We start from the raw sequence: 70,990 nt of genomic DNA on the forward strand, positions 1-70,990 counted from the left end.
GAAATGGCATTAGAGAAATCTAGTGTAATCAAGTCCCCGTATCCATAGTCTCTGGTTCGTAGGAGTAAAGTAAAACTCCCGTTACTTTACTTGGATTTCTAATCGACCCACCAAAAAAAAGATTAGTAGCGGCTCCTAGATAAAATCTATCTGTATGTTAAAAATTTAAATTTAAGTCGCGAATTGGTATGCACTTGGGAGTGCCCAAGTTAAGTCTAGGCTTAATAATCCATTAGCCTAATTTTAGGTGGTTCACACCCGAAAAATTTAGGTCGCGACAATATATATATTTCCTTATACATTTAGACTTCTTGTATTATAAATAGGGTTGTAATTACATATTAAAAGATTAAGAAGCAATATATAATTTTCCTAAATCTCGATAGCTTTGTACTTTTCTGACAATGCACTCTGTAAAACCATTTGTAATTTTAAGAAAGAATATTAGCAAGGAAATGGGTACGCATAATCAAGGGAAAATCTTTTTTCATTTGGAAAGCGACGAATGATAAGCCTAAAAAACTTGCTAGTGAGACCAGACCTCATAAAATATGACGTTGATCGTTGCGAGTTATGATTTAAATCAAATTGTCGAAGCTAACCTCAGTCGATTGAGGGGTTGTTTGGCAACATGTCAAACAATACCAGATTCTGATTTTTTGTTCTTGGGAGTAGTTTTGAAACAGAATCGCGTTTGGTAAAATTTTTATTCCCGGGAACAGATTTGGAGTAAAATCAAGAATAAAAAAGAAGTTGATTCTTGTTCCGGGAACAAATTTGATAATCAAAACCAACTCCTATTATTTTTCCTTTTCGCCATCCCGCGATCTCCGTTGACCACCGTCCACCACCACCCGGCGTCGCCCGCCTTCCGGGCAAGCTCGTCGAAGGCTCGCCAAACCAAGATGAGGTCCGGCGAGCTCGCCGAAGGCAAGCCCAACCATCGGCGAGGCTAGGCAAGTCTCGCGACACCCAGCCCCGCCGATGGCCGTGCAGCCTCACCCAGCCCCTAGCGAGGCTCACCTAGCCACCGATGAGGCTCCCCCTCCGCCGGTGGCCAGTAGGCCTTGCCCAGCCTGGGCGAGGCCACCCGGCCACCAACGAGGCTCGGCGAGGCCGGGCAAGCCTCACCTGGGCCGGGCGGTGGCTCGACCAACAAGGGCCGGCCGCCAAGAGCGCGACGCTCCAATGAGGTCATCGGCCCTCATTTGGCCGGTCGCCGACCACAAGAAGAAGAAGGAGAAGAAGAAGAAGAAGAAGAATAGGAGGAAAAGGGAAAAAAAAAAAGTAAAAAAAAATTATTTAAAAATTAAAAGAAATTGATTTGGAATATAATCAATAAGATACGTATCAAACGCAATTCTATTCCAAAATCAGAAATTTTAGATAGTTACCAAACGGTTTAAAATGCTCATAATTTATTCTCGGGAATAGAATAAAAAAAATCATTTCTGATTAAAATCTGTTCTCGAAAACAGAATCGTTACCAAACGCGCCCTAAAAAACCAAGAAATTTCGATTTAGAAATTAGAGGTCGTCATTTCAAATCTCAGTAATTATATATGCAAATGGTTTTGAACTACAATCGTGAGTCAATCGAGACTCTGCTGTGAACACATCTCTCGATAATCTCGTTGCACCAAAAAAAAAAAGAACTGCATCAAAATTCTTGAGGAAAACCAGTGTGATTATGCCACGTGTCCCTCCTTATCTTTCTACTTTATTTTCTTTCACACCTTCTTTTATGTTGTTGACTTTTCATGTGGACCTTTCGGTAGATAGCTTCCCCGAATTTTATTTTTATTTTTTTGTGGCGAAGTTATTTATTGATGACGTGATTCCCGTTTACAGTACAGAGGAGGGTGCCCAGAAATAATTACATTGGACCATTTACAATTTACGGACGCAGGTCTTAACTTCGCGAAATCTGTAAGCATGCCTAACAAAAAGAAAAAGAAAAAGAAAACTGAAAAGCATGACAAAAGTCAATTCATGACGTCACCTGATAAAGAATGGACTAGGATTATCGGCACGAAATTGAATGAAAAACACTTTTTATGTTCGCTCCCAACTTATTGAAAAAAATTTAGATTTCAAAAACTCATGGAAAAATGCTAAATGACTTTTTCGTATTTTAATATTTACATATTTGAAGGGCTCGTTTGTATATGTCACTTGAACTTTTGAAAACTTATGAAAAAATATATATTACTCTTTATGTATAGACATTTATGTATTGTGAAAATTTTGGATGTCTCTGGATTAAGTAAGTTAAAATGCGCAAGTCACAATATGTTCATTAAGTAAAAGTTAAAATATAAAAACTTATCGATATATCCAATAGAATCGATGCAACAAGATAAAAAGGTATAAATAAACAAAAATAGTAAAAACAATTCAAATGAAATCTTTTGTTTTAAAAAAGTATCCTCGCCAAAAATCAAAAAGCAATCTCTTTCCAACTAGAACAAGCCGCTAACAAAGCATTCCCGCTTGCAATTTAGCAAAGCGACGGCAAGATAAAGGCACGTACTTCACATCAGAAGATCGTGGGCATGCCAGCAATCGATCTTCGCAATTCATCTAAGAAAAGCAGAAAAAACCACTAGGCCATGACAGACAGTTTTCTTTTTTGGGTCGAAGATAGCTAAATGCACTACCACACGACATTTTTAGAAGTATGAATTAATCTTTCTAGTGAACGACATAAATAATTCACTCTGACCAAAAAAAAAAAGACATAAATAATTCATGAACTTTGACTAAATGTTCAGTGTGATTCATGAATTTTTAATTTATTCAATGTTACCCATAAACTTTAACTTAATATACAATGTGGTCAATGAACTTTCAGTTTGTTCGACGTAGATGTAATCCTTAAAGTTGACAACATTAAATATTTTCATATGATTTGGGAACTAAGTTGAATAAGTTTAGAGATTAAATTGAATAAGTTTAGGGATCACACTAAATAAATTAAATTCATGAACCATGTTACTTATTGGATTTTGCAATATTCTCCGGATTCAGAGTTAATGAATCATGACGTCACGGCAGCTCCTTAGCACCGTGCGGGTGATCCAAGGTCGAATTAGTGTTAGAAAAAGAGTCAAAAGCCCAAAAAATGGTCAAATGACAAAGCGATGAGATTAGTCAAAAAAGCAACAACGTAAGCAATGATTTGCGGTAACTAAATCCATCCAATCTCACCTTTAATCATGTCAAAAAAGCCAAATTTAGCCTCGGCACGCCATCGATTTCGCCTAATTGTTTGGAGAATGTCTTCACACGATATAATCATGGCCAGAACCATAAAGGATGCTGCTTCCTTCTTGAATCCAATAATTAAAAAGCGGTCAAGTACTTTTAGTTTTCTTATAGCCGAAGAATCTCTTTAAGTATTAGTTTTACTTTCCACTTTTTCACTCCCCTTTTCGAATTTTACGGCTCGTGCATTTTTATCCTTCATTGATAAAAATTACACGAAGCTTTTCTAAATATATAACATGGATATAGAAAACATGTTTTTTTTTCCATATTAGCAGCTCTTATTAAACTTGTTCAGCTCAATAACCACAATGACAGACATTGGTGGAAAACAAATTTCTTACCCGTGAATAATTGGATAGATGACTTGTGATTTTGATAGGAGTTATCATTCTTGTTGAAAAGCATGCGTTACTCCAACGATGCACTCCATAAAAACCTTTCGTAATTTTGAAAGAATTTAAGCAAAGAAATTGGTACATATAAGGAATTGGCTATATACTTCTCAAGGGAAAATCTTTTTTCATTTGGAAAACGGCGCATGATAAGCCTAAAAATCTTAGTAGTGAGACATCATAAAATATGACATTAATGGTTATGAGTTATGATTTTACTCAAATTGCCAGAATTAACCTCAAGCCGATTGGAATATCAAAAATTTCAGCTTAGAAACTAAAGGCCATCCGCTCAAATCCCAATAATTATATGCAAACAGCTTTAAATTACAACCATCAGCTAATTGAGCCTATGCTCGACATACGTCTCTTGATTATCTCCTGGCCCCCCACAAAAAAAAAGCATCGAAATTCCCGAGGAAAACTAGTATGATTATGCCACGTGTCCGCCTCATCTTTCCACTTTATGTTCTTTCATCTTCATGCCCTATTTTTTGTTGTTGACTTTTCACGTGGACCTTTCGGTAAGCTTGCTTCCCACATTCTCCCTTGTGTGAACTTATTTCTCGATGGATGTGACTCCCGTTTACAGGAAAGAGAAAGGTGCCCAGAAATAATTACACTGGACCATTTACAATTTACTCGCGCAGGTCTTAACTTCGTGAATTCTATGACGTCACCTGATAAAGAATAGACTAAAATTATTGGGCACGAAATTGAATGAAAAACATTTTTTGTGTTACCTCCTAAATTATCGAAAAAATATTAGATTCCAAAATCTCGGGAAATGCTAAATGACTTTTTCGTATATTAAAATTTGTTTATTTTGATACCCGTTTGTTCAATGTTAAAAAAAAAAAGATATACCTATATATCGGATATCTCTCGATTTTTTTTTTTTTTGTCTGAGGATATCTCCCAATTAAATAAGTTAAAGTGCGCAAATGGCAACATTTTGATTAAGTAAAAGTTAAAAGGTAAAAGCTGATAGATATAACCAATAGAATCGATGCAACAAGACAAAAAGCTATTTAAAAAAAAAGGGGTAAAATCAGTTCAAGCGAGATTCGTTGTTTTAAAAGGAGTGTCCTCACCATAAAGTCAAAAAGCAATCTCTTTCGAACTCGAACAGCCGCTAACAGAGCATTCCCTCTAGCAATTTAGCAAATCGACGGCAAGATAAAGACACGTGCTTCGCATCTCAAGATCGCGTGCATGCCAGCAATCGACCTTTGTAATTCATCCAAGAAAAACAAAAAAGCACGGGGCCATGACAGACAGCTAAGTTTTTTCTTCTTCTTTTTATGTGGAAGACAGCTAAGTTGACTATATATGTTATTCAATGCCTACCGTTTTAGAAACAATTTTTTTTCTGTGATTTTTTTTTTTTTTTTTGGGGGCGGGGGCTGCAAATACCCTGAAAATCCAATCCCTAAATATCAAATATCACATTTTGTCATCACGACAATGTCACAAAATGCACTATCATACAACATTTTTAGAAGAATGAATTGATCTCTCTAGTGAATGATATAAATAGTTCATAAATTTTAACTCAATGTATAACGTGTGCTTCAACTTTTAATTTATTCAATATGATTTATGAATTTTTAACTTAATGTGTAATGTGGTTCATGAATATTCAATTTATTCAATGTGATTCATATGGTTCAATGATTAAGTTGAGCATGAATAAAAAATTCATAAGTCACATTGAAATTCAATATCACATTGCACATTGGTTTAAAATTCAAAGCCATATGTATATTGGTCTAAAATTCAGAGATCATATTAAATAAATTAAAAGTTTAAGGATCACGTTCGGGATGACATTGCTTATCAAATTAAAGTTTATGGAATATTTTTGTTACTTTTGATTTTTTTTTAATATTTTCAATGTATATCAACTTGGATTTTGCATTTTTTTATTATCTAAAGTTAATGAATAATGACGTCACCGCAGTCCCTTTTTGACTTTGTGGTAGCATGGGTGTTCTTGAGCACCGTGCGGATAATCCAAGATCGATTAAGTATTAAAAAAGAGTCAAAAGCCCAAAAAAGGGGTCGAATTAAAAAAGCGATGAGATTTTCCACCAAAAAAAATAAAAAAGCGATGAGATTAGTCAAAAAAGCAACAACACAAGGAATGATTTGTGGTAACTAAATCCATCCAATCCCGCCTTTAATCATGTCAAAAAAGCCAAATTTAGCTTCAGTACACCATCAATTTCGCCTCATTGTTTGGAGAATGTCTTCACACGATATAATCATGGCCAGAACTATCGAGGACGCTGCTTCATTCTCGACTCCAATAATTAAAAAGCGGTCAAGTACTTTGTAGTTTTCTTATAGCCGAAGGATCTCTTTAAGTATCAGTCTTCCTTTCCATTATTTTACTTTCCTTTTCAAATTTTACGGCTCATGCATTTGGGCCTTTGTTAATAAAAATTACACCAAACTTTTCGAAACATATAACACTGATATATAGAACGTGCATATGACTTCTTCTTCTTCTTTTTACATATTAACTATAAGGTCAATACATAACATTTCACTTATATCGAAAATAAAAATGACCATCCGCTTCCATCATTTATGTTTTTTAATTAACGTAGTTGAGAGAAATTGTGCATTAGTAAGATTTCGAAATGGATGAGGCACTTGAATATTGGGAATTTGAAAAAAAAAATCTATAATGAAATGTAATTGACATACACACACACACACACACACACACATACACCTGCAATTTTTTTTTAGGAAACAGGAAGATGATTGATTAGGTTAATATTGAATTGTATTTGTTAATGCCTTTTTAGCATTTGAAATCTCACTTTTATGCAATGGCTATTTTGGAGGATAATATATGAGGAAAGATAATAAGTAGTCCCCGAACTTTAGGTTAATGCGCAATTTGATCTATGAACACATGTAATATAATTCATGAACTTTTAATTTGTTCAATATGATCAGTGAACTTTTTTACCCTAAACTTTTGGTACATGTTAAATACAATTTCTCAATTATATGATAATGTTGAATGTACTCTCCAGTCTTGAATTAGTGGAAAGATTATATTGAATATTTTCATATAGTTAATGAAATATATTGGATATATACCAAAAATTTAACGACTATTTTGAACAAATTAAAAGTTTATAGATTACATTGCACGTAGGGTTAAAATTCAAGGCTATACCAAACATATTAAAAGTTTAGAAATCAAATTACATGGTGAGCCAAAGTTCAGAAACTGCTCGTGTCATCATCCTAATATATTATTGGCATTTTAAGATGTCTAGGGTTTTCTATAGTTTTAATTGTCGGATACTATCTTTTATTCAACGCAACCAATTGTACGAAAAGTCAACTCTAACATAAGAAACGTCGAGTTCGTTGGGGCGAAGGCTTACGTAATACCTGCCCATTTTGAAAATATTTGACACGTGGAACAAGTTGGTCCTTTACTCCTATATTCTTATAGACATGAAAATGATTACATTTTCTTTTGCAAATAAGTTGTACCATGGCAAAAAAAGAGAAATTCCTTTTAAGTTGATCCATAGTTTAAAAAGAATTTACGTAGTCAATGTTATATAAGTAAAATGCGACTTTTAAATTAGTTAAAATAATTCTATAACATATATCCATTCAAGTTTTAGTACAATTTTTTTTTTCCATGATATTAAGTAGATAAAAATTTGTAAAAACTTGCACAAAAATGGCCTTGGTACACAAGCTCCCAAACAGGAGACCCCATTTATTAGTGAGTTCGGTACAATTCAATAATTATACGAGATTGACGCTTTTATTTTCTAGTGAGTTCAAGCTACTCAAATATCTTCTCACGATGAATTTTAGCACATCGGTGTTTAGCTCAATAAACTCAAGAATCTACTCAAGTTTTTATTAGTTGTAATGATAGATACAAAAATTTACACTCAAGCTCAAGCCCGACTTCATTTATAAGTAGATCGGAGTTGAGTTGAGCCAATAAATGTCAAGTTATTACTCAAATCAAGCTCGGGCCGCAAATTTAATGCCTAATCCACCTCGTGTGGAATCTCAACAGCCATGTAAGTCAGTCGAGTCGAGCTTTATCTTGACATCGACAAGAGATGGAATATGATTTAGAGATCGAATCTTCGAAACAACAATTTGTACATAGTCGAAATTACTCCCCATTATTAAGCATACTATTAAGGAAAAAAACCATTAAAACCCAAAATTATGTTCAATGTAACATATTTATCATAAACTTTTTCTTATGATATCAAAAATCCAAACTTATACCTATATGGCATAATTATATTCTATCAAAAAAATTTCAATGCATCATCGAAAATCTACTTACGTGGACGTTAAAAAGCAAATGGTATTGACTGGAAACTCATGTGGCGTAAGTGAAATAAAAACGACGTTGTTCTAATTGAAAATTATAAGACGAAATCTCAATTGAGGATAAATGTATTAATGTTTAGTGTTAATATCTCACATTGGGTATACTTTTTATTTTTTATATAAAAATGTTAAATATAAATATATCATAATGGGTATATTTTGAGGTTTTTGGTAACTTTTTCTTTAGCTATCAAAACAAATATCATCATAAATTGTTAAATTTGTCTCTGGTAAACTGGGGCATAGAAATTGCACAGAGACAAAGCCAAACCAAGAAATTCAAAAACGGCAGGAGAGAGAGAGACTAAGAGAGAGAGAGAGAATCTGTTTCTCTCTCCTCCAATTTCAAAGGTGCAACCCCTCCCTGCCCAGCCCTCTCTGCAACAACCAGCTCATGCCTTCGGCCTTCCCCTATCACCATCATATAGACCCACCTTTCTCCCTCTCTCTCTCTCTCTCAGAGTCAAATTTGCATAGCAAGACAACGAAACGTCATCCCCCAAATCACCATCACTCCCCCACTTCACCCCGCTCCCGCCCCTGCTCCTCGTAAATCCCAGTCCCCGCTTCTTTTGTCTTCCTCGTCGTCCTCGTCGTCCTCGTCGCTGCCTTCCACGTCCACCGCAATCACCCTCGGACGGGTCGCCGTCGGATTCGTCGCATTCCCATCTTCACGGACGGCGACGCCTGCTGCGGGGTCGCCGCTTTGGGATTCGCGGTTTCCCCACTCTCTCTCTGTGTGAGTCCTCCCATGGCCCCGTCTCGCCGTTTTCACGCTCGGCTTTTTTTGCCTTGTCTCTTTGCGTTCGTCCTTGCCACTGTAATTTTCTGTTGCCGTGACAATTCGAATAAGGAAGAAAAAGGGTGGTGCCCGCGTCGTCTTCGATTTTTGCCTTTTCGGGTTTTCTTGTTTTTGGGCTTTTGAATTCGTTCCGGTCTGCTTTGCTTCGGGGGATCTGAGTTTTTCCGCTTTTCCTGACGGAATGTGCGTTTCGATCATGGGTTTAAGTTTTTTTTGCCTAGTTGCGAAAGGCGCTTTACAGCTGCTTGCTATTGCTTTTCGCGGTCGTTATGTTGAACTATACGCAAATGCGATGATGTGAATTGCATTTGGGCTGATTCTGGAGAAATTCTTGCTTACAATTTGCATTGTTGACAGTGTTCTGTCCCGCTTCCGCTGAAGGTTTCGACCATGATAGAAGAGCACTTGGAGAAGTGACGCTGTTCCCTCGTTTCCCCCCATCTCCTACCGTTTGAATTCGCGCTTGTTTTTTCTCCGAGGCGAAGTTATGTTGTGCGCTTGCTCCGGAGAGCAGTTCAAAATCGAGGATCCGCCCCAGTCACCGCAGTCCTTAGCCACGAGGGATTTCTCCGCAAGCGGTCTTTCGTCGAGGACTGGAGACTGGGAATCTAAATTCGAGGATACCCAAGTTGATGAAGTCGAATCTACTCTTAAAGAAGCTCTCTCCTTGAATTATGAGGTGAATTATTCGTAATTCTAGATCACTTTAACCCGATGACCGGTCGTGGGTACATTAATTTTGAATGATTGGATTGAATTTTCCTTCGTCTGTTTTGCTTCAGGAAGCGAGGGCTTTGTTGGGCAGACTAGAATTTCAAAGAGGAAATTATGATGCTGCCCTTCAGGTATTTCAGGGCATCGATATCAAAGTCTTAACCCCGCGGATGAAAAAGGCTATTACAGAGAGAACCCGCCAAAGAAAACCCCGTTCGAGAGGTGATAATGTTCCTGTAAATGTTTTGTCATTACATTCCGTGAGCCTGCTTCTCGAAGCAATCTTTCTCAAAGCTAGATCTCTGGAAGGACTTGGGTGTTATATAGGTACTGCATTTTCATTTTCCTTTCCTTTCTATGTTGTTACTGTATCTTCAAGTCTATTCAAGAAGCTGTATCTATTTCCAGCTCAGACTACAAAACTCTTGGATGCATTAAGCATTGATAGTCCTGGACCTTCTCAAACCTTTTATTTATTTATTTATTTATATTTTTTTTGGCATGATTAGGTAAGTTGTGCAGTTTAGTAATTCATATGATGTTTCATTAGACGTGATAGAGTTTGGCTATGATAATCTCTGCAATTATATGATCCCACTGTGTATAGATGGAGATAGACTACTTTTTCCTATGTTTGTTCAGAATAACTATATACTTCCCCTTCCACCAGAGGCTGCAAAGGAGTGCAAGATAATTTTGGATATAGTTGAGTCAGCACTGCCTAATGGAATGCGCGAGGGGATTGCTGATGATTGCAAATTGCAGGAAATGTTTCACAAAGCTCTAGAGTTGCAGCCTGATCTTTGGATAAGGGCAGGCTTACTTGATGAAGCCATCGCTGCTTACCGCAGAGCTCTAATGAGACCATGGAATCTGCATCCTCAGAAATTGGCGACGGTGCAGAAGGAATTAGCTTCCATATTACTTTATGGTGGGCTTGAAGCTAGCCTTCCGCTTCAATTACCATCATGGGCCCCAACTGCCCCAAAAAGTAACATGGAAGAAGCCATCCTTTTGCTGCTGCTACTCATGAGAAAGGTGATATTTGGTGAGATAGATTGGGATGGTGACATCATTAATCATCTATCATATGCTCTCTCAGTCACCGGACAGTATGAATTATTAGCAACTCATTATGAGCAGGTCCTTCCAGGGGTATACGCTCGAGCAGAGAGATGGTACTTTCTGGCACTATGTTATGCTGCTGCTGGACATAATGATACAGCATTGAACCTTTTAAAGAAGATTTCGGGCTCTTCAGAAGCAAAGCACAAGCCCCACATTCCTTCCCTTTTGCTGGGTGCAAAGCTTTGTTCCCAAGGCTTGAAGCATGCAAATGATGGGGTAAAATTTGCACGTGAAGTCATTGAGCTCGGTACTACTTGTGCAAAGCATTTCTCGAGTCAAGCCCATAAATTTCTTGGAATCTGCTATGGTAATGCTGCGCGAGTATCCGTTTCTGATTCTGAAAGAATTCTACTGCAGAGAGAGTCTTTGAATTATCTAAATCATGCTGTTCTTTCTGGAAAGGATGATCCAGAAATAATGTACAACCTTGCACTAGAAAATGCTGTTCAAAGAAATCTGGAGGCAGCTTTTGAGAGTGCATTGATGTACTCAGACACGGAAGCTGGAAACTCCGGAAGATGTTGCAAGCTATTAACACTCATACTTTCTTCGGAGCAGCGATATATTGATGCCGAAAGTGTAGTTGATTTTGCTTTGGATGAAGCTGGAAAGTTGGACCAACTAGAACTTCTTCGGTTGAAAGCTGTGCTTCAGATAACTCGGGAAAAGCCCCAGCAGGCAATAGAAACCTACAGAATCTTGCTAGCTATGATTCAAGCGCAAAGGGAAATTGAAGCAAAGACTTCAGATCAAGTGAAACAAGTTACCTCTGAGGTGTGTATTCTCAACAGTTTTCCGGTATAGTCAATGCACCTCCAAAAAGAGATAATCTCATCTTCCCACGATCAATTTCTGATATTGTTTTTTTATAGATAGCTGGACTAATCAGGTATAAAATTGTGTAGTCCCAAGCAGTGTTTGCCTTGAATGATAGTAACTCAACTCAGTTATATTAGTCATCTTGGTTTTTCCTTCATTGATATGCATATGCTCGAAATGTTATTTTCTGGAGTTGCTATAGACAACGTCCATAAAGGATCTTGCTTGACTTCCATTGGTAAACTACCACTGTTCAAGTGATTACTCTGTAGGTTTCCCTTTCTCTTCACTGTGAAAGGTCTCTCTAAGAGATATCGAACCGAGAGGAACACTATTGTGTACTGATATCTATTTTGCCTTCCTATTCAGGCACAAGACGACAGAAATCTGGAAATTTCAGTTTGGCAGGATTTGGCCCTTCTTTATGCTAGACTTGGTTCATGGGCTGATGCAGAAACTTGTTTGGGCAAAGCCAAGTCAATCCACTTCTATTCTCCCAGAAGCTGGCACACGACAGGTAAGCTTTCTGTTTAATAGGGGCATAAAGGGCTAAAAAAAGGTGGTGCTCATAAATTTTACTGTGTCCTTGCCTTCCATGAAACAATTTCAGGTTTGGTATTTGAAGCTCAATCGTTGTACAAGGAAGCTCTTGTCTCCTTTTCGCTGTCCTTGTCGTTGGAACCAGATTATGTCCCTAGCATTATTTCAACTGCAGAGGTGCTGATGAAACTCGGTTCCCATTCCCTCCCCATTGCAAGAAGCTTCTTGATGAGTGCATTGCGCAAAGAACCCACGAATCATGAAGCATGGTTCAATCTTGGAAAGCTCTCCAAGATGGAAGGCTCCCTACATCAAGCGGCAGATTTTTTCCAAGCTGCATATGAGCTGCAGCTCTCAGCTCCCATTGAAAACTTTGTATAGAGATCTTTCCATTGTCGAGGGCCGTCACCAAAAGCAGTTCGCGAGAGCTTACTACATGGCGGGGAAACTGTTGGCCGTTCGATTTACTGCTCTTTACTGGCCTGCCAGATGAAATGGCATCACAAGCCCTTATCTGCTGGAGTACATGCTTCATTGTGCTAAATTGATGCTTCTCCAGGGCAGGGGTTCAAACAGGCATTCCTCTGTCTTGACATGAAAGAATTATCTGACGCCTGCAATTATTTGCGTATTTACATTGTAAAATAATACTCATTGCAGGTGATGGAGGAATTGCTGGTGATCAGTTGATCTAGAAAACCTTTTGACTTTATTGTAATTATGTGCATTCTTTCAGTTCCATGCCTTGATTGATTGAGGTCGCAAGTTGCAAGCTCGTTCAAAAAACTACATTAAACCTGGCGAACTTCCAGAAATTCATCTGAAAGTGGTCCCTCCTGGGTGTCCTGGCTTCAGATTAGGAATTCTTGCATGGATCAGTCACAGAGCGCAAATCACAGCCGTTAGGAACATGCTGAGGTCCATGCGGGATCTAACAAATCAATGGTTGAGATACATCTAGACTATTATGCGCCGGATCATTTCCGATTGAGAAAGAGAAACAGATTTTAGACAGCCTCAGGAGACTCCGAAGCTATGCAAGATAACCAATTCGTACACTAAAGGCTTTGTAAACTGTCGATGCTGAGCTCTTTTTGCTGTACCTTTTCCTTATTGATTTACATGCGACGGCCACCCTGAAGTTCTTGTCAAAGCGAATAGCGGTGGCTGACGATAAGCCAGTGCATTTCTAAGCAATAAATCGTGGGTCTGTAGGGACTTTCTAATGAGCCCACGACCAGGATTCCGGAGAGCACTTGTACATAAAAATCAAACCAATCTGGAGTTTTTTCAAATGCCATACACCACGTCTTACAACTTTTCAGAAAAGAGATCTTTGAGATTATTTTATTCCACAGGCCCAGAAATACGATGCCGGAGCAAAAGATATTCCTTTTTTCATCCAGCATCTTCCAAACAGATTCAGAATTTACAGAAAGCAAAATCCCACCAACGGTCCATCCAAACAGATTCAGAATTTACAGATAGCAGATTTCCACCCACTAGCAAAATTACAATTTACAACCTCCAAAAAAAAAAAAAAAAAAAAAAAAGAGAAAAACGACAATTATGATAATAATAAAGAGAAGCTGGAGGAAAAGACCAGATCTGGATTGCCAAAATCATGCTTCAGCCCATCGACCACTGCACCAGAGGATGCAACAAGAGAAGAGTCAGAAGCAAGTGTTAAAGTTATGAATTATGCTAAGGAAATAAACTATATCTACAGAGACAACAAAATGTACATACTCTTCTCTATGGAAAGTACAATGGCTGCAAGACATCCATTGAGATCAAACTTTAAAAAGGAAAAGTGTAAAGGATATAATCGAGAGAGAGGACAAAGGGTCTGTAGTTCAGCTATAATTTGTTGCGGTTGACAAGTACATAACTAAGAATGAGCAGCGAAGGGCAAGATTATTGCACCACAACCTTAAGAACTGGTTCGCCTTTATTGGTAGCTGGAGATTGCTTGTTCATCGCCTGTATCTGCGCACGTGCAGCTCTTCCTGCAGCAGACTTGTCAAATTCTTCTTGCCTGAAATTAAGAGCAATTCATTAAGAGAAGCATCAAGTAGATTTGCCATTCTCTATCCCACGACATATTCCCACACTTTAGTAAGAAAACTTTAAGCATCCTCGGGATACTTCTCTGGAATGCAATATGCAACTGATGTTAAAATATTCAATATGCAATATCACAACGATAAATTTAGATATAAAGCTTCATTAAATGACTTAACAATGGTCCCTCTTCACACCCACAAACAGAAAGTTCAATGATTACACCTGGTCAGTTTTGTTCAAGCAGAATCGTCAGCAAATGAACTCAGGATTACTCATAAAAAAGGAACGGGGCAAGCTGGTTTCGACAATCCAAATTCATAAGCAGCAAAAACAAAAGACTCCTGAATGTCTAGAAAAGACAAAGTCAAATCGGTACTCGAGGGTCCCAAACGTTGAGCGATTCTTCGTGATCATGCAAAACAAGACCCTATTCATTGAGTCAGTACTGGTAAAGGCATAGGAATCGGGGCTATAAGGCGGGGCTCGACTCGAAAAGGCCAAATGCAAAAATTTGGAGAAGGGCTAAAAGTGCAGCCTGAATGAAAGAACACCCACTGAGGATAACAACACAAAGCTCAAATAGAAATGCATGACCAGGGTTCTACAGTCACAGAAAGGCGAAAATTAATTTACAAGCTACCAGTCAATCAAACAAGAAACGGCGACAATCTCTAGAGAAGCTGATGAATCCCGAGGCCCAATACGCGCGCAATAAAGCCAAGCCAATCCATCCAATTCAAGCGGGCAACAACTAAAACGCACGGTATCTTCAGAGGGTCGACGCTAAATCCGGGAACCGATCCATAATTCGAACAATCCTATCAAGTTCGACGAGCATTAGCCGCCGCGATGACGCGAGCAACTCAGAACACAGATCGAAAGAAACCGAAAGAGACAAAGAAATGACGACAGAAAGAAAGACGGAATCCGACTGCGATCGCGGAAGCTCCACGAGAACGAATCGATCAAACAAAGAACGGCTAATAAAACGAGGAGCGATCCTCGCAGCCGCCTCGCCGGAGAAACGGAGAAGAGAGAAAAAGAGAGGGAATTTTGCCTTCTCTGGGCGGCCTCGGCGGCCCTGGCGCGGGCTTCGGCGGAGGCCAGCTGGTCCTCCTCCCGGCGCCGCTGCTTGTTGCCGCCGTCGAAGCAGGCGCACCAACCCATCCCTTCCCCCCACTCCCTCCGCCTCCGAGGGATTTGCCGTTATGGATGAATTCCCTGTGAAATGGGATGCGAAGCTTCTCCCTCCTTTTCGACTCGTCTGCCCCCCTCTTTTTTGGGAAACTCGGCGCACGCGTCTTCCGATGGCTCCGCGGGCTCCGCGCCAATCACGGCCCGCCACGTCTGTCCTTGAAATGATGCGTGGAAAAAAAGAAAAGAAAAAAGATCCTCGGGTCGACAGCACGTCACGCTGTATGCAGCTTCGCGGTCGGACTTCAACAAATCCAGCCTTTTTTACCGACTGAGCAATGAGCATCCGTCTCCATGTCGCTACGCATATCCCTGGCTGGCTACACCCGTTGACTCGACATCTCTCCTTCTCACAAAAATAATTATCTAAAGATTTTCATCTTTAAATTAAGTTCCAAATATTTTAATTTTGCCAATAGAGTTTTATTTTTCTCTTTAAATTTTTTAATTGAGTATATTCGGTCAATTTTGATCGAAAATCACTGATATAAATTTTGGCCATCTTAAATGACACAACCAGTACACCATAAATGGACCTAGGTTTAGAATTAGAGAAAATGGAGCTAGTTTATTGCAGATATGCCTTCTCACAATAGATAAATCTCTTAAACAAACCCTTTAAAGATAATATTTTAGCAGAAAACTGCTCACTTTTAATTCATAGCATAGAGACACTCAGAGATAACATTTTTAACTATTTGAGTTACATTTCTTAAAGGATCCTATCAGGCTGGAGAAGAAAAAAAAGTGTTTAGAAGGACGTTAATAAACACTCACTTTATAGGGACTTTGCCCAACACATTATATCCTCATTTTTTTATATAGGCATTAAGAGGTAAAAAAAAAGAACAAATAAGGACGAGGCTCACAGGTCCTAAAACAAATTGGGGCTTCGAAAATCCGGTTGGGAATTATTCGAAGTGATATGAATAATGACGGTGAATAGTGATTTCCCTAACATATTGCTATATTGACTTGTTACAGAGATTTGCTTCGGTCATCGATCTCTTGATGAAAATGCTCATTCATGAGTCCCGAAGGATCCTGGAGTGTCGGCAGGCAAATTTGGTTGAGGCCAATTAAATGATTGAGAATAGTAGGAGGTGTCCATTCCTAAGAATAAGGACCTCGGAGGTGTCCATTCCTAAGAATAATGACAGAGGTCCTTAATCGTGGGAGTCTTGAGAAAGAAGACCCCCATTGGGCATAGGGGTCTTGATTGAACATAGTAAGAGGTGTCCATTCATAAGGATAATGACAGAGGTCCTTGATCGTGGGAGTCTTGAGAAAGAGGACCCTCATTGGGAATAGGGGTCTTGTGATGATTGAGCAAGATTATATGTATATGTCATTTCTTGCTCAAGTGGTGGAGACGTCCTTGCTCGTTCGAATTTTCTGAGTGCTTCCTTGGTTTTTGTTACGAGGCTATAATGATCCAATGCAGTGGCCAATGCTTGACAGCTACAAGCGAGGGTCTTGTGGCCTTGCACAGACCATGTCGTGTAGCCTAGATCTTGACTAAATAAAGAAAGGAATAAAGACAAAAATACCGAAAAAAATATTAAAACATTATTAAGAGTTATTTACGTTTGCGCCGGTCATGTCATGTAAGATAACCGACGTCCACATCAGTGATTTTCAATCAAAATTGGTAAGATGGGCTCAGTTGACAAAACGTGAAAATATTTATTATTAAATTGTCAAAATTAAAATGTTTATAATTGAATTGACAAAATTATAATAAATCTATGATCTTTTGAATAATTTTTTTCTCTCCTCCTTCGCAATGGTACAATTCAAATTAGATATATACGTTTCGAGGACATCTACTAATCTCGTGAATCAAGCAATAAATAAATAAAAGAATCAATGAATCAGATAAAAGGCGAGCAAAATTCAGATGTAAGAGGCTTAGAATGGTGCAGAATTCGAGTTCTTTGAGTTTGCATTTTCCTCCGTCTACATCGTTGGTGTTCTTCCAACCATCTCGGCATCGATCCTCACAATATTTTTTTTTTAATTTTTATTTTATATACGAGTTGACATTTTTCATTTATCCTTATATTCTCTTCAATGTCAGTGTAGTTCTCAAAAGGATTTTGTTGATGTTCCACGCGAATTAGATTTTTGCGACTGAATATTTTTTCACTGAAAGTTATTTTTCAATTTTTTTAATTATAAAAGATGAGTTTTATGACCATTTGGACAAGAACATAAGTACACAAGAAAATCAATAACTTCATTTCAAATCAAATTGTACAAATACAAATTATGTTGGAATTTAATTGACATCATATTTTGAAAAATACAGTATTGAATCGATAATAAACAAAATACTTTAGAATTTAATTGGCAACAAAGTTTGAGATGCTGGAATATAATTGACGATGTGACACCTCGATAAAGATGCACCTAAAATTTAATCGATGACGTATGGAGACTATAATGAAGAAATACATTGAAATTTAATTGACGATGCGAGCCTAAAAATTGAAAGTACAATACAGGAAAAGTATAGATAAAATGCTAGATTTATTTATTTATGCGCGGTGTCTTCATTAAACGAATGATGGTAATTATAATCATCTCAAAGCAGGTTTTTTTTTTTTTTTTTTTTTTTTTTTTTTTTTTTTTTTTTAACGATTGTGGCCATTTTATCTCCGCATTTCTTGTACCCTTATTCTCATGATGTTGTCTCTCTAAAAGGTTGCTCCTTTAGAATCACGTTTTGGTTAATTCACAATTTCCATCGCCTCATTCTCCAGTGAATTCAAACTTCTCATTGCATCATGATACTCTTGCTGCGTTTGGTAGTTGGAATAAAATTCGGGATAAGATATGATTTATCATATCCTACATTAGTACTCGCTTATGATAGGATAAAATCAAATATAAGGGATATAGACAAGATAAAATTATCTATGGAAATGTGGAATAAAGATGGATAGGATTTCTAATGTCCATAATAGGAAAATTATTTTTCTCGAATAACAAACTTATTAAATTAACAAAATTGAAATATTATTTCAATATAAATAATATTTGAATTATAATTTAAGAAATTAAAAATAGAAAAAATAGAAATTTATTTTTAATTAATCTTAGTTCGATTTATATATTCAACTTTAATTATATCTTATAATAAATATTCAATCTATAAATTAAATATTTGTATTTATTATATATTGTAGGTGTTTTTGTATTTTAGGTATGTTAGTACAATTTTTTATTTGATAAAATTTTATTAAAGAATGAGGAAATGGGAAAAAAGAAATAATAAATAAAATAATATAAAAAGAGGAAAAATAAAATAAAAATAAATTAAGAAATAGTGCTTACGAGAGATTTTTTTTTGTTTAGCCCCAGTAGTTTATCTACTAAACTTATCCTAGTGTTTGAAACTCTGAGGCAAATTACAGTTTCTCTCTTGGCGATTTACGAGTCAAAAAAACATTTAAGTTAATTTATAATGATATGTCGTTTATATTAAAAAAATGTACATTATATAATGTGAATATATCCAATTGATTCACCAAATAATAGACATGATATAAAAGATTCCTATGATTTCATATTATATCCTATCCAGTTTTATTCCGATTAAAAATCCAAACGATTAAACGTAACCTCTTTATGCATCCGGCTTTTTCTAGAGGCTTTGATCGGTAATCCCTCGCCCATTCTAATCGTCATCTTCATCAACCATCTTAAATGATACGGCTATCATGTATCTACAATTCTACAATTGATGATTAATGGTCCGTCAATGTCGATAATAGTATACCTTGTGCTCTAGGCACATGCTTATGCACATCGATGGCAGCGCCAGTTATTGATGCGAGGAGTTTAATTTTCATCCTCCTACTATTCCTTAAATCACAAAAGGACGAGTGAAACGACTCGTTTTTGACCAGGCACGTTCCCCGCGTTCTCTCCCTGCATCTCCTTTCTTCCTGTCACTTTCGCTGCGAGCAGAGTCCGAATTGCTACCGCCCCACCACCGCCTCCTCCGTCGCCGGCGCCGGAAAGTCGCTCGGACTCGAGAGCTGGGTCGGCAATGAGCTCGAAGCCCTTCGACTCGGCGTCGCCGCTCGAGCCTATCCCGATAGACGCCTCCCTCACGCTCGTGCCGCGCGTGCGGCTCACTCTCACCGTGCACCCGGCCAACCCCTCCCACACCAGTTCCGTCGACGACTGGCAGCTCAAGAAGGCCTTGCTCGACTTCCTCAGGAGCTCCCTCGCGGCGCCGCTCTCCGTCCCCGACGGCGACCTCGAGGTGCGGCGCGTGAAGGACGTCCGGAAGCGGCGGCGCGACGAGCCGGTCGGGCACGGCTCGCTCGTGATCCGCGACCTGGGCTTCCTGAAGGGCTCCAGGGGCTCGCGCGCTGCGGCGGAGGAGGAGGAGGGCGGGGAGGAGGGGGTTAGGGTTTTGGAGGAGAAGTACGCGGATTGGAAGAGGTATCTGGTGGAGAAGATGAACGGGATGGATCTGGTGCTTGGGGGTGTGAAGTTCGTGCTGAGTGCCGAGATGCCGGTCTCGGATAGTTTCGAAGGGATGAGGAAGGAGTGGGAGGAGTTCTACGCCTTTGGGAATCGAGGTGGCGATTTATCTTTCGCGTGCGTATGCGTTTGTGTGTTTTTGGGATTGAGAATCGCGAAAATGGCTGTGCAATGCAAGGCGTTTGCTTTTTTGTGTATGAGAGTTGTGCAATCGAGTAGTAACGAATGTCTTGCAGGGAATTCGAGAGGTGGAAGGCAAGAGCCGGATACGATCGTGTTGCGGGGACTGCCGTCGAGGTGGTTCGCTGAGCCTAGAGTGTCGTCAAAGCCATCGATGTTGGTCACGCATACGATCTTTTCTACATTTGGAAGTATAAGGTAGTGTTGAAGTTATTTCTCAGAGCTCTTCAAGTATGATGTCAAGATCGATGTTTGTGGGATTGGGTTGAGATGTTTGTTTGAGAATGCAAAAGGTTTAGCCTTTGCATGAATGATGCTTTTAATACCCGTTCAAGGTTTGAAATTCTATATTTCGATGGCTGAGGGTATGAGCTGAAGCATTGTTATCTGTTTCCCTCTATTTGGTTTTTCGCATGCTCCTTAGCAATTTTCCATCGTGCAGTAAAAGATGAGTATTTTTCTTCCATTTGATAGGAATATCAGTGTGGCTGATGATGACGACTTCGGTCGGGAGAGAGATGAGGATACAGATGGCTTAGTTTCAGGTCTGCATTGCAAGATTGTGGTCCAATTTGAAAAGCACAGGGATTTCCACAATGCTATGAAAGCTTTATGTGGCCGATCATTGGAAAAGGTTTGAACATGGTCTTATATATGTCCTTTAAATTTGGGCTAGATCCGTGTGATTACGTTCCCATATGAATCACTTAGTTGAGCATCTCATGCATCTCCTATTCTGTTCCTCCATGATCTTGTAGCATTCTGCTCTTGGCATGAGATCTGAGCATTTATAAGTAGATTGAGGTGTTCATAGATTGAACCATGTACTTTTTCTGCATATACCTTGAGGTTTTTGTCATTACCAAAAGTAGAGGGATATCCGTGGATAAATTCACTTACATTGAATGAAGATGATCCGCGTGTCCCTTTTAAAATATTTGCTATGATAAGGGTAAACTTCTTTTGGCCCTGAGGTGAAATAAGACAAGATTGGTTAGTTCCATTGAAGTTTGTACGGACAGTACAATGGGCAAGCTCTAAGCCTTGGCTTAGTTGCTACCTCCGGGAGGTTGGGGGACGGAACAAAACTTATCAAGAGAAAGGAAAGAAGGGACCCTAATACAGGCATCGAACATAGGTAGCACATGGCGAAGTAATATTTATTTTGTTATAAAGTAACATAAGAATTTTCAATTCTAAAGTACCAATATTTTTATCATATCATTTGGACTATCAATATTAATATTCCGAATTGCCAGTGTACCGTAAAAACAAGCCAGCATTCCAATATCGCAGATCTCTAATTGAGGAGATAATGCATATTTGTATCCCATCATGGACATCTAAAGCATGTCCTCATGAGGAATAATCTCTTGGTTAGCAAGTGCATGGAAAGCGCCTTGATGCTTGTTTGATGCGCATGCCTTGCTATTCCCAGCATTATATATGTTGTTCATAAATTTACTCAGATCCTCCTGTCATCTAGCTCGGTTGCTTTCTGCCTTTTTTGTCTATATTTTGCCTTTAGGGGTTATTTCTTCTGGTTGAGTTTAGTGTGACTGTCAGCGTGCTAAATAGCTTCTTAGGAAGTAAAAGCCCCAGGTTTTTACGAGCTACTCAGATCCTTCTTAGGTATTGATTAACTTCTATTAATTTGTTACGTGCTCAGCAGTGACTAACATTGTGTGCTCGAGCAGCAAGGGTCACGATTGAGAGCTGACTATGAGGTTTCCTGGGACAAGGATGGCTTTTTCCGGAACTCGAGAAGTGAAACTCAAGAGAAAAGCGGCAGGATGACTTCACTGGCTTCAGGACCATACAGAAGCGAAGTTCCGAAACACATTTCTCGCTACAGCCCTGAGAGAACTCGGCCAAAGAGATTTAGGGTGAGTATTCTTCCTCTCATGTCTATTTTCTCTCGAATTGAGTATTAAAATGGCATGCATCTTCTTGACTTTTTCCATTTTAGCAAGTTTAGCGGTCGACGTGATTATTTGTAAATTAAGTTCTTTTCCTTGTACCAAATGCAGGAATAAGGTGAGGGCTTTGCGTAATCTTCCCAATTCCGCATCTCTATGCGAAGTTGTGAATTCTTGGGAATTCGACGAGGGGTATCCATCTTTTCGTCTTCTGAACGCAACTTGTAACAATAGCCTTCAGTACTTGATGGAACATCACTCCACCACATTTAATGAGTGCTCATGTTTGCCATATTTATGGTGGAGTCTTTGACTTTTTATGACCAATTTATCCAAAACATGTATAGTGGCGACACTTTCTTCGCTTCCTCAGTAAACACTCATCATAGATTTCACCTTTCCTGTCTGCTTTAGCTATTAATAGTCGGGAGATGCATATTTTTAGAAAATTTCTGAGTCAAGGTTAGCCTATTCGGATCCAGTGTATAGAAGCAGTCGGATCATGTGGTGCCCGTACTACTGACAGCTAGATAAAGTTAGGGTCTTGCATACGAAAGTCTACCCAATATAGGCGAGTGCAAATTCTTTGTCTGGGAAGAGGTGGTGCAAACGAGACGACAGTCAATTTGGGATTTGAAAAATGCCAGCCTCTCTCTTGTTCTGCACCTTCTAGATGGTAGCAACCTTCTGCGCTGGCCAATAGTTGGTAGCTTGGGACAGGGTTCTCTCTACCCGACGGCAATAGACGTTAAGTTTTGGATTTCTTGGAATTGGAAGATGGAAATAATGTGGTATCCACATTCGTAGTATCGAAGAAACTTGGATTTTCAGGATTAAAAAAGACTACTGCGCGGAGAATGTTCTCGATATGCATAACGGGAATTCATTTTAATCTGATAACCATGAGAGGAAATGGAGTGAATGTGCTTTGTCCCTTGGAAAACTAGTTGATGTGAAGGGCCACAAGATGGTAAAGCCAGAAATACTAGGGCAAATACTCTCCTCCCTGCGGACGGATGCGTACCTTGTTATTCCGTATTCTAGCCTGTACAACGATGAATTCTACAGATGCAATGCTAGCTTTGGCTAGAACACCAACCCTGAAGTCAAGTATTAAGGGTAAGTGATTCGCGCTAGTGTGACATGAAGGCTGCTTCCAATGATTCCCGCATGTGGATCGTTCCTAGTTGCTAGTTCAATGCGGACCAGTATTTGCTTGCTGTTTAAGACAAGAAGTGCACGTCTCGGTTGCTTTGTTGATAGCTTCAGACGGATGGACCCGATTGATGATGCTCTCTCTGCCCTTTGATTGCATTGGTGATCTTGGCCGAAGTGGATAGAACTCTGCCAAAGCTTTCAAACTCAATCTTTCACTGATGTCTCTTGTCTGCATCTTTGCTTTTGGGAGTGTTACTAGAGATACATTCAAAAGGATTGTGGAGAAGTCCGTCTATATAACAAACGAAAAACATGTACGTCTTAAATCTTATCCTGAACAGAAGCTGTCTTTACAAAGCAAACTTCCTGGGGGAGCTATAGGAGTGCTCTCTGTCTAGCCCCAGGACAACCAAAATGGCTCGTAAGTCATTATTCACAAATTTGAGAGGCATTTTATGAGGACATGTCCAGAAAGAAGAGAAGGACCTCCCAACAGCCAAGACATATAAAATTCGTTTATGTAAACCCTAACCCTACATGTGATTTAGAGAGTAAATCCCTTTTTTCTCTGCAAAATGAACAATTATCGTCTCTGTGACCCAAAAAAGGGACTGAGAAGTTAGATCAAATTAAGAGTATATCACGGAAATTTGTTCATTTTCACCAGCTTTTACAATGTCCATCTTGTCACGTCCTGCCATATTCTTCTCTGTTATTGCTCCTGGGAGGAGAATATGCTCCACCAATTCTCGCTATGTCCTTATTCTCACTCCCCCTCTTGCCAGAAGCTTCCATCTTCTTCTTCTTCCTCGCGACAGTCGAGCTCCTTCCTCTCAGGGAAGGAACCATGTACCACCCGAGGGAAGTGCACACGATTGCGAATGACCTCCCAAACAAAGTCAACAGCAACAAGATCATGATCATAGCCAAAGGCACATAGCAAGATGGCCTCCTCCACGAGAAGCTCTTCCTCTTTGCCGCCTCATTCAATTCCACCTTGGGTTGATCCGCTGCTTTCACCTCCTCTGGAGACTCGACCGTGGTTTCCGAATCACGGATCGCACTCGCAATCTTCTTCCTCGCCTCACTCTTCTCTGCCTTCTTCTTCTCCTTGTTCTGATGATGATGATGTTGATGATGGTGATGATGGTGATGATCCTTCGCCTTCACGACGACCGGCACGAAGTTGTCCGAGCTCGACGCAACGAACCGGACGAAGGCTATGTCCCGCGACCCGCTTTGCAGGTATATCTCCTTCCTCTTCTCCTCGAGGTCGGCCACGAGGGCCGAGAACTTGTCGAGCCCCCGGTTCGCATACGGGTTCTTGCTCTCCTTCCCGATATAGCCGTTGCTGCTCCTCCTGAGCAAGCGGTGCCTCCTGGGTTTTCCAGGGGATCTAGGGAAGTTGTTCCAATAGGGCTCATCATCTTCTTCTCCTTCCTCAGGTTGAAAAGTGCCGCAGATGAACGAGCTGAGCATCTGGTATCGAATTTCTGAAGTTCTCGGTGGGAGGACTAAACTGAACTGATGCGGTTTCTGATAGAATGGATTTGGAGTTTGGATTGGAGGATGAGAGAGACAGGCACTTATCAAGAGGGTGTAGATTGCTGAGACACCAGGAAGAGCCAACTAAGTCAAATTCATGGTTTGAAAAGAATAGCATAGGCATTAGAAGCTTCTCTCACAAAAAGTCTGCACAGGGTTTTCCCTTCTTGAGGGGGGAAGAAATCAAAGCTGCGCCACATTTTTAAATTGGTTTCTAGTGACACTATTGCATGTCATTAATGACCATCGCAAAATGCACATCATCTAGAAGAAATCTGGCGTGCACCCAAATCACATGGGCCGAGAATGATGTGAACTGTGGAATTGTGCAAGCTCTAAATAAGGTCAACATGATCTAACGACTAAGATCAATTGAGGTTGCTTGAATCGGATGGATGTAAAAATCCTTCCTTTTATTCAATTCATCGGTAAAATTTTGACGGTTCTTGAAGTCGGATGGGAGACTTGCTTTGATTGTGCTTATTTCATTCTACATAATACATCCCATTCATGCATACTAAGATCAACGTCACGTCTTCTTTATTTGGTCATTTGGTTGCTGGGACAAGCAATTAAATTCGTCAAGAGACCTACCAGCTTTGACCCTCAATGCCATTATAAGTGTTTCCATTTTCTCTTTTTGGCTTAATTAATCGATGCGTCATCCTAGCAATATAATTTTTCACGAAATCCTTAGACTCGACGTAAATGGCCCGCCCATTGTCACGCTTGATTCGTTTTCGGACGTACAAAAGGGGGAACTTAGTATGGTGCGCAGAAAACTCCCAGAGCATGCGAGGTACGGCCCAAGAAATTTCACAGCATATTACTTCCCTTTCATGGGAATAATCATTTCCCAAATTGTTCCCTAAAAAGAGATGCGTTAATTTACTTTACTTTTTTTGACCAAAAAAATTTATTTTTCTTTTTATTTAGAGGAATATAAAGAACGCGTGAATTTACCACCATCTCTCTCTCTCTCTCTAGGAGTTGGACAAGTCTTCACGCTAAAAACCAGAAGCGTGACTTGCAGAGCAGGGCGGAGGTCAACTGCGTTGTGCTTGGTCCGGTCAACTCGTATGTGCAAAATCTGATGAACTATGAACAGCTAACAACAACAAAAAGAATAAATAAAGAAGGGGGGAAATAGACAAAAAAGAGTTCCAAAATTCTGGTTCGTAGTACCATGTAGCGGATCGATTTAAGTACTAAGATTGTCTAAGCGCATATCTTACCAACCAATTTGATAGCTATCAATTCACAGAAGAAATCGCTATAGAAGTTTGATAGTGCAGCTGATAATCATGTGCTCTGTTGGGATTTCGTGCTTCAAGAATTTCATCCCATTTAAATCCCTATTCGACATAAATCTTTCTCATTAATTAGGCTTGGCCCGTGGGAGGTGAATTTATCAGAAACTCATATATAATTTCGTCTTATCATACTAATGAATAAAGTAGTAATACAAAGACATTACTTCTCGGAGGATTCTCATTCAAATAGTTTACTCTTGTTTGGCTCTCACGCGTAAATTGAGGTAATATATATTTTTTCTTTTTTGGCTTATACTGCTGCATCTAGAAGGTCTTCCATGAGGCAAGTAGCTACGAACTCAAAAGTGAATAGTAAACGGGCCTCAATACACACCCTCCACGTCGTTTCAACCTTATATCGAATCCACTCCTCACGGCTCTTTTAAGCGGGCAGTGCCCGACACGGAGAAAAAACCTGCACGAATCAGATCTATAATAGAAGTCGACGATCACGTGACGTGTGCTCCATATATAGAGAAGCGTACATAATTAATGATTATGATTATACGTGATTCATAGATCATTATTCGAAAATAATGATTTTAGGATGATTCGAAACAATAGATATTATTTTAGATCATGATTAATCGGATCGGAATTGCAAGTTATCGGCCAACCAAATCTCAAATCCTAAAAGATATACTTTTTAAGTGAAATGTAATTTTACCACAGGTCCCTCAACTCTAAACCTGATTATAACGCAATGAGGATGCTAAAGGACTTCTGCTTTAACGGGATCTCAGCATCTAAACCTGAGACTTTTTCGATGATCTCCTATAAATCTAAACGATATCTTGATTTGGACAGAAAATTAAAAATGGATTTCACTTAGCTTGAAGCCAAATCGGACACAAACTAAGAGTCAACACAAGGGGGCAGAATAGCTCATACAGAAAGCGACTGGTTTAGCTTTGCAAGAGATTGTATAAACATGTACCACACGTTACTTGGACTTCTATTGTAATTACGTCAAAGCATGGAAATGACATTCAAATAATGTATCAAAAAAATCTTCACTTGACAGTAACAAGTGTGGTTAGCAACACCTAACGAGGGTTCTCAAGTCATTCACGGTTGACTTGACATGCCATACAACTGCGAGAAAGATCCAAGACTTTACATCTGAATTTAAGCATTTGCCACAACAAAGTGTAGGTAACAACACCTAACGAGTGTTTTTGAGTCATTCAAGGCTCTCAAATTTCTACAGCTTACATAGCAAAGTCACAATTAAGCAATTTTTAAAGTCAAGGAACCCCACCTAATTCATTTTTTATACTCTGCAAGGATGCCGAAATCCAAAGAGTTGGTTAGTTCCCTGATTTTCGACAAGCACGTTGTGATTATCCGGAGATATTGATTGGAGGAAAGATTTGAAGCAGCGATCTTTTCACCTGCATACTTTGCAGTTTCCACATCAATACTTTGCAGTTTCCACCTCATTTCCCATCACACAAAGCAACTTCGAGCCGCAAGTTGATCAGAACATTTTTCAACTGCATGATGAGAGAAAGAGAGAGACTAAGCATATGCAGAAAACAACATGACATCTGAAGGTGACATTCAAGCTCAACAACAGAAGCTTGTAAAGAGATTGACAACTCAACTTCACCTTTTCCTGTTAATTATCATCATCTTTGTCATCCTTCATGTACTTCTCCTGCACTGCTGCCACTGTGAGACTGGTTTGTTAAGGAAATCTCACTAACCTTATGAGATTGCAGAAGGACTAATGCCATTGTAAGGCTCAATGATCACAACAGTCACACGCCGTACAAAGTGAGTAAAACAGTGGATGGAAACTAAAATCTGAACTCAGATACTCCTGGAGCAGTGCACAAACTTAACGCCTACCGATGTTCCTTACATGGTTACTTAAGAACGGCAATAGCAAGACTTCGTGCCAAATGGAAGTTCACAGGCCACCCCCATTCTAAACAGCAGATAGTCAGTCAACCATTACGTGGTTTTCACAAGTGTTTTCAAGAATAAATGACCTAACTTCATCCCAGAACAAGCCAATCTCTTCCCTCCATGCATAGACCCATGATTTGCAATATCTATTACTTGGAGTAGTACGCCACATATTATGTTTCTTTGGCACTAGAAAATGACATATCATTAAACAAAATTGACCGATGATCGCATCATGTCGCACCAAAAGGACTACTGTTTTCTATAACAGGCATATAAGAGAAACATCAAACATGAACCATGAGATTGGGTGGAGCTTCCAAAGAAAAGGATATCTGTAGTAGTCCCAATCAACCGGACCAATGGCTATCTTGCTAAATTCAACAGCACTAGGTTCAATACTAGCAAATATATAGCCATTGCTCTTGTCTATCAGCTTCACGAGGTTCCCAACACTTTCTTTGTCCTGGAAAGCACCAATTTGACTTAGAAAATGAAACCAAAGAGGCTTTTAATGGAACCTTTCAATGAGATATTGCTTTTTTCACCTCTCTTGGAATTATTCCAAACTTAAATACCATTTTAAAAATGGGGACCAAGGACGTGCACATATACCTGGATATCCAGAGTTGTAAAATTGACAAGACTATAATCTTCTATCACATCGCAAAGTTCCTTCGTAAGCTTCCTAGGATAACAATCAAAACAGCTCCAAGTCAGTAAATTTGTGATCAGTTGGATCCAGGACAGGAGATACAAGACACAATAATCAGCATGCACCACTATAAAGGAGATCTGCTCATCCTACTTGGCCAGAAAAAGTTTATACTTCTTAGACATGAGGTGTTCAATGGGTTGTGGGATACCAGACAAGAAACGTGATAAAGTAGAGTACGCACAACATTCCTTTCCAAATAAAAAATGTAAGGCAGCAGGAAGATCATCATCATTGCATTGGTATAAAACAACGGGCAGGCACATCACAGAATCTGATCACCTGGATGATACAGATAACGGCACTAACGATCAGGGTTAAATGAAATTTAAATGCCTAACTCCAAACTCAAGGTTATTGCAAGAATCCATGAAATAATAGAAAATAAACTAGGAAGGTATATATACGCAACATAATGATTCCTAGACACATGCCACTTATTTACACAAAATCACACCTGTACTTTGCAGAGCGAGGATCCTGGTCAAGATGTTGCTGTAGATAGGATAAATCTTGCACATCCGTGTAAAAATCGAGATTAAAAGCTGTAAAATGTCTGCAAATGGTCAGCATTATTTCACTGGAATTTACAATCAGTAAGTGAACTCTATATAGCTGCAGCACCTAGCTTCCCATAGCTCTCAATAAGATCGATCTTAGACAAGACATTGATGTGTGGGAGTTCCAGATGTAGCATGGTCGATAGAGAGAGAAGCAGAGCACTTATATATTTGCCTGGATCACTGCATAGATGGGAATCAATTAAATGCACTGCGGTCAACTGCATGAGAGTAGAAACATGTTTTGGTTAGTCAAATTGGGAGATTTGCCCCACAAGTAGATCAAATTGATAAGTTAGAATGTAGTGATACATACACGAAGGTTCAACTTCTTTACAAGTTTCTCTATAAGTCTCTTGGCATTTGAGTGAAGAAAAAATAACTCCACCTGGCCAGGGAAATCAAAGAGAAGATAGTGATCTGCAGAAATATTAAGTGGCAGGTAAATTATTGGGCAATAAAGTATATAAAGAAAAACTCAAAAATATACAGAATAGAGCATGGAGACATGCATAATGACATGCTAATAGGGAAAGAGGGGGTGAAGAGAGAGAGGTGTTGGGGGAACAAGAAATTCACCGAACATGTCATATCAAACACAATAAGCTACATATGTAGCTTTTATTTTAGCCTTAAAGTATCACAAAAGTAGTCAAAAACTAGACTATATTCCAAACATGACTCACTTAAAACATGAACCTGCACTTGATTTACAAAGGTGAGCCTTGAGTGGCAAGTCCAACTTTAGGCAGAGCTGCACAGAAACTATTCAACCTGCCCTATAAGCAAATCACCCTCCTAACTATTCTTAGCAGCCGCACCGAAAATGGCAGAGCCCTCATAAGCAAATCACCCTTCATTTGTTTATAAATTTTTTTATAGGATTATCTGCATATGCACTCAAAGGTATAAAGACCCAATGATAAACAGCAATGTGGTGAACCATTACGTACTTTTTAAAAAAATGATGTTTGAAGAACAACAGTACTCTCTATCAGCAATGAGCAAAGTCACAGAAGTTTTCCATCATTCCCTCTCATGGACAAGTTGCCATTTGGTCTTAACGTAGAGCAAAAAAATTGCTAATGAAGGACCAATAGACTTGAACACATATAGTACTCTGTTTATTTGACTGTTCCAAGGTCTCAGAGCTCAAAGCAAGAATTCAAACTTCAGATGGATTAACTGAAGTCTAGTATTCTTTAATCAGAGTGCATTCTCTCTCTTGTTATTTTGCATATTACTCCCGCTATTATGTTGCTATTCCCATTTTCTGTTTGACATGGTTACATCTACCTCATGTTTTTCCAGTGAAAGGCCCATCTTATACGGGACTAGAGAGTGAAGGGACCTGTTTAGCACACCTCACAAGCTAATTGCTTGCTGGTTTAAGATTTTAGATCAATTAATGTAATCTCACATGATTTCTATGTGAGATTTCTATCCAACACACCGGAATAATCTATTCAATTGGTTAGGGATGCCAACACTGTCATTTCCAAAGCATTAGGATCTCATCCTCTAATAGATGAAGATAACAAACCAGAAAAAGGAACCTCGCTTTAACAGAATATAACATGAAAAGAATGCCAAATTCATCTGGCAGTTTATTTACATGTACAGAAAGCAACATCTATCATCCTAGTATACCAACCTTTTAGAAGAGGTTTCAGCTTAGATTGCAGCCAATCAATGTTCTTCTCTAGGTAATCCATACAGTACACAAGACCTGGTCCAACATAATAATAAAGGAATGTGAATGGAAGCAACAGAATATAAATCATAGTTAAATCACATAAGGAAGGGATCCTCAGGGAAAATGTAGAATCTGATTTTCCACAGTGGAAGCTGTTCGTTTGTGTGTTGCATATGGAAAAAAAAAAAAAAAAAAACACCAAGGTGCATGTTTGTAAGATATCTTAAATAAAGTCTTTTGCATAACACGTCTAGGTGCCTCTGTTGTTAATTACTGAAAAGGGATTTCCAAAGAAAGTGAAACAGAAACTGCAAGGTCACCTCCATTAGGCCCAAGAGAATGCTCCATCATCACGTCACTTAGTTTTATAAGTTCCTCAATATTTACAGCGCATTCATACCTATTCTCATGTTAAGGGCAATACAGGGACAGCAATTTCCACTAGTTAGCAACAACCGGGATTCAACATGTAATTAAGAAGGTATAAAAAGGATACGGCAACATATCATTGGCAGGATCCATATTAATGACAGCAACTTTCCTGCAAGCCAACACAATACAATAATTCCTTAACTAAATCAAAGGAAGTGAATACAATAATTTTCCAGGAAATGATATGATGTATGTAGCAATAAGAACAGAAATCACAAATCACATTGAATTTCCTGTCTCCTATTCTTTTCATATCTCCTTTTACCACAAATCTCAAGGTAGAAACCTACACTAAGAGGCACATAGGTTAATCATATTGGTACAAAGAGTCTCTATTGCCAATGAAGGTATAATATATTAAGCATGGAGGGCTAAAATTAAGGAAAATTCCCTGGATTCTGACATTTCATAGCCATGTATCATTATAAATAGTAGGTGGAGTTTTGCTATCACATTTCGTATCATGCATATCCTTACATGCTGGTGACTCCTCCTTAAAACCAATCAAAAGAACTTCTGCATACGTTGTGCACTCTATTTACATGCCAGTGACTTGTGCGGCAAAAGCACACCTCAAATCACAACCATGAGTTTGGTGGTAGAAGTATTTTGCAAACAAGTGATTAGTACAAAAACACAGATGAATAGATTTGAACTCACCCACTTGATTGTTGACAATTCAAAAGCCAGAAACAGTAAAGGCCAACATGTGACATGCATAAACAGTCAAAAAAGTTGTGTAACCAGCTAAGATCAGGAAGAGTGAACTTTACAAAAATCCACATATAAATGATCAAACACCACTGCAAGTGTGGAATGCCTTCATAAAGCTTAATATACACCCGCCGGCAAACCACGACACTCTTAGGAAGATGGCTATTTTAGACTCCAAAGCTTGTACAGGGCAATGCATTATCAGGTACAGGAGAAAACCTTCTTAACAACAAACTAGTTGGAAGCAACTAAAACCCGATAAAATGAGGTCATGTGCATCGTACTTAGTTTTTTGTGGTTGTTATTATCGCCAAGAAAGTTAAACTTTCAGCTACCAAACATTTGTGTCCTACACAGGTGTACTGCAGTCAAGTATCACAGTCACTGGCCACAACCACCCTAAAACCTCACAAGACTGCTAACAATCAGGTAGGAACAGAGTAAGTTATCTAGCTGTGAAGAAACGTAACTTGCTCCCAAAGATGGGGGCACATAGGGGTGAATCTGATGTTCGTCATTCCATATCTTGAAAGGAATACATATCCAAATTCCAAAGATAGATAAAAAGAACAAGCTGACACATACAGAGAGTGAGAATACCTTCCGATGAGTTGGAGGAACTGAGACATGCCATTACAATAAGTAGTCTTTCCTGATCCTGGAGGACCAATAACCACTTGCCCAAACACCATCTTTTCTCCCTCCTCTTCCTTCCTCTCAGCCTCTTTCTCTGCAGGTAAAGTTTTCCTCATCATAAAACGGAATACCATATGAAGTTTACAAAAAGTTCCTTAAACATAGTTGCTTCTAATGAACAAAAGATGATCCCAAATTTGCTCGTTCTTCGTTAATTAAGTAAACATTTTTTTCTTATCACCAAGAGAAAGATGGGTACTTGCCAACTTTATTAGTCACTAAAACAAGGACTGTTTTGTTCATTGCCACAGAATTAAGAAGATAGAATCCCATTCCAAGCAATCAAATTCCTTAAAGGGGGATTTCTGTTAACACCTTTTTTTTTTTTTTTTTTTTTTTGGCATCTACTATAAAAATGAAGGGAAATATTGACGTGAATTGCAAGCAAATAGTTCATCAATCCGACAGAAACAAAATGGTTGAACAAAAAAATTTATAATCAGAAATCCACAGATGGAGAATAAAGAAACGGTTGTGAAGATTTCTCTCAATGTCCACGACACTGTCCTCGCAAAGAAGTATAATCGCAATTCACTCGAGCATTTTCCTAAACACCTTCTGTGCAAGTCCACAAGCGCCCAACGAAGAGCAATTCATGGCTCTCGCACCAGCCGTGCCCAACAAAGCTATCAAGAAATGAGCAAGAATCGCATTCTCTAACATTAATCAAACGAGCGCCACTACAACTCATTTCGCTTCAGAAATACGAAAGACTGCTCTTTGATAACTTCCTTGCCCGTAGGAGTAAAGGTCCAGACATATCGCAATCAACGGACCAACCGTCAGACATAAGGAAAAGGACAGCCGCAAAAGATAATAAAAAAACCGAAATCGCCTCCGCGGCGCGGCGCGGCGCAAAAAGGTGAGATTCCAGGGGGAGCCGCTGCGGCCGGCAACGCAGACGGTGAGCAAAATAAGCAGAAGCGAACAGGACCTCGAATCCTACGAGAGCGCAAGCTAGTGTCGATGGTGGTTTCGCGCGGGTGCGTCGGAGAGATGGAGAGAGAATTTAGGGTTTTAGGGAGCGGATCGTTCGGGTTTCCTGTGGCGTCTGCGTCCTGCAGTCGAAGAACGAAGCGAAGGAACTGGACTACTCGAGAGCTTGGCGCGGTGAGTCAGCAGAACTCGTCTCGTCGGCACGGCCCGACCCGACTCTGACTCTTGAGGTGGCCGATGGGTTTTCCCTTTTTAGAGGTTTACCAATCTTTTTTTTTTTTTTTTAATTTCTTCATAATAGAAGGGAGCAAGTAGTGAGAAAAAAAAAAAAAAAAGACCTAATCTATTGGATTAGACCAGTGGTTCGGTCCAATTCTCAATCTTTAGACCAATTCATTTGATTCACGGTTCCCTACTCTATCTTGGAAACAGACTAGAATTGATCATCCATAACAATTTTTGAAGGAAATCGCTGGTGGCAATGGCATAGCAAAAACTAAGACAGTTGATAGATTGAGATGGAAAGATCTGGTTGTTGAATTTTAGCTGACTTTAACTAGCTGTCTAGAATATACATTCAGACAAGCAAAAAAGAATTAGATGTTTCGCTCATTTTGCAGAAAGTATGGCGTTTCCGGAAATTGTTTTTCAAAAGTTATTTTGTAGAAAAATAACCATATTTTTGGATGTTCAGTTGAAATTTGAAATGAATTAAAACATATTTTTCGCCTAAGAAGAATCTTTTCCTGCATGTACTCATTCGCCTAAGAAGAATCTTTTCCTGCATGTACTCATCTTCAATAATTTTTCAATATTTTGTTTTTTAATAGATCTTTTAGTTTTTAGTTTTTTTTCTTTTCCTTTTTTCTTTTTTATTTTTTTTTTCTTTTCCTTCTCTTTTTCTTCTTCTTCCTTGGCTTTGGTTGGTTGCCGGCTATGGTGATGGCTAGTGACTTGCCATTGGCGAGCTCCGATCTCTCCTTGGGGTGGTGAGGCTTGAGCTTGCTTGGGCCTTGCCTAGGTGCCAAAGCCTCCCCAACCTTTGGCGACCTCGAGTGATGCTCAAGCCTTGCCCAGCTCGCCAATCTCAACTGAGCTCAACTTTGCTAGATTAGGTGAGGTGAAGCCTTGCCACAGGTCGGCGAGGTTCAAGCTGGTTGTGATTGGTCGTTGGCCATTGTTGTGGTCGATGATTAGCCAAGGCCAAGGAAGAAGAAGAAAAAGGTAGAAAGAAAAAAAAATAAAAAACCAAAATTTGTTAACAAATAAAAAAGCAAAAGAAAACATGAAAATAAAATGAAAATGTGTTTAGTGAAAGAAAATGAAATGGAAAAAGTGAAATATATTTTCTCCACTTTTGAATGTGTTTTTTCTAATAGTGGAAATTTTTTTCCTTAACTAGTTCATTTTCCATAAAATGAATGCCGAAAAATTCGGAAAATATTTTTCTATAAGTTATTTTCCGTGAAATAAACGAAATCATAAAATGTTTTGCACACGTGCGAATCAGCATCCGACCCACTAAAGAAAGCACATCCGACAAATTAAAAATCAAATTTAAGGGTTGTTTTACATTGTTACCTTTCTTGTTATGACCGAACCGTTCAAACCTTTTAAACCACCGTAATTTTTCCTTGTTTGAAAAACTGCCGTAATCTGAATGCTTTAAAAATAATTCAATTTTTTTGGCTGGAAAAAAATTATATTCATGGCTCAAATAGTACATGAGAAGTATATAAACTTTCATGGTAAGGCAAATCGAAAAAAAAAGCAAAGGCCAGAATACTAGAAAACAAAGTCAAATCCATAAAATAAGGAGAATCAACAAAATACCGACGAGGTTAAGCATACACTTGTTTTAAAAGAATGGATTTGTCAAGTAAAATAATTGATGGCTAATAACTGAATCTCGTATACCGACCAAAAAAAAAAAATTGAATCTCGTATCATCATTAGTGATGAGTATACACTGGAAATTCCTTCTCCAATAACTATGACATTGTTAGTTGATGGTAAGTGCCTAGGTTTGGCTTCCTCTACACTATTGCCATATGGAGTTAACCAAAACTAGGTTGAATAAACACAGATCTAACCTTTAAAAGAGTAAATCTTTATAGTTTAGCAAGACTTTAGAGCTTATGTGATTATCATTGAAACTGGAAGTAGAGGATCTGTACGCGGATAGAGCACGAGCTGTTGAATTTCCAAAAATATTATTAACCTCCCAAATTTAAATCAGGAGAGAAAAACTCCTAAGTTTAGAACTAAATTTAGAGAGTTCAAACTCTCAAATCTAGAACTAATCGAAAGAGAAAAAGGGGAAAAGTACGAAAAAAAAACGCAAAGAAAATCAAAACAAATGGAGGGACGGTGAGACTAGCTCAAACCCTTCCCATGATTGAAGGCTGGAAAAGACAATGAAAAGAGGAGAGACATCATGAACTTTTTGGAAACCACCTAATTAAAAAAATTCAAAATTTTTCATATTTTGTCCTTGATTACGACGGATTGTTGTAAACCTTCTTCTCAAAGTGTTTTGTCTCATCATAAATTTTAAAAAATAGGGTTAATACCCTGAAAAACCCCAAACTTTGGTACACTTATGATAAATTTACCCCAAACTATTTTTTTGACTATGAAAAACCCAAAACCTGTACACCCGTGACAAATTTATCCCGACGACCATAAAAACCCTTATATTTATACATTTATGACAAATTTACCCCAAACTACTTTATTCGACCGCAAAAAACCCCAAACCGATAAATTTGTGACAAATATACCCTTCCCTAAATTTGATTAATCCCATAAAAAAATCATAAAAATTGTAAACTCGACAAATGGATCATAAAATCCCAAATTGGTATACAAGTCAATTGGCACGTGTCATTTAACTTAATAATTTGATAATAAAATTTAACGAAAACTAACAGAGGGTAAATTTGTCACAAATGTACCAGTCTGGGGTAAATTTGTCAAACGTATACCAGTTTGAGGTTTTTGGTGGTCAAAAAAATAGTTTGGGGTAAATTTGTCACAAGTATACCGGTTTGGGGTTTTCGGGGTATTAACCCTAAAAAAATAAGACGTGATGGGGGCTTTTTGTCATTTTCTAATTACGAACCATTGTGACATTTAATAGATTGTTGTAATTGAATTTTTTTTTCCAAATTTAGGACTTTTTTTTTTATATTTGTCACAATTAAACATCGCAAATCTTCGTAAATAGATGTAGCTGACAAAATATTTAAATTTACGACATTTTATTCTTAATCATGATAGATTGTAGTAAACTTTTGAAAACCATATTTATTAAAAAATTCCAAACTTTTTATGTTTTGTAAACCGTCATAAGTTTGAAAACATACTAAGTCTTTCTAAATCGTCCTTATTCAAAATTATCCGCCTAAGGATGTATTGTTCTTTGTTTTTTTTTTTTTTTGGTCGGTAAGTATTGTCCTTTGTTACGATGGATTACTTTGGAGATAGTCTTAATTTAAAATACTCAAATTTATGACATTTTCCTCTTGTCTAGACAATTATCGTAACTCTGTGTAAATGGTCGTAATTGAAAAACTATAGTTATGACAGATCTCCGCAAACTTTTGTAAATCGTCGTTATTAAGATTCCATCGCCTTCTTACCAAAAAAAAAAAAAAAAGATTCCATCGCCTCAATCTTTGAGGCCCCTGTTCGTTGCAGAGAATTCGAGAATGGAATCCAAATTTAGTTCTTTATTACAAAGAATGGTCGTAAGTATTTGTAATCCTTCCTGATTAAAAAAAAGAAAAGAAATTTACGAGGTTCCGTTCTACAATACAACTTAACCTTGTAAAATTTGTAAACCGTTGATTTTGAAGAACTCCAAATTTACAGCGATTTTGCTCTTAATTATGATAGAATATCGTAATTCTTTGTACATCTTAATAATTAAAACATATCCAAATTTATGATGTGTTGTTCATTATTACAATGGGCCATCTTAAACCTTTGTAAAATATTGTAATTGAAATAAGGGTTACTATTCTAGAAATCCCAAACTGGTACACTTGTGATGAATATATTCTATACTAAATTTTTTATTACGAAAAACTTTAAATTGGTGCATTTGTGATAAATTTACCTCAAATCACGGAAAAAAAACTTAAACTGATATATTTGTGACAAATACACCATCAATTAAATTAGATTAATACCATAAAAAACCACAAAAATGATACAATTATGACAAACAAAGATTAAAATCTCAAACTAGTATACTAATCAACTATCATATGTCATCTAACAAAAACTAACATAGGTAAATTTATCACAAGTGTACCAGTTTCTAATAATTTGTCGATGGTGTACTAGTTTGGGACTTTTTATGGTGAAAAAAAATTATTTTTGGGTATATTTGTCAAATGTATACTAATTTATGATTTTTTAGAGTATTAACCCTTCGGATAAAAAAAAATAGTTTTGGGATTTTTTTTTCCCGGATGACGTATTTCTTTTCTGCCGGGCTGATTGGGCGTCTATCACCTTAACGAAAAGGGCCTTGATATATTTTCTTCATGGAGTGGCTTAATCCCGAATAGAAACAATAGCGAAATCTTTATGTTGGGAGGATCTCTTTCTCTTCACAATAATATTCAAATGGCCTTTGGATTCCAAGAAGGTACCTTACCTGTGCGATACCTCGGGGTTCCCATCATCTCTTCTAGACTTCGGAAAGTTCATTGTATTGCTCTAATTGATCAGATCACTGCTAGGGCTTGATCTTGAACTCAAAGATCTCTATCATTTGCTGGAAGACTGCAGTTCATTAGGTTAGTCCTCCATTCCATTTAGTCATATTGGTCAAGTGTGTTTACCTTACCGGTGTCGGTTCTGATTAGTATTGAAACAAACTTGAGACAATTCTTATGGAAATGATCCACACTTGGTAAAGGTGGGGCTAAGGTTGCGTGGGATGACATATGCCTCCCAAAAAATGAAGGTGGGCTAGGCATAAGGAATTTGAAAGACTGCAATAGAGCGGCCATGCTTAAGTACATATGGATCATTTTCACTGACAAAGAATCGTTGTGGTGTCGATGGATCCATTCTAATTTCTTTAAAAAGGACAATTTCTGGATTTCCTCGACACCTTCTACTTGTTCTTGGGGCTAGAAAAAAAATATTGCAATTAAGAACAGAGTTTAGGTCTTGCTTTGCTTGGAAGATTGGTAACGGATTCTTGGCTTCCTTATGGTATGATCAATGGCTCACCATGGCCCCCTGGATCTTTTATTTCCGAGATCCATCATTGAAATGTCGGGTCTCCCTAAGCAAGCTGTTGTTGCAGATTTATTCTCCCCCTCGGTCACTCATTTAAGAGTTCACTTGAGAGTTGCAGCTTCTCTATCCCAGATTAGACTGCTACATCGGATTGTTTCACCTGGAATCGTCACCCAACCGGATTCTTTTCTATTGCCTATGCATGGGATTTCATTAGAACAAAGAAGGAAAGAGTTTCTTGAGACTCCTTTATTTGGAACTCTTATATTGTCCCTAGAAATCAATTTAACTTGTGGTTGATTACCAAGAACAGAATACCCACCCAGGAATTCCTTATCCATTCTGGCAGAGTCAACTCGGGTACTCGCACATTCTGTAATGTTATTGTGGACTCTATCAATCACTTGTTCTTCAACTGTCATATCTCGGCCACGCTTGCTTTTTTTTGGGCGACAAGATGCAATCTACCTTGGAAATCGAGGCCATGGATGGACAACCTTGCTTGGGCGATCAAGTTGCTCTCCGGTAAGGATTTTTACCATCGGATTGTGTGGTTCTCTTTCGATGCCCTTTGTTATTTGATTTGGAAGGAAAGGAATGATATTATTTTCCGAAGGGAAGCACTGTTTGTCCCTGCTTTGAAGAACCACCTTATGAAGATAGTCAAAGATAAAGCGACTACGTTCACAAGTGTTCCAGACACTCCGAGAAATAGGCGTCTCCAAAGAAGTTAGGATCTTGATCCCTCCATCTTTACGGATCGTCTCGAACTTTAGATTCCCCGCTTCTTCTCTCGCTCTGCTACAAGCTTCATCATCTCTCCGTTCTTCATTTTCAAATGTTTGGCGGAGGTCTGGTGGTTGTAGTTGTTTTTGTATTGTAACTGTAGTTCTTCTCCTTTTGATCTACTTGCCTTTGCCTTTTGTCACGGCTCCCTTCCACTCTTCGGTGTTCCTTAGAGTGTAAACCTTTGGCGCCGTCTTTTGTATTTTGTCCAAAGCTATAATATTCTTTACCTTTACAAAAGAAAAAAAAAACCCTTTAAATAATACTCAAATCTCCAATGTTCTATTATTAGTTATGATATACCGTTGTAAACCTCTATAGATTGGCATTATTAGGAGTGAGTATGGTCTCAAGTTCTAGAAGAGATGGTTTGATTCCCTATTCCACTTTTAAAGGAACCACCGGTTCCTAGTTCCTATGGGAATGGAACTAGGAATTAGAATTGGTATCGGGAACCCTAAAATCCCTAATTATCGTCCTCGACTCACTTAGTTTTTGGTGTTATGTTCCCTTTCCACTTCTTATCTATCTTTATATATTGTAATTCTTTCATATATCTAAAGAGTGAATAATTTATTTAATCTCTTTTTTTTTTAAAAGATAAGAATAGTCTTAGAGAGGAGATTATTATAAGTAAATAGAGTTTACTAATTGAAGCGGAATGAACATATGCAGTAAGGCTTTCTAATAATTATTTTAGTTTAGTTAATGGTCATTTTAAATTTAAAAGTATTCTTAATTAATTAACTATGATTGTTATTTCTTTTGATCTCAAGTAGTTAGAATTTGAAGCACATTTTCATGGATGGTTGAGAATTGAAGTTCTATAATTTAGTTTTTATGTTACGTGTTTTGAACCTTTTATTATTTATGTCATTTTATGTGTTTTTCTTTTATGGATTGTTGTTGTTGACAAATGAGAATCTTTCATTTTTTTTTTATTGAGTTCATTTTCGTTTTACTTAACTAAAAAAAAAAAAAAAAAAAAACCGTTAGATTCTGGAATTGACCTTAGAACTCGTGACGGGGTAAGTTATGAATTCAAAATTTCAAAAAATGAGGAAATTTTACCAACGGGTTAAATTCAGATTCTAGATAGAATTGTAAGGAATCTAGAGTTACCTCTAAGCATTATTTATTTATTTATTTTTAAAAAGCAAACTTACGGAATACTTGTAAATAGCCGTAATTAAAAACAATCAAAATTCCTTGGTAACAAAACCAAGATCAATATCACTCGCGATACGTCAACAGAATCAAGATCAATATCCTCTCTGTCAATTCGATTAACATGGCAAGATTGACCCTTAATAACTGTTGTTTTCTGTATTGTGTGATTATGTTTGCGAATGAAGGTTGTTCGTCAACCGAAGACCAAATCTCCGCTTCAACTTTCCGGTCCAGCGATCCAATGTGCCTCCGAAACCAACTTATCGTATCGCACGCCTCTTTTGTAATAATCTAATGGAGTAGCTAACACCATTGATCTTTCATGAGTACCCCCTAGTTCCCAGTGAATCCTTTCCTTACGTTTTGGAATCTGCCATTTCTGGGGTCAGATGAGAACTAGCTGGGAGGGACAATCTCCTTTATAAAATCTCACCGAGTTTGAATGTACTGGGTCTTCGCATCCGTCTGTCCAGTGCGATCTGAATCTGCTTTCTCATTCTAGTAACAATCTCATCCCACGGGTTGTAGGCCTTTCGTCACTGACCAGTCTTCTGAACTTGTCTCGGAACCGCCTCGCTAGAGGTCTATCCTTGGAAGTAGGCAACTCGAGATTTTCGGCGATGTTGGACATCTACCAAAATAAATGAGGTGGAATTTCAGATGGTTTAGATGACTGCCTTGCATTGCTATTATTGAGGCCTTTAGGATGGGGGGCGATTTCTCCCATGGGTCCATTCCTCAATCGATCCGGTTGTGGAGAGGCACTTGATATAGCTAGTATGAGTACCTAGAGGGGGGGTGAATAGGTATATAAAGGATTTTTCTCGATAATTGCACAATACTAAACAGTTGATAGATTTGAGACAAACAATTATCAAAGTAAAACTGAGAGAAGGGAAGAGAGAATTGAACACGGGGTTTATAGTGGTTCGGCTTATTTCAAGCCTACGTCCACTTTTCTACACTGACAGCCTATTGGCTGGATTCCACTATGAACAAAGAGATGTTATAGCGTTGTTCTTCCTTGATTTCTCGGTGTAGATGATCTACCACACCCGTTCAAGGTATCACTAAGTATAGACACTCTTTGTGTATACAATTTCGCTCAAAACGTATCGACTAATAATCAAGGTGCTTCAGACTCTGGAATTTCTCTATCGATTATACACTAAAGTAACTAGAACGTCTTCTTTTTATACTCCTTTATGCCATCATACCCGTTGGCACTTACCAAAGGAATTCCTCCAATCTACCCGTTGGATGGAATCAATCAAGAAGATCATTTGAGCTATTAAAGGAACCTGACGATAGCCCATCAATCCTGTTCGCCCATACAATCAGGATCTCGGTTTTCAAGAATAGAACCTTCCAAGAATATTTCGTCGACCATCGGATCTTCAAACGATTTTGAATACGAATAAAAGAATCCGTTATATTTATCCAGCCAAGAGATCTTCTCCAGAGGATAAGACCAAATCCTCAACCAAATACTTTGGCTCTGGATTGCCTTCGTCACTGGATTAAAAAAACTATCAATGAGAATAGTCTTGAGTCTTGAGTCTTGAGTCTTGTGATCCGAAAGTCTTCAGACTCTAAATCAAAGGTTTGCGATTATCCAGACTGGATTGATAGAAATGTTTTGTCAGCTTCAAAATATTCTGGAAAGATTTCTCCAACAATCTCACCCTTTTTGATGGTGACAAAACTTTTCTGTAGATTTGAATGACTTTGACCTGCAAAACATTACTCAAGCAATATGCTATCTCATAAAGATTAATAAATTATTAACCAGACTTTGCATCCACAGAAAGTTGGTTAGTCTTTCATGAGTAAGACCATACAACAATACTTGATATAAATGCAAACAGTCAAACATCAAAATCCACACAAGTCAGTCAAGTTCACACCCAAGTCATACTCAAATATTCAAACACGTCTCAAAGTTTAAAGTTAAAGAGTTTAAAGAGTTCAAATTTAAAGAGTTCAAATTGCAATTCTCCCCCTTTTTGTCATCATTAAAAAGGTGAGAAAGGAGTCAAGTCTTCTTTGGAATGCGCACAATCTGGAAGTCTCCCATCGACTGGACGATGCCTTCCAGCCTCTTCAAGTCTTCCCGAAAATGAGCCACCTCTTCTCCTTTGGCATTGGCTTGAATTTGAAGAGCGAGGTCTTTCATTTGATCTGCCAAGGTAACAGAAGATGCTTTTCCAGCATTCTTCATGACTTGAAGTTCACATTCCAGAGCATAGAATTGACCCTGCATTTCCAGAAGAACATCAAGGATACGACGAAATCTGTTGTATTGTCCGTCTGTGTGCTCGCATTTGCTTTTTCGGATGGAGTGAAGGCAGACGATGGAACTTCAGCGTAATCGAGCAGATTTGGCGTTGACGTATCATGTCCTTCCTCAGGCATTTGAGAAGCCTGAAAATCTTCTGGATTTGCTGGTGAGCGACTCACACCTTCACTTTGTTGACGCATGTGGTGTAGTCCTTCCTTGCTCTCCATCTCCCCCTGTCTCTAAGACCTCAATTGGGGAAGAGTGATGGTCATGCTCATCGCGCCTTGATTCCCTTCCTCTGCAGCTTCATCTCGTAGACTTTTCTTTTTTTGCTTCTCCTTCTGCTTCAGCTTCTTTTTCTTTCTCTTGTTGCTCCTCTGCTTCTCTGTTCTTAGCTTGTCCCTCTTATTCTCTCTCGTTCTTTTCTTCTGCTTCTTTTCCCTTCTTCGATGTTACGTTGATTCAAGTACGGAACGTGCGGTTCTTTTAATGCGGGGATAGTGAAATCTTCTTCCTCTTCATCTTCATCTTCCAAGATAAGAGCTCTTTTCTTTTTGAATGAAGCACCCATTGGCTCCTTCCATTTTCTCTTTGATGCAAAAGATGTTGGAGTCTTCACTTTGAACTTCTCCATTGCCTTACTAAGCTCTTTCAGACGCATTTTAGTCAGCATTTTCAAACCCACCACCATTTTGTCGCATGGTCGAACACAAAGAGTATGTGGAGGTTCAATGTTCAAGTGTCGAAGATCTTGGTCACAAGACCGAATAAGGCAATTGGCCCTTGTCTTTCACCATTGCTCGTACATGTGAAAGAGAATGGTATGAGGGAGAGAAACTTTTTCCCTGAATTGATCGCATACATCAATTTTGCCTCGGAATTAGACAAGTCGAGTCTTTGATGTAGACTTTGGCTGATGCAGTTGATCACAATTTTGTGAAGCAAGATGTTGATGGCATGCATTCTTGAGTATGTTACTCTTCCTTCTGTATTCCTGTCTTTGACAAGTTCCAGAGTGGTATGAGCAATTAAAACCTTGATTGATTTATATCGTCCTCTTTCAACTCCAATTATGTCGCAATATGTCCACATCCACCTCATAGACTTGATCTCGAACACTTGAATGATATTCTATTCGCATCCAAAAGCTAAGATTCGAATAGAAGTATGTTGTTAATTGCGCATAACCGTCTGTAGTATCGGAGCAGAATTGCTCAAGTTGAAGCAGATTTAACTTCTCCCTTAAGTTCACTTTAATGGCATCCAAGAAATCGAAATCAACACTCTTAGGATTTATCACCCCTCGTTTCAATAGTCTGAAAAACAGATTCTCCTGTTCCTTCGATTTAAACAAGTCCTTTCTTTTACCCTTCACCTTCGCAGCAACTCCCATTAGAGGTTGAAACTCTCTGAACATTTTATCATCATCGTTCCGTCGGTAGGATTCGGTCCCGATACACGAGGGTCACTTGGAATATTCGCAAGTGCTTCCTCGGCCTTTCCTTTGGGAGCAATTCCCAAATCCTCCATTCGTCGCGAAATAGATACTCATTCCCATAATTTTTATCTTTAAGGAAATCATCTATATAGTTCAAATGGAGTCCCAATGCTCTTCATTGCACGATAGAGCTTGTAAATAAAAGAGGGTTTTGGACTCTTACGAGTCTCAACGTCCTCGATTATTTCTTCCTCCGGTTGATGACTCACATCTTGTGGGGTAGATGATGAAGAGTGACGTGGTGGAGAGTGAATCGGACTCTGTTGCTGACTCGGTAAATCTTCCTCTTCGGTGAGATCGAAATGGGTAGGTCCCTCCTTCATTCTCTGTGGTCCCCTGTTCGCGATTCTTGAAGACTTTCTCGAGGAAGACATCCTTTCTTGTCGATGAAAGATTCCTTTACTCGCTTTCCCAAGAAAAGATGGCAACTTTCTTGAAGATAAACACGAAGTAGAAACAGGATTGGGAGGAGAATGCTTTATAGGGTTTTGAAGATTGAGCGAGGAAAACTATATATATATAACTCGGTTTAAAAAGGAAAAATCAATCGGCACAAAGGAAAGTGAACAGGACACCTCGTTTTAAAATCAATAACTGCCAAATAGAGGTTAATCCTTTTTGAAAAGACACGATTCCGTTTTCACGGAAATTATAAATTAACCGAATTAAGGATCGTACCTTTTCGAGTTTGAATAAAATAACAACTTACGTCTATAGCCATGAATGTCCGAGTCGAGGGTTGGAGAGTCTCTAGACTTTAACTTCCTCAAGCTTCAAAATGTTGAGTCCGGAGCGAATATGATCGAATTGATTCTTCTCCAAAGGTTTTGTGAATATATTCGCTAGTTGATTTTTGAATCAACAAATTGAATTGAGATTTCTCCATTTTGAACATGATCTCGATGAAATGATGTCGAATCTCTATATGCTTTGCTCTTGAGTGAAGAATTGGATTTTTAGTGAGATTGATTGCGCTTGGTATTGTCACATCGATCTCTCGTGCATGAGTCTTAAATTCCAAAGTCTTGTAGCTGTTGTTTTATCCATAGAATTTGCGAACAAAGAACTTCCAAGAGCTACATACTCGGCTTACGTTGTTGAGAGAGCCACGGTGCTTTATTTCCTTGAAAACCAAGACACCGTCCCTTCCAAGCAATTGGCAAGTTCCCGAAGTGCTTTTTCTATCAACTCTGCAACCGGCCAGATCTGCGTCTGAATATCCTCGAAGATTAAAGTCTCCCTTCTTAGGATACCAAAGACCAATGCTTGAAGATGAAGCAACATATTTAATAATACGTTTCGCAGCACTGAGATGGGATTCTCTAGGATCTAATTGAAACCTAGCACAGATACAAACACTTAACAAAATGTCAGGTCTAGAAGCAGTAAGATAAAGAAGTGAACCAATGATGCTCCTGTACAGCCTTTGATCAACTTTCTTCCCTTCTTCATCTCTGTCTATCTTCAAAGAACATGACATTGGTATGTCGGTCTTTTTGCACCTTTCCAATCCAAACCTTTTGACAAGATCATTTGCATACTTTTCTTGATGAATGAAAGTTCCTTCCTCCATTTGTTTCACTTGGAGCCCGAGAAAGAATGTTAACTCTCCCATCATACTCATTTCAAACTCATCCTGCATAGACTTTGAAAATTTCTTGCACAGACTTTCATTAGGAGATCCAAAAATAATATCATTCACATATATTTGAACAAGTAAAAAGCTTTTGTTTTCCTTTTTGATAAATAAAGTAGTATCTACTTTACCTTTGACAAAATCATTCTGTATTAAGAACTTACTTACCCTGTCGTACCAAGCTCGAGGTGCTTGCTTTAAACCATACAAAGCCTTTTCGGTCCCGAAGACCGAGTCGCTTCTTTGGGTCTTCAAACCCTGGTGGTTGTTCCACATAAACTTCCTCATGGATAAATCCATTTAGGAAAGCGCTTTTGACATCCATTTGGAATAACCTGAAATTTTTATAACAAGCAAATGCAAGTAATAGTCGAATAGCTTCTAACCTTGCTACTGGCGCGTAAGTCTCATCATAGTCTATTCCTTCTTCTTGCGTATATCCCTTGGCCACGAGTCTTGCTTTGTTTCGTACGACTTTTCCTTTCTCATTCATCTTGTTCCTGAACACCCATTTAGTTCCACATATGGTTTTACCTTTTGGTTTGGATGTCAATTCCCGGACATCATTAATGTTGAACTGGTTCGAGCTCTTCTTGCATAGCTTCAATCCAGCTTTCATCGATAAAGCTTCTTCTATGCTCTTTGGTTCAATTTCAGAAACAAGAGCCACAAAGACTAGACTCTTCTCGCCTTTTGGATCTAGTGCGAATTCCTTCATTAATTTCGCCGATAATGAGATCTTTGGGATGATTGGACTTATGTTTCCGATTCTTGGTTGATTTGTCTGGTTGATGATCTCTTTCTTTATTTGAATCTTCACGAACAGCTTGATCTTTTTCTTCCGAGCCTAAGATGCTTCTTGAGTTGTAAGCTTTGAAGGGTCTGGAGCAGGTTCAGACTCTTCATGATGAGTCAGACTGGATTCATCTTGCGTAGAATCTTGAAATTTGACATTCATTGACTCCTCCACAGATTGGCTCTTCTTATTGTAGACTGTAGGCTTTGCTTGATGTAGAATATCCAAGGAAGATGCCTTCATCGATCTTTCTTCAAACTTACCAACTCGATCTTTAGCATTTTTCAATATAAAGCATTTGCAACCAAACACATGAAAATATGAAACAATAGGTTTCTTACCTTTGAATAACTCATAAGGGGTTTTCTCTAGAATAGGTCTTAAGAAGACTCTATTAATGATATCGCATGCTGTTGAAACAGCTTCAGCCCAAAATCGTGAAGAAATCTTACTTTCAATTAAAAGAGTTCTAGCCATTTCTTGAAGAGATCTATTTTTTTCTTTCCACGACTTCGTTTTGCTCGGAGTATATGGAGAGGAGAATAAATGTTGAAAACCAGATTCATCACAAAATTTTGCAAAATCTTGATTTTCAAATTCACCTCCATGATATGTTCTTATACTTGAAATAACACACCCTTTTTCATTTTGAACATTTTTAGCAAATTTTTCAAAATACGAGAAGGTTTCGGATTTACTTGCAAGGAAATATACCCAAGTAAAGCGGGAGTAATCGTCCACAATTACTAGGCAATATTTCTTACCTCCAATGCTCTGAGTTCTGGTTGGTCCGAAGAGATCCATATACAGCAGCTGTAGTACACGGTTAGTGGAAACTTGATTTATTGATTTAAAGGAATTTCTTACCTGCTTTCCCAGAATACATGGAGTGCTTGGATCAGTCTTTTGGTATGGTAATTTGGGTAGACCTCGAACAAGCTGCTTTGATGAGATTTTGGCTAATTGCTTCATGTTGACATGACCAAGCTTTCTGTGCCATAAGCTTGCTTCGTCTTGAATTGAGATTAGACATTGCGATTCATTTGGTTTCACATCCAGAAGATAGATATTTCCATGTCTTCGACCCATGAAAGATCGAGTAGAGTCTTTGCCGATTCCCGAACATGTTCCTTCTTGAAAGAAGATCTTGAAACCAAAAGATCACACAATTAACTTATCTTTGAGAAGATTGTAATTGAGTCCTTCCACTAAGGAAACATTACTTATTGTGAGATTTCCAATTTTCACAGTTCAAATCCCATAATACTTCATTTGCTGTTTCCTCCAAATGAAACTTTTCCACCATTTACTTGAACAAGCTTTATGAAGCAATTTGAGTCTCCTGTTATGTGTCTTGAGCATCCACTGTCAAGATACCACTTCACCTTTTTCTTGATGGAGACCTGCATTTAAAATAAAGTCTCAAGCTTTCTTTGGTACCCAAACTTTCTTGGGTCCTTTGGTGTTAGTAAGATAAGCGATATTAGCCCATGCATTCTTAACGGTTTCCAAACCATAGGACACTCTTTTTCAAAGTGATCCGGACTGTTGCACTTTGAATATCGAGAGCATTTCGACCTACGACTTTACAAAAACTTTATTGAAATGATTTTTGTAAGCCTCTCTCGGGGTCTTTTCTTAATTCTTTCTTTTACTTTAGGAAAATCAATCAAGGGAATTGTTTCGCTGTCATACCTAGACCGGATTTATTGAAATAAGGTCTTTGAGCTAAAAGAATTTTTTCAAGTATTTCAGACCCTATTGAAAATTTCTTTGAAATATTTGATAAGTCTGTTTTTAAAAGAGCATTTTCTTTTAAAAGACTATTTTCATTTTCTTTAAGAGTGGAAACATTCTTGTCTAGACATTCAACTCTTTCTTTTAAAACATTTTCCTTTTGTTTTAGAGCGAGTTTTCATTTTAAGTTCGGAAATCCCTTTGAGAGAAGTCTTAAGACTAAAACACAGTTCATCAATGTATTTAGAAACTTTGACAGGAATTTTAAAATTACTTACCTCAAATTTACTTTCGAGTCCGATCCGGAGAATCCGAGTCCGAGTCCGATTGTGCCATCGGACACGGGTTGGCATATTCATCATCACTTTCTTCACACTCAGTATCACTCCGGGTTTCGGCTTTGAGAGCCTTTCGAGACTTTTCAGCTTTTCCTTTCTTCTTCTTCGAAGAGGACAGTTGTTAGATACGATGTGTCCCCCTTTTTTACATTCGAAGCAAACTACATCTTTGTTTGGTTCCTCATCATCAACGAGACTTGGTCTCGCTGTCTTTGAAAGCTTTGTTTCTTTGAGTTGAACCTTCTTCATTTTCTATTCAGTTTTCGAATCTTCTTATCATGAGGGCAAGCTCCTCATCGTCTATATCATCTTCGAGAATCTGTATCATCATAATCATAATTTGATTTTAATGCAATAAATTTCTTACCTTTAGGATCTTCATCATCATTGATCCGTTCCACTTCATAAGACTGAAGAGTTCCAATCAGCTCGTCGACAGATAGTGGCATAATCCTTTGCGTCTCTTTTATTGAAGTCTTTATGTGATTCCAATCCTTGGAGAGTCCACGCAGTAGGTTGTTCACCTTCATGGGATCAGAAATTGCTTGTCCTTGATTCTCAAGACCATTGACAATATCGTAAAACGGCTAAACATGTCGGTTATAGATTCTCCGACTTCATTTTGAAGGCTTCATATTGACCGAGGAGAATGTTAATTCTGGTTTCCTTCACTCGATATGTTCCTTCATAGGTGATATGTAATCTGTCCCAAACTTCTTTTGCTGTAACACAAGAAGATATTCTGTTATATTCAGTTGGTGACAAAGCACAATATAAAGAGTAAATTGCTTTTGCATCAAGTGCTTGTCTCTTGATTATCTCTTCTTGAGTCATTCCGCTGGTCTCAACGGTTTCTTTCCCTCTTTCAGAGACTGATGCAGCTGTAGGAGTAATTCCTTTTTCTATAACATCCCATTCCGGAGGATCCTTTGATCATAGGAAAGCTTTCATCTTGTTTTTCCGATGTTGTAATCCTTTCCATCAAAGTAGGGTGGTGCAGTATTGCTTTGCCCTTCCATCAGCCACAGTGCTAACATACTAGCCATGGATCTTTTACTACGAAGCAAAACACTTCAAATAAAGTGAGTACCGAGCTCGATACCAATTGATATAGCTAGTATGAGTACCTAGAGGGGGGTGAATAGGTATATAAAGGATTTTTCTCGATAATTGCACAATACTAAATAGTTGATAGATTTGAGACAAACAATTATCAAAGTAAAACTGAGAGAAGGGAAGAGAGAATTGAACACGAGGTTTATAGTGGTTCGGCTTATTTCAAGCCTACGTCCACTCTTCTGCACTGACAGCCTATTGGCTGGATTCCACTATGAACAAAGAGATGTTACAGCGTTGTTCTTCCTTGATTTCTCGGTGTAGATGATCTACCACACCCGTTCAAGGTATCACTAAGTATAGACACTCTTTGTGTATACAATTTCGCTCAAAACGTATCGACTAATAATCAAGGTGCTTCAGACTCTGGAATTTCTCTATTGATTATACACTAAAGTAACTAGAACGTCTTCCTTTTATACTCCTTTATGCCATCATACCCGTTGGCACTTACCAAAGGAATTCCTCCAATCTACCCGTTGGACGGAATCAATCAAGAAGATCATTCGAGCTATTAAAGGAATCGACGATAGCCCATCAATCTGTTCGCCCATACAATCGGGATCTTGGTTTCCAAGAATAGAACCTTTCAAGAATATTTCGTTGACCATCGGATCTTCAAACGATTTTGAATACGAATAAAAGAATCCGTTATATTTATCCAGCCAAGAGATCTTCTCCAGAGGATAAGACCAAATCCTCAACCAAATACTTTGGCTCTGGATTGCTTTCGTCATTGGATTAGAAAAACTATCAATAAGAATAGTCTTGAGTCTTGAGACTTGAGTCTTGAGTCTTGTGATCCGAAAGTCTTCAGACTTTAAATCGAAGGTCTGCAATTATCCAGGACTAGGCGATAGAGATGTTTTGTCGGCTTCAAAATATTCGGAAAGATTTCTCCAACAGCACCGATGTACTTGATTTTTCAAGCAACGATTTATTCAGGGAGTTGCAAAGTTCTCTAGAGGTAATTTCATTTGTTCAAAGTTCCGAATTTGTCTTGCAATAATTTTGTCACACCTCAAATTCCATATCCAGAATTTAGGGAATAAATGAGAAATTAACCAAATTAAATATTTTTTCATATTGATTAAACGGAGCCTTTTGTTGAATGAAAACCATGACAGAGTCCGATATATCATGAATTAACAAAAAACAAGAAATTCTCGAATTTCAAATTAATAAAATTTATTCAAATAGTCTAAAGCAAAGTCCTAGGTCCCCAAGTCCCTCTCCACATGCATTTGATCAAAACTTCCTTCTGTTTGAAAACCTGAATTGACATATCTATGTGTCACGGGTTGGTCGATTATGATCGATCAAAACACCGTGCGGCCTTCGGATTATTGATCCCAAGTTAGCCTTACGCACACACGTTCGAACACAAGAGTCGAATGGGCAAAGAGAGTGTATATTCACTTGTGAATGAACTGTTTACAATGAGGGAGAGGGATCCCTATTTATATAAATGCAGGTCGCATTTTAGCCGTTGATCATTCCTCCGATCTAACGGTCCATTTTGAATCTGTATCATCATTACAAGGCAACACAGCAGGCTACTTGATGGCTGCACACGGCAGGCCCTTGGAAAGACCATGGGCGTGTGTTAGAAGCAAGATTTGGGTCTGCAGGTCGTTTGACACGCAAGCAGCTGAACGATCATGGGTTGCACATGGGCTAATCAAACACTACTCATGGGTCGTTCATGGGTTGCGCATGGGGCTTTGCTCATACCGCTCATGGATTGATCATGGGTTGGTCGTGGGCTACTCTTGGACAGCCCTTTGTGCGTGACACGGCCAATCATGGACGATCTTGGATCATGCTCCGTTCGTGGGCCATGTCATTCTCCCCCACCTAATATGGCGACTCCCTTGTCACATCTGTGGCATGGAAGGCTTCGATGTGCTTCTTGAACTGCCATAGATTCTCGGAGGGTTCTCAGCTTGCTTCACTCTCGGGAAGGCCCTTCCACTGGATGAGATACTCCTTTCTTGGCGCACAATACTTCTTCTGTATGACCCGGTCGGCCATGATGCATTTAACATACCGATCATACGAGGTTCTTGCTCCAAGGGGCGCTCATTGTGACTCACCTCAATCCGGGTCGTCCTTGTTCGTGTGGAAAGGTTTCAACATATTTACATGGAACACGGGGTGTACCTTGAGTTTGGCTGGCAAGTCCAGCTTGTATGCTACCTTCCCGATCCGCCATAACACTCCGAAGGGGCCTTCATAGTGATGGATCAACCTTTTGTGTACATCACGGTACCGAAGGACCAGGTGAAGTTTGGCCAACACCAAGTCCTCGACTTGAAATTCCACGTACTGTCGCTTCTTGTTGGCCCACTTCTTGGTGCGCTTTGCCGCTCTATTGAGGCATGCCCGTGCCAAATCCACATGCTCATCCCATTCCTTAGCAAACTTGTATGTGGGAGGGCTGTTTCCTTGATACCCCGAGGCGATTATGCTTGGTGTAAGTGACTGTTGCTCGGTCACAATCTCGAACGGGCTTTGGTTCGTGGACTCGCTCTGCTGCAAATTGTGTGAAAATTGGGCCATGTCGATCAGCCGTGCCTAATTCACCTGCGTGTTGCTTACGTAGTGCTGGAGGTAAATTTCCAACAATTCATTCACTCGCTTTGCCTGTTCGTCGGTTTGGGGATGCATGCTGGTGGAGAAGTTGAGGTCCATCCCCAGCAACTTGAAGAGCTTGGTATAGAACCACCTAGTGAATCGAGGACCGCAATCGCTCACAATTGTGTGGGAATGCCCCAATACTTGATGACGTGCTTGAGGAATAGCTTGGTGGCTTCTTTGGCTAGACAATCCTTTGTAGCGAGCATGAATGTTGCATACTTGGAGAAGCGATCCACCACGACCATGAGAGTCCAACATTTTTCAGACTTCGGCAAATTCATGATGAAGTCCATGGAAATGCTCTCCCATGGTCATTCTGGGATAGGCAATGGTTCAAGGAGCCCTGCCGATGACCGTTGCTCTATCTTGTCTTGTTGACACACAAGACACGTTTGCACATAGGTTTCAATGTCGTCCCTCATGTGCGGCCAATAGTAATGATCCTTTACGAGCATCATGGTGCGGTGGATTCCCAGATAACTCACCCATTTGAAATCATGGCACTTGTGTAAGACTTCTTTCCAAAGTTTCCCGTGGAGCGGCACATAGAGTCGCCACCCTTTAGTGTAGAGGAGATTATCCTCATACTAGAACCGCCTTGTCTTGCCTTCTTGGACGTATCGAATGAGGGCTTGGGCTGTTTGATCGTGCTTCAGCCCCTCCTTGATACGCTCGATCCAAGGACAGTCAGGTCGACTCATCACGTTGGCCAGCTCCATCTTCTTGCTTAAGGCATCAGCCACGGAATTGGATTTTCCCGGTTTGTATTCCAACACGTAGTCAAACTCGGCCAGGAAGTCTTGCCACCGAGTTTGTTTCGGGCTGAGCTTCTTCTGAGTTTGGAAGTAACTTGTAGCCACATTGTTGATCCTAACGACAAACCGTGATCCCAAGAGATAGTGCCTCCATGTACGAAGGCAATGCACCACTGCAGTCATCTCATTCTCTTGGACCATGTATTGTCGCTCGGTATCATTCAACTTTTGAGATTCGAAGACAATTGAATGCCCTTCTTGCATCAAGACACCACTAATAGCAAAATCAGAAGCATCGGTTTCTACCTCGTATGGCTTGGTGTAGTCAGGTAGCACTAACACCGATTCTTCGATCATAAAATGCTTCAACCTATCGAAGGCCTCTTGACACCGATTCATTCACTCCCATGGTCTTTCTTTCTTTAGCATATTCGTGAGTGGCACGATGAGACTCGAATATCTTCGGATGAAACGCTAGTAGTAATTTGTGAGTCCAAGAAAGGATCTCAACTCTGTCACTTTGGTCGATGGATTCCATTCAACGATGGCATGGATCTTTGCTGCATCCATCCGCACTTGTTCGCCCCCGACGACGTGTCCAAGGAAAGGGACTTCCTTCTGAGCGAAGGCGCACTTCTCGCGCTTCACGTACAGGTCGTTCTCCCGAATAGTCTGGAAAACCTGACTTAGATGCTCTACATGTTCCTTGAGCGTTTAGCCGTACACGACAATGTAAACCACAACGAACCGACCAAGGAACGAATGGAGTGCCTAGTTCATGGGGGTGCAAAATGTGGCCGGCGTATTTGTCAAGCCAATAGGCATGGCGAGGAACTCATACGATCCATAATGGGTCACACATGTGGTCTTTTGCTCATCTCCCTCGGCAATTTGAACTTACTAGTACCCCGATCAAAGATCGAGCTTGGAGAACCATCGGGCTTCCCCGACTTGATCAAACAAGTCCGCGATGAGTAGGATTGGGTATTTGTTCTTGACGGTGAGCTTGTTCAAGGCTTAGTAGTCTATCCACATACCGAGGGATCTATCATGCTTCTTTTGGAATAACACCGGAGCACCGAACGGAGCCTTGGATAGCAGAATATACCCCGCATCGAGCAGCTCTTTTAGCTGTTTTCGCCGTTCTTCTAACTCGGGCGGAGCCATGCAATAGGGTGCCATGGTTGGCAGTCGAGCATCAGGCACAAGTTTGATTCGATGGTCAACTTCTCTTCGAGGATGTAGCTTCTTTGGCGTTCGGGCGACATCACGTATTAGAAGATATTGAGGACTCGAGACACCTCTTTCGGTACCTCGCTTTCTTCCATGCCCTCCTCCTTCAATGCTGCCAAGAAGGTTACCTTGCCCTTCTTCAGCCCTTTTGATAGCTACGTGGCCGATAGCATCTTCCTATCGCGTCCCGATTCGTGGTAGATCAGGACCATACATTAGCACCGCTTGTCTAGGATACATATGCAATTTGCGAAGGGCAATAACGCCCGTATTGATTTGATTGAGGAACCCTAAACTGAGTATGAAATCATAGTCATCCAGGGGAATTACCTCGATATCCTCTTTGTTGGTCCATGGACCAAGGTGTAGCTCCACGTCCCTTGCCATGCTGCTAGTTGGGACTTCCTTGGAATTCACCATTTTCAGCCAACCGGCATTCCTCGTCTCAATTGGAAGATTCAGCTTCTTTGCAGCCTCTTTGGAGATGATGAGGTCGGACGCCCCAGTATCCACGACTGCACACATTGTGGTACCACCGATCTTCACATCTACGAACATCATTCCTTTGGGTTCTTTGGCCTTTTTGGTCTTGATCGACCCAAGGATCCGCAACAATCCCAACTGCGTCTCCTCTCACGATGCATCCTCTTTGCTCAAGGCTGCTAGCTTTCCTTTTTTCGGACAATCTCGGGCCATGTGTGGCCCGTCGCAAAAGAAACACTTGTAGGTGCATACCTTGCGGTGATATCCTCCGCCGCTTGACTCGGGTGGAGTCTTATGAGGGATCGTAGGTGGTCTACCCATATTCAGACGGTTGTACCAATTTCGATCTCCCCCACCAATGGTCCTTTCTCTCAGTCGAGAGTCTGGCTTGTTGGCCAAGGGCGAAGGTTTGTATTCCACAATAGACTCGGCCACAGAAGTGGCCGTCGAGGGATCCGTTGTGTTGCACTGCTTGAGCTATTGCTTAACCCATGGTTTGAGTTTGCTCATAAACTGGTGGAGCGCCTCTATCTTGGTCATGGACGGGATTTGGAGCAGCAGCTTTGAGAATCACTTCACATACTTGCGGACTTCTCCCTTTTGCTATAAGTGCTTGAGTTCCTCGTGACCTTCCTCCTTCGCATAAGCGAGATGTAGGTTCATCGAAATTCCTTGACGAACCGAGTCCATGTCGTGATGGGATCACCATTCCTACCATCCGACCTACGAGGCCACCACAACAACACATCATCAGCTAAATACATGGCTGTGGTGTTTACCCGGATTACGTCGTCGGTCATTCCCATGGTCTGGAAGTAGCGTTCCATGTACCACAGGAAGTTATCCACGTCCTTTGCCACCCGGGAGCCCCTTAACTCCTTTGGCTTGGGTGCATCGGCACGTGGTTGCACAGTGATCATCCCGTTCACGTGTGCAGCTTCAAACTCGGCGAGCTTGCTTTTCATCTTGACCATCTTCATGCGCATAGCCACAATAGTGGCCTCTCAAGTCTCATCCCACTACTGCAGCTTGTGTGTGATGGATCCCAGCACTTCGAAATGGAGCTCTCCCATGTCGGACTGGAGTTCTTGCACTTCATCCAAGAACTCCTCCCTACCGACTTCCACTCATTCGATGGTCTAGTGCAGGTCGTCCATCATCGCTTGGACGTTCGTGACAGTCTCGTTTAAATCCCTCATTCGGTTTTTTGGATCGCCCTTTGGATCCTTTGAACATAAGGTAGCACGGTTCTTCTTCGACCAAGTGATCTTCTCGGTTGGACGCCCACGTTCTTCACGGTCATCACCGTGAGCAACTAGAGCATCAAAATGAGGATCGACCATTGCGCTTGGAATGAAGGCTTTGATACCACTTGTCATAGGTTGGTCGATTACGATCGATCAGAACACCGTGCGGCCTTAGGATTATGGATCCTAAGTCAGCCTTACGCACACACGCTCGAACACAAGAGTCGAATTTGCAAAGAGTGTATATTCACTTGTGAATGAATTGTTTATAATGAGGGAGAGGGATCCATATTTATACAAATGCGGGTCGCATCTTAGCCGTTGATTGTCCCTCCGATTTAACGGTCCATTTTGAATTTGTATCATCATTACAATGCTACACAGCATGCTACTCGATGGTTGCACACAGCAGGCCCTTGGGAAGACCGTGGGCGTGTGTCAGAAGCAAGATTCGGGTCTGCAGGGTCGTCTGACCCGCGAGCAGCTGAACGGTCACGAGTTGCACATGGGCTGATCGAACATTACTCACGAGTCGTTCATGAGTCGCGCATGGGCCTTTGCTTGTACCGCTCATGGATTGATCATGGGTTGGTTGTGGGTTGCTCTTGGATAGCCCTTTGTGCGTGACACCGCCGATCATGGATGGTCGCGGATCATGCTCCGTCTGTGGGTCGTGTCATATGCATTTAGGTAGCACCTAGCTAAAGCTACTATGAGGTATGGACAATACCTCGGTCGCCAGGTTTCCCACTTCGGAGCTGATTGTTGTAGATGGTGAATGTTGACATCTAAATTTTGACGACATGTTTAGTCATTTATTGTATTAAAAAATTAGGGGTTAATTTTACCCCTAAAAAAATAGTTAATCGCATAGCATATAGTTTTTTAGGTGCATTTATTTTTTATTTGCATTTACATTGGGCCGGTGACGGATGGATTCGAATTGATGGTTCAAAAACTTTAAGTTGATAAGTCGGGCTAAGCCCACGAAAAAAATAAATCGGTCCAAGCCCGTATCCTTGAAGATTTTTTACGGATTTATCTTTGTGAGATTTTAATTCAAAAGCAAATATTACGTTTGAAAAAATAAATATTGCGTTTTGAAAAGAAATCTTCATGGATATGGATTTGGAACATTTAAAAACCCTAATCCGTGCTATAAATAAGAAAACATACGTAGGGTTTAGAGTGCCACACCTATTGAATACACGGCCATTGAGAGAAAAAGCTCTTCCGTTGGGGGACTCCTTTAGGGTTCGAAGAAGAGAGAATAAAAAGAGAGGAAAAAAGGTTTAGGGTGTTGTCCTTCGTTCCTTGGAGAGAGCGACACAAAAGAAAAAGCTGCTGAGGAAAGGGAAAAGTCAGTAGGTCAGAGGGAAAACAGAGAAGAGACAGAGAGGGATACGTGTAGCAGCAGGAGAGAGAAAAACCAAAAGGTCAAAAAAGAAGAAGAAAACGGAAGCAGAAGAGGAACATGTCGTCTCCTTCGCTACAACTGCTTGGCCTCTTGCGTACACAAGCTCCTCGGCCACCACCGCAACCCCCGACGACTGTCGCTGTTGCGTTGCTCGCGGCGTCCGAGAACCACCGCGCATTTTCTTCCTGGCTAGTCTAGCCCAGTTTTGACGCCCCCGCCTGGCCGAGTCCATGCTGCGCTACATCAGCGCCTGCCCCATCAACGGCAACTCAATCTAATGAACTCTAAACGTCCTGAATGAGAATCAAAGCCGTCCTCGCCTCAAGCGCGCATCTTGACTACCCCTGCGGAAGTTCCTGCAGATCCATGGCGCTGCACCAGTGATTCAGTAATCCTATCCACCTCAGCCCCTGCCTTAACAGATTAGTGGCTCCAGAGAACACCGGCAGTCGCTTTGGCGCGTCACAGTCCGCTGGTGAGTTGCCCGGAGGATTCCAGTTTGCTGCAACGCTTCTTGCAGCAAGTTCCCAGTAACTCTGGTGAACATCCAGCGAACACCGTCATCACCGAGCTTCAACACCGAGAATCTACCGTCTCCCAGCCTACACCGCGCGACGATCTGCCGTTACCGTTGCTGATCTTTCACCTTGTTGTGGAGCTGTTTCTCTGTTTTGCAGGTTATCAATCATTAACAAACCACTCCGGGCTCCCACTGTCGCTGCCATGCCTCAATATCATGGGCCGAGCATTGCCCTCGCCGTAAATCCTAAGCCGTGATCGAGTTGTTATCCCATGGCGTCCCCATCCAGACGTGAAGCTGCTGCTCACCTTAGCTCAATGCCAAACCCATATCCTCCCGGTGGCAGTAGACGTTTCGTCCCTGCCGTTTGCCGCCTCGGCCTGCCCCAGCGTTGAAGTTCCAGCGAACGCACGAATTAGCTCTTGCAGTTTTCGAGCACGAAGCTTATCATCCCAACGCCACGAGCAACCCCGACTACGCTCAATTCTGACGGCCACGTGCCTTAGCCTTTCAATGCCGCGAGTAGTCCAACAACGCCGCTGTTGCCCCCAAGCGCCAACACTGACCCACAATCGTCAATCCGCGTCAACGACGAAGCCAGCTGCTATTAACACCCAACTTGCCTTTATTGTGGGTTGCAACGTGATTCTTCAACCATTTCTTTTAAATGTTTTTTCATGCAGGTTGAGTTTTCACGTGGGGATAACATAATTCATATAGTTTAGTGAAGAGAAGAGGCACGTGGAACACCAACTGGTGGGATATGCTGTTTTTGGTTGAGGCCAAACGAAAGTCACTCTTGACCATTGACTTCAGCTCGCGTCCTCTGCCAACGTCCGCGAAATCTCTATCCGCAAGCTCCATCTCCGCAAGCTCGCCCACACCGTGAGCCGTGTAATCGCCGCCGTTCGTGAGTCCTTGGCCGTCGAGAATCATCTAATCTAGGAAAAAAAAAAGGAAAGCAAAGTAGGTAATTTTTCTTTCTATTTTTTTTATTTTGCTTTTTATATTTTTTTTAGTAGAATTATTCCTTAGTGTAAGGATGAGAATTCACGACATGAAATTGCCTCTGAAATTTATGATTGACAGTCCGATTTTCGCGCCCGAAATCCAACTCACAATCTCTTGCATAATCATCAATCCAATCTCATGCTTGGGATTCGATTCGTGATTTAATTTAAAATTGGTCAATCCGATTTCATGCGCGAGATATGATTCGCCAATTTTGAATATCAATCTTATCCCGCTTGATTTGCTATCATGGTGTTTGAATCAATTTAATTATGTAAAAGGAAAAATCCAAATATATATATATATATATATATATATATATATATATAATTGAATTAGGATTAAGTTGGTTTTAGAATATCTCTTGTTATCTTGCATATTTAGAATAGGGATTTTATTTCGAATTTGTTTAAAAAAAATAAAAAAATAAAAAATGCATTCATTTAGGATGTTAGTTTTAAATTTGAATTGCACGTTTAATTATTTGGCAATTTTAATTTCGAATTTCATAATAATAATAATGAAAAAAATTAGAATTGTGGCATTCTTTACACGTCATTACATATTAGAATGAATTGCATGCTTATTTAGAATAGAAATATCATGCGCACGTCATATAGAATTAGGTTCATGAAATACACGTCATTTAGTGATTTTTTTTAGGATCATTTAATTAGAAATTGCCATCATTAAGATTAGGTCATTTTGGTTAATTTAGATTGCATATTTAATTATTGCATTTTTACTCATGTCATATAATTTAAGTTATACCGCCATGTCATTTCATGTTAGATTAATAGCATGCATTGCATATTGCATGATTTTCACTAAATAAGTGAAAAATAAAAAACAAAAAAAAACAAAAATTGCGTGTTAATTAAAAATCATATCTAGGACTGTTAATGTGAATTCTAAACTAACAATGCAGATGCTTTCGTTGCTATGAGGTAAATCCTGCAATTTATTTATTGCTTTACTTGGGTGTTAAATTGGTGGTTTGTGCACCCGTATGATAACCTCACAAGTTAGGGAAAATCAATTCAAGCTGCTTGCCAAACATTTTTTCAAAATAAAAAAGAAATGGTACTGAAAGGGCGTTAGAGAAATCTAGTGTAACCAAGTCCCTGTACCCAAATCTCTAGTTCGTAGGAGTAAAGTAAATCTCCCGTACTTTACTTGGGTTTCTAATCAACCCACCAAAAATAGATTAGTGGCGACTCCTAGTTAAAAAAATCAATTGCATGTTAAGAACTTGTGTTAGGGAAATTCCTTATGATGTTTTGAAGATGACAAAATAAATCAAATGCTACTAGCATGTTTAATGGTTAAGTAATAGACCATGCAGATGATAGAACGTGTAAATGATATTGTCAAAGTGTGAAGACGACCAGAAGACAGACTCTATGCTGAAGCTGAACCAGAAGACAGACTCTATATTGGAGCTGAACTTATTCAGACGGTGTTCAGACCTTAAAGCTAAATCTGTTCAAAAGCAGAATATGTTCAGACCTAGATTGTAAAGTCTGTTGCACTCAGACTCAGATTGTAAAGTCTATGGCTCTCAGACTTTACATCTAAATCTCGACAGAATGTAACTCAAGCCCAATCATATAACGGCTAGTGATTTGGTTTGGATTCCACATCAAGATTAATTTGATTGACTTAATCTAATTGATTGACGATTGGATATTGAAGACAAGAACTTTCTATACGAAGAAACTTTACTTATGGAAACCAAGATTCCGTTTGTATGGGCGATTGGAATCATTTTGGGATTCTACCATTGTCATTCAACGGTTACCAAATCTTCTAGATATAGAGCTGTCCAATGGGTATATTGGAAGACGATCCTCAAGATACTGTCCAACGGGTAGTTGGAAGTGGAGGAGTATTTAAGGAGATGAAGGACCGATGAGCAAATAAGAGATAGAGCGTATAATTTATAATTCCAAAGTCTGAGCGACATTCGATCATATACTTATCTTTTGAGAGCTTAAACGTTTGTGATCGTGAGAGAAATACCAAAAGAGTGACTTAGTGAGATAGTGTGATCTACTACTAAGTGTTTGCACTCGAAGTTGTAATCTCTTGTTGATTGCATAGTGTAATCCAGTCAAGAAGGCTGTTAGCGTGGGAGAGTGGATGTAGGCTTGGATTAAGCCGAATCACTATAATTTCTGTGTTCTTATTCTCTTCCCTAACTCCTTTGTTTGAAGTTTATTTTATTCCGCATATATTTGCCAAGATTTATTTTGAACACCTATTTACCCTCTCTAGGTGTTCATACTAGCACTCTCAACTTGAACCTAAAGTTGCGAATTGGTATGGGCTTAGGAGAGCTCGAGTTAAGTCTAGACTTAACAATCCATTAGCTAAACTCTAGGTGGTTCACACCCCGAAAAAATTGGTCATGACAGTGAATGATCAAAGCTCATGCAGATTTTTCGGAGAAAGCACTTTCCCCGAAAGTTTGCTGCTTGCAAGTTGAAGCGACTTTGACTTTGTGCAATTCATATTGATTGAGGAACCTCTCCCTCAAATAGGTTCATGCTAATGCTAAAATTTGGGAGATTTGGAAGCGTGAAGCCCCGACTGTTGGAAGACTCCCTCGCATTTGGTTGGCTCCTACATGTCAAAGTCAGTGAAGAGAGATAGAGTATTCAAGTTGGGATTGTGCCAAACAATTGGTGCATTGCTATAGAAAAATATTGTAATTTTAGCAGGCAGTCAGGTAAAGGTGTTAAAATGGGTCATTGACCCATTTATGGACCCATTTCTAATTAAATGGGTCATTAATGGGTCAAGCTTTAATTTTCAAAGCACCCATAATAGGTTTTAAAAATAAAGAAGTTTGAGATAAATGGGTCTTAAATGGGTCTAAGAACAGACCATTTAAGACCCATTTATCGACCCATTAAAAATGAATCCATTTACGAGAGAGAGACTCTCTCTTTTCTATTTAACTTTACAAATATATTTTTTTATAAAAATCGAAATTATAATTATTTTTTATTTTTTATTTTCTTATTTTCTTTCCTTTTTTTTTTTTTCCTTTCTTCTTCCTTCGGTCACCAGCACGGCAATGGCAAGCAGCGGCCAAGTGAGCCTTGAGCTCGTTGGATTTGGTGAGGCGGAGGCCTTGCCGACGGCTAGTGAGGCTCAAGCCTCACCGATCTGCAAGACTCGAGCTCGTTGGATCTCGGCGAGCTTGAGGCTTACTTGTGGCTAGCAGCCGGTCAAAGAAGAAGAAGAACAAAAAATAAAAATATTTAAAAAATAAAAAATAATTTAAATTTAAATTTTTAAAATAAAAAATAATTTAAATTAGATTTTTAAAAATAATTATTCTAAAAATTATAAAAACTATCCATTAAATTTGTGTTGTATAAAACTATTTTAGCAATACCATTTTTTTAAACATATATATAAGAAATAAGATTTTTTTAAGTTTAGTTAAATGGGTCGGGTATGGATCAGAAAATTTACATTATGCATAAATGGGTCATAAATTGGTTAATGGGTCAATTTGGGTCATACCATTAATGACCCGACCTAAACCTGACCCGACCCGACCCACTCATTTAACACATCTACAACCCGGAACTAGGGAATGCTCCCGCCCAAGGTTATTTCGCGTGAGGTATGCCCTTTAATGAAGATAAGTTCCCAATGGAGGAAGGCACACTCCAATTGAGATTATTTGCATACAAAGAGAACCACTGTAGCTTCGATAAAGAAGCGATGTCCATTGAAATTTCTCCACTTGGTTGAATTACAAGAATGAGGCCGACAAGGTCCGAACAAGCTGACTTGTTTTCGGGAATTTCACCGACCAATGAATTGTACCCTAGTTGTGAGAAACGTAGGCGGGCGCAATCACCTGACATGTTTGGGACTGAGGAGAGATCAACCCGGAGAGTCTTTGTGCTCCCAAGTTCAGTACCAGGAATGAGAGTCCTTGGGCTTTCAATTTCAGAACCGGGACGCTTTGCTGCCTGTGACTGCATGTGCCGCCAAATCACCACAAAAAACCAATGCTATCATTTCACGAGTTGAGCACATTGAGGGGATCTCCAGTTATTCCAGCCTCAGATGCGAGCAGCACGAATCTGTCAGTCAGTTTGTGGCAGAGCAGGCTTGGTTAAAGCACGGTGCAAGAACGGAAAGACCGAGGAGCAAGTTGCATAATAGGGACTCTGCACCGAAAGTTTCATGACTCAAAGGGGAAGCGGGTAGAAATGGGAGCAAGACGAGAAGAAACGATGAGTGCTGATTCAAATTCGATTGATGCACGGTGACACCAGCTCACTCACTCTCATTCTTCCAGTCCACTTCTTCGAGGGCTCGTTTGGATGTGGAACAGCTACTGGTGAATGGGAATGGCAAGACCGGGGGGCCTCATGTCTGTGTGCATTAACAACGTAGGAGGTGAAAGCGAGTTCGCCAATTCTCCAATGTAAGTCCAGCCAATAAGTAGATGAATAGCAGACTCGATACTCTTCTGCTGCTCTCCTGAATGATGCACCAGTTCTTGATCACCAAATCGCAGCCGTTGGCCACAGGAGTGCAGGCTTGATACAAAGAGATAAACACATGATTTCAGTAAATCCTTTTGTTTAGCCACCTTAACGTTTCCTCTCACCTGAGGAATACTCAGTTCAGCCGTTCTTTTCTCTGCTTTTGTGGTCCTTTTATTATCCGTCAAGATAATCGCATGTTAAAGGTGGAAAGAAGCTGCTCAAAAAGGATGTGTCCTTTTGGAAGCAATTGAAACAGCATTAACCATTGGAGTTTGCTGCCATTGCCACCCTTCCAATATGGAAGGAGGAGGTGCGGGTTCGAATACTCACATTTTTAGGATATTAGGATGAGGATGATTTAGTTTCAAGTGTGAGTCTTGACTTTCACACCTTACAAAGAGATAAGGCAAAAGTTTAAAAGTAAGAGCTAGAATATGAGTAGAGTATAATCGACCAAAAAAAAAAAAAAAAAAAAACTGCAGTCAAAACATATATCTCAAGGAAATCAATCGGCCTCAGAATAGTTCTTTCAGCATATGATGTCATCATGTGATGATGATGTTAGGGAAATCCCTTATGATGTTTTGAAGATGACAAAATAAATCAAAGGCTACTAATGTATTTGATGGTTGAGTAATAGACCATGCAGATAATAGAACATGTAAAGGATATTGTCAAAGTCGAAGACCGCGCAGACTCGAGACTCAAAGTCTAAAGACTCGCAGACTCAAGACTCAAAGTCAAGACTTGCCGGACTTTAGTGTCAAAGTACTGTTCTACATCAGAAGTCTGCTCTCTCTGATAAATTCCAGACTGAACGTGAAAGCTGAACCAGAAGACAGACTCTATGCTGAAGCTGAACTGGGTACAGACTCAGATTGTAAAGTCTCAAGACCCAGATTGTAAAGTCTCAAGACTCATATCGTAAAGTCTAAAGACTTAGACTTTACATCCAGATTACGATGAATCGTAACTCAAGCCCAATCATATAACGGCTAGTGATCTGGTTTGGATTCCACATCAAGATTGATTTGATTGAAGACAAGATCTTTCTATACGAAGAAGCTTTACTTATGGAAACCAAGATTTCGTTTGTATGGGCGATCGGAATCAATTTGGGATTTTACCTTTGTCACTCAACGGCTACCAAATCTTCTAGATACAGAGCTGTCCAATGGGTATATTGGAAGACGATTCTCCGGGATGCTGTCCAACGGGTAGTTTGGAAGTGGAGGAGTATTTAAGAAGATGAAGGACCGATGAGCAAGTAAGAGACGGAGCGTAGAATTTATAATTCCAAAGTCTAAGCGACTTTAGATCATATACTTGTCTCTTGAGAGCTTAAACGTTTGTAATCGTGAGAGAGATACCAAGAGAGTGACTTAGTGAGATAGTGTGATCTACTAAGTGTTTGCACTCGGAGTTGTAATCTCTTGTTGATTGCATAGTGGAATCCAGCCAAGAAGGCTGTTATCGTGGGAGAGTGGACGTAGGCTTGGATTAAGCCGAACCACTATAAATCTCGTGTTCTTATTCTCTTCCCTAACTCCTTTATTTTGTTCATACTAGCACTCTCAGATGAAACATCGGCAGTGACCATCTCCCAAAGATGAACGAAAATAAGAGGAAGACATGTACGATAAAGCATATGTGATTTACCTATTGATAGCTCATTTTCTGTCTCCAGGCATACTTGCGCATTTTCTAATGCTATAAGCATGATTAGTCAAGATGTTGGGCATACATAGCAGAGGTTCTTTGACTCGTGTCTACACAAGTGTGTGTGTTAGGGGGATAGATGATGGATCCATCTAGATGGCTTTCCAGATGTCTGACTTGAAGTCAACCAATGCCCACAAAATCCTAAAGTCCACCCACTCTGGAAAATAATCCAGAGACTGATGATCAGGCGGGAATGACGAGCTGGTTCAATGTTTGTGTTTAACAACTGTCGCTTGACTAACGACAGCTTAATCAGTCAAACTCATAGTTGGTTGATAAACCTACTCGCTGGTTCGAGTCGACATTGTAATGCATGTACCGTGTATTAATAACTCTTGAAATTCAGTAACTTCCCGAGGTGGTTAATAACTTCCATATGATAATTAATTAAGCGTTTATACTCAGTGGCGAACTTAAGGTGTTGCTCCGGCAAAAAAGATTTGTACCATGTCAGTTTTTTCACACGGAAACTTTTCACCATGGAAAGTAGGCGTGTGCATATCAATGGCTATTAATTTTGTCGTGATAAAAAGTAACTCTACTACGATACACTTTGAATTCAGTAACTTTTCCATGCTACTACTCACTATTTATCTAGAGAAGTAAGTTTAAGCACATTGGCGATTACTAATTTCTTGACATAGTTATTAATTTTTACCTCTAAAAGTTGCTTATTCATATGATTAACGAATCCCCCCGTGAAATAAGTGACTATACATATATCTATTGTAAGTTGTTTTCCTATAAAAAAAGAAGAAGGATAAGGCAATCTAGTAACTCTACCAAAATGTGACAATAAAAGTAAGGATAGTAATACACTTCAGAAAAATCAGTGCTTAATAATTTGCACTTGCTCACCTAGAAAATCCAATATACTAAAAATTACGTTTGGTCATCTAGATTTCTAACTATGATAAGATCAAATATGATAAGATATGAAATTTAGGAATTTTGCTATATCATATTTACTGTTTGATAATTGTAGTAATAAAGGAAAATATATTCTTATCATATTAAGTACGGCATATTAGTATAAATGAACAAATTTTTTTACAAACGGAGATGAAAAACCTCTTGCATACTCTTGCTTACTTTATTTTGATTTATTTTTTATTATTTTGTTTTCCTTTTTTATTATAAAAAATTTCTTTTAATTTCTTTCTTCCCCTTCCATCATTTTCTAACAAATTTTTATTAAATAATAAGTTGTACTAATATACCTAAAATATGTAATAAGTATATTCATTTATTGAATTTATACTAGAAAATAAAATTAAATTCGAATATATAAATAAAAATAAGATTAAATTAACACATTGCATTTTTATTTTTTTGTTATTTTGAATTTCTTATATTATAACTCAAATATTATTTATATTGAAATATGATTTTAATTTTGTTAATTTAAGAAGTTGGTTATTCAAGAAAAACAATTTTCCAATTATAGATGTTAAAAATTCTATCTACCTTTATCTTCTCTACCTTATTTGGGATAATTTTATCCGGTCTATATTCTCTTTATATTTGACTTTATCCGGTCATAAATAGGCATCAAACACATGATAATATATTTTACCCTATTCTAAATTTTATCCTAATTGCCAAATGCCGCGTAAGTTCCATTATTCTACTAAAACATTTTTGGATAATTCCTAATACGCACATCATTGATCAATCCGCATGCTAGGATGTTGAATTTAGAAGCTCTACATCCTTATTCTCCACTAGAGCAACTATATCGTCTGTAGTAGAAACCAAGCTTTCTTTGAATAAGATTTCTAGTAACAAATCAATAGCAAGTCCTCTTAATAAGAATCAAACTAATGAAAAAGAAAAAAAAATAGCAATGCAATATATTTTGGATTTAATTTAAATAGGAGAAGCTACCAAAAAAGTCTCAAATTTATTGTAATTGTAGCAATTTCGTCTTAATTTTTTTTTAAAACCTTTTACAATTATGCTAATTCAATTCATTCAACCAACCAATGCTGATGTGGCACGATTGGCAAGCGTGAATTATTTTTATAATATTTTATTTTTCAATTTTTTTATTACTTTTTCTTTTCATTCTCTTCGTATTTTTTTTTTCTTTCTTCTTCCTCTAACCAGTCACTAGACGAGGCGACCTCACTCGCCCTAGCGAGCCAAGTTCTCATCGGATTTGGGCAAGGGTGAGGTCGACCTTACTTGCCCCTAACGAGGCTCAAGCTCACTTTGTTGTTGACCTCGCCTAGCAACTAGCGAGGCAAGCCCTTGCCAAATTGGGTGGGGCCTTGCCAAGGTTGTGGTAGGGGCGAGCCTTGCCATTGGCAGGCGGGTCGAGCCTCGTCGGCCATTGCCTTTGGCTGATCACTATTGGAGGAAAAGGAAAGAGGAGGAAAATAAATAAAAAGGCAAAAACTAAAATATTAATAAAATATTTGAAAAAATATTATTAAAAATTGTCCACGTTGGTGTCGGCCAACACTAGTCAATGTACACGTCAATGCCGATCAGCTAAAATTAAGCAAAAGGTTTAGGATGGAATTGATAAAAAAAAAAAAAAAAAAAAAAATTAGTTCTAAATTAGCACAATTATAATAGGTTTATAAATTTTTTTGGTAATTTTTCCATTTAAAATATTATGGCTCCAAAATAGTATTGTAACTAAACCAACAGTACTCAAGAATTTGTGTGCACCGTAGGCCTTGTGCTAGTTTAGTTATGAATAGATGCAGATGGAGAATAATGATTAACTATCCCTTGGGGGGAAAAAGGAATGATCGATCCCCTTCAGTTATAAGTTTTACATGTCGGCTTCCATTTGCCTAGACAACCCCAAAGGTATAACGACTAAACAGAAGCTATTAGTAGTTCATTTTCTCCAAGTAAACCCAATACAAAGACTTTCTTCCTAATCTGTTGCAGCTGATTTGCAATTCCACCGATGCTCATCCATCTTCTAGGCACATTGTAAGAACAAGAGACTCCAGTATTGAACACCATAATCAAATACCCTTGAAATATGTCATTGCTTTCGAAAAGCCAATGCTAAGAACTACAGGGGCCTAAATAGTTCTCTCTTTCTTGAAGCAAAATGCTATCTATAATTTCAAGTACTTGTCTAGGCAAAACTTTTGTGACAAAATTATGAAGAGTCAAATTGTCTTTGAATATGTCATTGGTGGGACTTGAACCATCTCTCAAAACCTCACATTTCATTGCATATTTTGCCACATATTAGATCATAGTGCAAATCAAATTGGAGTGTGGATCTTCAAATTAAAATGTAATGGGCCTAAGACTATAAGAGTTATCATTAGCTACCAAACTTCACATAGGACGAGAGAGAGAGAGAGAGAGAGAGAGAGAGAGAGAGAGAGAGAGAGAGAGAGAGAGAGAGAGAGAGAGAGAGAGAGAGAGAGAGAGAGAGAGTACTTGGTGGTGCATAGCCAAATGAACCTGTAAGACCCACTGAACTCATTTGATTAACTACAATATCAAGGGATGACACGAGAAGGAACTTTGCCAATCCAAAGTCACCAACACGTGCGACCATCTCCTCAACTAAGAGGATATTACTTGAATCTAGATCACAATGAACAATGAGAATGTGGCATTGATGATGAAGATAATCTAGTGCGGAAGTAACATCAATAGCAATATTTATCCTATGAATGAAATTAAACTTTTTCGGGAGCTCATTCCCATGAGATGATGTTGTATGTGGGCGTAGCCATCATTATAGGCTTCCATTGTCCATTAGTTGATATTTTAAGACCTTAAACTCATTTCCTTGATAATCGCTACTCAAGCAAATTGTCATCTTCGAGAGATTTCGATGTTTGATGTTCTTCAATGTCTTGCACTCCACTATGAAGCTCTTCAGAGCACCATAATGTACTAAATGAAGCACCTTCACGGCAATAACAATTCCATTATCCTCGAGTATCCTCCTATAAACGAAACCAAAGCTTCCAACAATGATCAAATTCGTTGAAGAAAAAGCATCTGTTGCTTTTAGGAGTGCTCCATATGACATGTTCGGACGTGAATCATTTATCAAACTTGAAGATGGTTCATTTACTTTCTTCTTCCACCAACAAAGATATATGAAAATTAGAATTAGAGATATTCCAAGAACTCCGAAAATAATAGAAGCATACAATATTACTATGTTTATTATTTGCTCTTAAAGCTTTTGGAGATGCAGTTAGGGAGGTGAAATTCTAGTAGTCCGTTGCAAAGCTCATTGTTCCCAATAATAGAAATACCGATAACATTCTTAAAGACTCCTTCATGTGGCAGCATGTCTCCAACCTTATTGTACGATGAATTTGGAAGTTTCAAGGAGTGAAATACAACTAAAAATTTTGGAATTTGACTAGACAAATTATTGCATGAAAGATCTAGCTCTTCAATGCCTCATAACAATATAACTAATTGAGGAATGGACTCATGGAAGAAGTTGCCCCCCATCCTGAGTGATGTCAATGCAATGCAATGACCTGAACTTCTAGGGATTTCACCTTCCAACAAATTATCTAAGATGTCCAAAGCAGTCAAAGCTCTCAAGTTGCTAACCTTTGTGGGTAAAACCCAGTCAGATGGTTATGAGACAAGTCCGGAATGATTGCTAATAATGAGTGACCTATAAGCTATGGGGGTATCACACCACTTTGATTGCTACGAGATAGATCAAGTAGATCAAGAGATTGGCAGTTTGATAGATGTGAAGGAATTTGCCCATGAAAGTTGTCCCACCCAGAAATAGTTCAATCAACTTGGTTAAATTTCCCAAACAAGATGGGGTAGTCCCTCCTAGATTGCTATCATGTAAATACATCATCACTACATCTTGTGGAGTCTCCAAATTTGAGGGGATAACACTTGAAAATTGGTTAGAACCCATAAACAAAACTTTCAAGTTGACAAATTTCCTATTTCTTTTAGAATCTCACCACATATTTGATTGCCGCCTAAATAAAATCTTGTGAGAGTGGTGGATAAATTATCTATGCATTTAGGTAACACCCCACAAAAATTGTTTTCCCCACAGGCAATGATCTCTACTTTGGTGCTATTAGTTAAGAAGCAAAGGAAGCTCATGTCTTCGGGTTTTCCACTTACAAGCTGATTAAAACTTATGCAAAACCTACTAAGCTTATACAAATTTTCCAAAGAAGGTACTTTTCCAAAAAAATCAATTAACTTGAAGTTGAAGAAAGCCTAGGTTTG

The 70,990-nt window shown here is 39.2% G+C and overlaps 5 protein-coding genes across 9 annotated transcripts; 2 read left to right on the plus strand and 3 right to left on the minus strand.

Moving 5' to 3' along the window:
- The first annotated feature begins 8,394 nt into the window (after nucleotides 1-8,394).
- On the plus strand, nucleotides 8,395-12,831 carry LOC104449262 (protein NPGR1). 2 transcript variants are annotated; one of them, XM_010063373.3, is made up of 6 exons: nucleotides 8,395-8,802; nucleotides 9,223-9,544; nucleotides 9,648-9,906; nucleotides 10,250-11,481; nucleotides 11,896-12,043; nucleotides 12,137-12,831. In XM_010063373.3, exons 2-6 carry the CDS (start codon nucleotides 9,353-9,355, stop codon nucleotides 12,445-12,447), a joined length of 2,142 nt encoding a protein of 713 aa, XP_010061675.1. In that variant the 5' UTR covers nucleotides 8,395-8,802; nucleotides 9,223-9,352; the 3' UTR covers nucleotides 12,448-12,831. The 2 variants fall into 2 exon arrangements, with proteins under 2 accessions (XP_010061675.1, XP_018732096.1); XM_018876551.2 differs by lacking the exon at nucleotides 8,395-8,802 and adding an exon at nucleotides 8,878-9,048.
- Nucleotides 12,832-13,384: 553 nt separating this feature from the next.
- LOC104449260 lies at nucleotides 13,385-15,387 on the minus strand. The gene is made up of 3 exons (XM_010063372.3): nucleotides 15,191-15,387; nucleotides 13,999-14,104; nucleotides 13,385-13,710 (listed from the first exon to the last, which is right to left on the minus strand). The coding sequence occupies exons 1-3, from the start codon at nucleotides 15,298-15,300 to the stop codon at nucleotides 13,696-13,698; spliced, it is 231 nt and encodes a 76-aa protein (XP_010061674.1). The 5' UTR covers nucleotides 15,301-15,387; the 3' UTR covers nucleotides 13,385-13,695.
- Nucleotides 15,388-19,200: 3,813 nt separating this feature from the next.
- On the plus strand, nucleotides 19,201-22,326 carry LOC104449259 (A-kinase anchor protein 17A). Of its 3 annotated transcripts, XM_010063369.3 has the most exons (5): nucleotides 19,203-19,925; nucleotides 20,064-20,205; nucleotides 20,482-20,641; nucleotides 21,705-21,893; nucleotides 22,038-22,326. In XM_010063369.3, the coding sequence occupies exons 1-5, from the start codon at nucleotides 19,385-19,387 to the stop codon at nucleotides 22,041-22,043; spliced, it is 1,038 nt and encodes a 345-aa protein (XP_010061671.2). In that variant the 5' UTR covers nucleotides 19,203-19,384; the 3' UTR covers nucleotides 22,044-22,326. The 3 variants fall into 3 exon arrangements, with proteins under 3 accessions (XP_010061673.2, XP_010061672.2, XP_010061671.2); XM_010063371.3 differs by lacking the exon at nucleotides 22,038-22,326 and having other exon boundaries at nucleotides 19,201-19,925; nucleotides 21,680-21,814; XM_010063370.3 differs by lacking the exon at nucleotides 22,038-22,326 and having other exon boundaries at nucleotides 19,201-19,925; nucleotides 21,677-21,813.
- A 1,073-nt stretch (nucleotides 22,327-23,399) lies between these two features.
- LOC104449258 lies at nucleotides 23,400-24,836 on the minus strand. Its single transcript, XM_010063368.3, has one exon. It carries the CDS (start codon nucleotides 24,561-24,563, stop codon nucleotides 23,772-23,774), a length of 792 nt encoding a protein of 263 aa, XP_010061670.1. The 5' UTR covers nucleotides 24,564-24,836; the 3' UTR covers nucleotides 23,400-23,771.
- Nucleotides 24,837-26,906: 2,070 nt separating this feature from the next.
- Nucleotides 26,907-33,825, minus strand: LOC104449257 (GPN-loop GTPase QQT1). 2 transcript variants are annotated; one of them, XM_039316096.1, is made up of 12 exons: nucleotides 33,604-33,825; nucleotides 32,574-32,703; nucleotides 31,324-31,368; nucleotides 31,148-31,227; nucleotides 30,786-30,860; nucleotides 29,448-29,551; nucleotides 29,196-29,352; nucleotides 29,029-29,116; nucleotides 28,472-28,544; nucleotides 28,192-28,322; nucleotides 27,555-27,618; nucleotides 26,907-27,438 (listed from the first exon to the last, which is right to left on the minus strand). In XM_039316096.1, the coding sequence occupies exons 2-11, from the start codon at nucleotides 32,663-32,665 to the stop codon at nucleotides 27,564-27,566; spliced, it is 900 nt and encodes a 299-aa protein (XP_039172030.1). In that variant the 5' UTR covers nucleotides 32,666-32,703; nucleotides 33,604-33,825; the 3' UTR covers nucleotides 26,907-27,438; nucleotides 27,555-27,563. The 2 variants fall into 2 exon arrangements, with proteins under 2 accessions (XP_039172030.1, XP_010061668.2); XM_010063366.3 differs by having other exon boundaries at nucleotides 33,505-33,825.
- Between the last annotated feature and the right edge of the window lie 37,165 nt (nucleotides 33,826-70,990).

Source organism: Eucalyptus grandis, chromosome 6 (assembly GCF_016545825.1).
Source record: "Eucalyptus grandis isolate ANBG69807.140 chromosome 6, ASM1654582v1, whole genome shotgun sequence".
Taxonomy (NCBI): domain Eukaryota; kingdom Viridiplantae; phylum Streptophyta; class Magnoliopsida; order Myrtales; family Myrtaceae; genus Eucalyptus; species Eucalyptus grandis.

Coding starts and splice junctions, on each gene's coding strand:
- LOC104449262 (XM_010063373.3), top strand. CDS start 9,353: ATGTTGTGCGCTTGCTCCGGAGAGCAGTTCAAAATCGAGGATCCGCCC. Junction 9,545..9,647: donor CTCTCTCCTTGAATTATGAG/GTGAATTATTCG, acceptor GTTTTGCTTCAG/GAAGCGAGGGCTTTGTTGGG. Junction 12,044..12,136: donor CAGAAGCTGGCACACGACAG/GTAAGCTTTCTG, acceptor AAACAATTTCAG/GTTTGGTATTTGAAGCTCAA.
- LOC104449260 (XM_010063372.3), bottom strand. CDS start 15,300: ATGGGTTGGTGCGCCTGCTTCGACGGCGGCAACAAGCAGCGGCGCCGG. Junction 14,105..15,190: donor GCCGAGGCCGCCCAGAGAAG/GCAAAATTCCCT, acceptor TCTTAATTTCAG/GCAAGAAGAATTTGACAAGT.
- LOC104449259 (XM_010063369.3), top strand. CDS start 19,385: ATGAGCTCGAAGCCCTTCGACTCGGCGTCGCCGCTCGAGCCTATCCCG. Junction 19,926..20,063: donor CTACGCCTTTGGGAATCGAG/GTGGCGATTTAT, acceptor AATGTCTTGCAG/GGAATTCGAGAGGTGGAAGG. Junction 20,206..20,481: donor TCTACATTTGGAAGTATAAG/GTAGTGTTGAAG, acceptor TCCATTTGATAG/GAATATCAGTGTGGCTGATG.
- LOC104449258 (XM_010063368.3), bottom strand. CDS start 24,563: ATGCTCAGCTCGTTCATCTGCGGCACTTTTCAACCTGAGGAAGGAGAA.
- LOC104449257 (XM_039316096.1), bottom strand. CDS start 32,665: ATGGTGTTTGGGCAAGTGGTTATTGGTCCTCCAGGATCAGGAAAGACT. Junction 29,353..29,447: donor TAAAGAAGTTGAACCTTCGT/GTATGTATCACT, acceptor ACTCTCATGCAG/TTGACCGCAGTGCATTTAAT. Junction 29,117..29,195: donor TGAGAGCTATGGGAAGCTAG/GTGCTGCAGCTA, acceptor GACATTTTACAG/CTTTTAATCTCGATTTTTAC.